Below are 72089 nucleotides of genomic sequence, written 5' to 3' on the forward strand. Positions count from 1 at the left end.
ATATGTCACCACTTTGCATATATGTTCATTTATATAAATTAAATTATCTAAATTTTATTGGAAAACGTTTAAGATGATAGTCTTGCCATACATTGTAATAAAAATATATACTCTCTCTCCACTGGAATCTAGAAGATCACATCTAAAGATACAGAGAAGTTATCCTAATAAAGTAAACAATAATAGAAGTTCCTGAATTTTTTAAACATAAAACTTCCCTTACTCTGCATATTACATTAGCATATAAACTACGCAACAATTCTGCATTAAAATAATTGCAATCTCTATGTATAAATAATATATGAACAGAATCTTAAGTGATATAAAAAAATCTTTAACAAAATGCCTAAATATTGTAAAATTTCATATCGATTTTTGATACGTCAAATCTATCAGCACTTTTAGGGACCATCCCATTTTAAGGCATGCTGTGCTAAAAAATTAAGCTCTTAGTGCATTTGCAGTAGCATAGACTATTTACAAACTTGTGAAATTAGTGTTATATAAAGCAACATTTTGGAATATGGTGTTTGTTTACACAATCATTTTTTAAAAATTGAAGTTTAAAGAGGTGTAGTCATGCATTACCATATAATGATGGAATCTTGCAGATACTATTCATGATAAATTTCAATCTCACTTTTCCATTGCCTCTTGGCTGATGCCATCTGAAAAGATACTAGGCTTATTTGTGCTTAAGAGCAGTAGGTGTTCTTGAAAAACGTATATAATATTCTCTATGTATCATCAGAACAAAACAATGCCTGTTGCAATAAAGGGTTAAGGTCATAGATTATAGATAACCATATATACGTATGAACAAATTTGTTCTACCAAAAATTTGGAATAAAATCCTAAAATCAGTACACTTTTCAAAAAAATAAACATGTAATTCAATGAGCTTGGCAAAATAAAAACAAAATTAAATTATATTATTTACATAAAAAGTTGCTAGGCAGGATGAAGAAAAACGGATTCTTACGCCCACAATTCTTCTGTTCTTCCAAATTTGTAGATAAGAGTACTACAAAAACAGAAATTTAGATCTATAAGTTAAACATTTTGTTCTTCAGTAAAAAGACACAGTAAAAACTAGCATATATTTCAATTAGGTAATTGGTCCATCACTAGTTTAAAAAGCAAAAACATATGACAATAAGCTTGTCATAAGCAAAAGCATATGACAACAATGGATTTAATTCCAATATAATCCAGTATCCAGTGCTTTAGCAGTATGATCTTTTCAAACAACACTTTTTAAATGGTGGAAGTTAAAGTAGCATACTAACGAAGCCTTATTAACTGAATTAGTTAAATTTTCAGTATTTATTTTTCCCTGTAATGCAGGGGTGTCAAATTGGCGGCCTGCAGGCCTGATACATCATGCGCAGGCCATGCCCACCCAAGCTCTACGAAGGGAAAAAACATCATAATATATCACATGACAGCAACATGACATGGCAAGTTTGACACCTGTGCTCTAATGTAATGCATTATAATTTCCAGAAAAAAACCCAAGAGATCAGTGTTGGATGAGTTAATGCACTCTTTAATATTTAAAGGAATTCAGCAAAATAAAGAAACTGTGAAATCACACTGAGGTGAAGGATATGTAGCCACATTGCCTGTTAATCTAACTATTGCTTTAAAAGAAAGTAGTTCAGTAAGAAACTTCATCACAGCTTTTAAAGTTGCTAAATATATTAAACACTGTAAACATACTGCTTCTATCACTTAAAATCCAAACAATGTGGAAAAGAAAAGGAAGATAAAGTCAACAAACTCAAAGGGCTATTCTTAAAATGTATATAGATTTCAGTTATGTGTTTTAATGAAGAACTGCTTGAATGGAAACAGTTCAGGGGGAGAAAAGGGTAAATAATATTTGACTTCTCAGATTTATTGGTGAAATTGTGCCTAATTACCTTTACTTCTGACCTCAATTGTGTTGAACTGGTGTGGCATTGTTATTGGCGGGCATTTCAAAGCAGAGGGCCTTTCAAAGCACCCATCAAAGGTATTGTTTAATTTTTCCATCTTGAGAGGAAGGGTGTGTAATGGATGAAGTTTTTTAAAACAGTAATAACCTTGTGATTAGTCTCTATATGTACCTGCATATATAAACAAGGCTATGCAAATCTTTAAATGAGATAATAATAGTACTAGTCACAAGTTTGATAAGATATAGCACTTTCTACATAGCCTCCCTTAATGAGAAAAGGCTAGTGGAATAAATCCTGAAAACAAAGGAAAAGAGAACATGTACTGTTCCTTCTGGTTTCATCTTGAGAACTACTTGATATTAAAAACTGGTACCTAAAAGACATTTGCATGGGTTTTCAGATATTCAAGGACACAGTTTAAGGAGGCTTTATCACAGAACTGATATATACTTCCTTTGATCAAGGCAGCCTTTGTTCTCTATGTCTGAATAAAAGAGTTCTCCAGATGTTTAATCAGACATAGAAGAGACAAAGAAAGGTATTCTACTATGTGGCAATAATTTTGTTTTTGAAAATCTAAATGGCAGTATTGAAATTAGAAATGGATTTATTACCTAACCTATCAAATGATAGTAGCAAGAAATCTGATACCTTGCAAATACCACAATGGAGTGTATGCCCCTTTTTAATTATTTGCTTAGAAATTTCCTGTTTTATTATTAGCTTTAATATTTACTTAACTTCTAATTTTGATATACAGTGTTGGAGAATCTGCTATCTGAATTAACAATTTAAAACATTAACTTTCTCATTCAACTCCTTAGGCCTCGGTACTTACCTAAAAAATATCAAAGCATTTTGAAAAAACACAGCTAATCCCGGGTATACAGTAATATCTAAAAATACAAATTCCAAAGTGTAATTTTTTATTTTGATATAAGGAAGGAAGGAAGGAAGTAAAAGTTACTACATTCCACTATAAAATGCAAAGATTTAATTCAAAAGACTATACAAGCTGAGTCTACCCTGGGAATGGAGCCCTTTACACTAACTAACACAGCATCTTAAAATTCTTAATTGCTACTCAGTTTGAAGTTGAACTGCAGCTAGGGCAAAGGAGAGGCTTTTTAATCCATACCTACAGTATATTTTTATTTATTTATTTATTTTGTCACACAGTATATATAAGCATAAGCATGAAATAACTATACAATATATAAGCATATATATAAGTATGAGTATGTAATAACTATATTAATTCTCTGAATTTCAAAAGATTACTCAGCTTATTTAAAAATCCAATTATATGGTATGTCTTTAATCATTAGGTCATGTGAAACAATGCTTTTTTCCAGGTTTCTGAGCTTATCTTTGTCCCCTTTAAAACTAAGAATTCTCTGTAATATTTTAAAGCTAAAAGTAATTTAAGAGTTGGCACAAATTACTGCCTGCTGCAATGATAGTCTATCCTCTTATACATTGTATTTATACAACATGCTTCTGTATTATTAGTATAATCACAATTTACTTAATCTAATTTTCTGGATTCACACAATATGTTGAACTGTTCAATCAGCACAATAGGAAAAAATAACATTAGCTACAGTACTCTGTGAGTATGTTTGTGAAAACAGAATTGAAATTTATTCTTGCTTACAGGAAAGGAAATATGGTCTTATAAGAAAGACAATTTCTACTTGGTAAACTGATAGGTTCATGATAAAAGCACTAAATTAATTAAGCAAAAACATTGTTAATTTAACTTCAAAGCATTCGCAGAAGATGGTATATTTAGAAGGTTTAGAAGGTTGTCTACTGGGGTTTAGATTCAAAACAAAAAAGGTGGTTTGGAGTATATGGAGGTCTTAAGCAAAGCATCCCTCTGCATCTTTTCTCAAGATACTATGGCTGCATTTGACACATGCAGTGCAATTCCAGTGCTAGACAGTGCTAATATTTACCCTTGTGAGCTAAGTATCTATAATAATTTTATTAGATTTTTATCCTGCATTTATTACCTTATAAATAACTCATGGCAGTGAACTTACATAATACTCCTTCCTCCTATTTTTCTCATAACCACCACACTGCCATCAAAAATATTTAAGAGTATGTGACTGACCAGCTTTCACGCCTAAGGCAGGACTAGAACTTAAGTCTCCTGGGTTCTAAGTCAGCACTTTAAGCATTACACCAACTAGCTCTGTCAAACCTAAGGTGAAAGCAGCAGAAATGCCTTTGCTTTCTCCAATACTGTCAACTTGAAGCTGGCCTGACTGAGGCCATCTTTGAGGCTTCAGTGTTGCCACAATGGAGATGAGGGTTAGGGAGGGGGGAATAGAGATAGCTGGAGGGGGGGGGTTGTAGCCAAAACAAAATAGTTTTCTCTGGAAACCAAGGACATTCCCACAGGTAGCTGAAGACAGGAGGAGTGAAGCAACCAGACAGCACCTTGATTGGACCATGTGACTGATCATTTGCGAAAAGGGGAGAAACTTTTAATTAGGTGAAAACTTCGGGAACCATAGAGTCAGTTTTCACCAGTCCATGCCAATATGATATGTCCAATAAAACTGCTCTTTAAAGAATCTACCTGCCTCGGAGTTCTTTTTGCTACGGAGTTCTTTTTGCTATTTACTTGGAACCTTGATATTAAACCGACTCTTGACAAATACTCTATACAGGCAGTCCTTGACTTATAGTTCATTTAGTGACTGTTTGAGGTTATAATGGCACTGAAAAAGTGACTTATGACCATTTTTCACACTTGTGACTGTTGCAGAATCCCTGTAGTCATGTGATAAAAATTTAGCTGCTTGGCAACTGACTCACATTTATGATGCAGTGTCCTGGGGTCATGTAGTACGGAAGCCAGATTCAGTTAACAACATTGCTACTAACTTAACAACTGCAGTGATTCACTTAACAACTGTGGCAAGAAAGGTTGTAAAATGGAGCAAAGTTCACTTAACAACTGTCTCACTTAGCAACAGAAATGTTGGGCTCAATTGTGGTTGTAAGTTGAGGACTACCTGTATAAAATTTTGTTTGCCGAGGCATTGCTATCAAACACTTGCCCAGCATCACATTCATGAGATAGGCAGCTATATAAATGTGATGAATAAATAAACTAAAGTACTTTTATTCTTACACAGTCCTGTTCAGAATGTTTAAGAGAGCCTTTCCTGCATTTTAAAATTCTGCACTAAGCATCTTCAGGAAAGTATTCACTAAACAAAACTCTACTTTCCCAGTTCAAATCAAACCATTTTTTTCCCCAATTTTTCAACTATAGAACAGTAATATGTATTACATGAATTGGGGAATTTACTCAAATATTCTGAAATTACTTTAAGCTATATTCTAACCATCCATCTCCTTTTATTTTTATATTGTACTTTTGTGTTGTCCTGTCCTGTCCTATATTCTATATTGGACATTTTTAACAGTAAAGCAGACTGAATATTTGTGTTCTATGCTAAATATTTTCAAAATACATAATTAATATGCATTTGATTGATTTAAAAAACTAGTTATTTAATGATTTAAAAACTTACTCAGTGTGTTTTTCCTCCCCTTGTTAAAAAATAGGAAGAAAGGATTCTTACTTTGGGTAACATATGCTCCAAAAAGGATCCATATAGAAGCAATAAGTGAGCCAAACATCAACATGAAGCCAATGAAGAGCCAGACACGAGCACCTAAAACAAGATTTACATTCCTTGGATCAAACTTTACTTTTATGTGTTAAAGATTTCAGTGATTAAAAAGCACACATTAGCAAAAATTATACTATTTTCGAATGCCAGGTCAATAGCCCTGATAAACTGAAAGAAATTAAGGTGATATACAGTACAAGATTAACCAGAAAAATGTTATCTTAAAACATTTGAGATAAATAATTAAGTAATATTGAGCAATGTCAGTATGGGTCAATTTAAAGAGATCTATTTTGGTAAAGCCCCACCCCCCAACCTTCACAATGAAGTTTACTAGATAACTTTGGAAGCATTGTTCAAATAATTCCTGCAAAGATACAATAGAATCAGACTTTAAACACACACTGCCCAATGTTCATTAATAAAATTGTGATAGAGCAAGAATCTTTCCTGAAATTATCCCTGAAAAAAGATGTATTCCTGAAAAAAGATGTTTTTACCCCTTCCTTTGTTCAGCCTGAACATTTAACACTTTTTAAAGAGATTGTTGTGGTCCGCCAGCAGCCTGTGGACTTGGCAGTGGAGTTGGACAGTGAGGAGGCTGGGGAGGACAATGGGCCAGTCCTGGAGTCGGGAAAGCCCAGATGAGGGCTCTGCATCCAAGGCAGAGATGGGGCCAGGGCCATCTGGGAGCAATGCACGGACTACGGAGCCTCCAGAGGCTGACGGCAGAGAGGCAGAGGAACAGGAGGAGCCTGTTCCTAGTGCATGCATGCGAAGAGCTGCCAGAAGGCAAGAGCAGCTGAAGAAAAAAGGACAACTCAGGAGTAAGGCCAGAAGACGATTGGCTACTCCCATAAGGCTTAAAAGAGCAGCAACAAGCCATTGGGTTCTTTGTAGGAAAGCAACATTGATTTCCGTGCTTCTTGTCAGCGTCTCTTGAACTTTGTGGGGGTTTTGCCAAGAAAGGCCTTTGGAAGGTTGCCAAAGACATCAAAGGCTGGTGATAAGGCCGACGGACTGGTTATTAAGAATTTTGTTTTGGTACACATTTTAATAAAATAAGTTTGTTGAGGACTGAATTCTACTTAGTAATCACTACTTGGGCCTTGGTCACAACAGAAATAATACTACTTTTACAAAACCTTACCAGTGTTTTACCTCAAAAACAGGAAGAAACTCATGTGTGACTATCTCTTCTTGCCTTGTGGTACAAAATAAGGATAGAAATTTTTGACGTCGTGCGTCTTTTCCTGAATAGCAAGATTTTAGATCAGGATTCTTATAAACAAGAGTGCACTCACCTGTTCTTCCTAAACATCCATCACCATAACTGTCACCTCTTACTTGAGCATTTGATACAGCATTTATCCTGCAACATATTCACAAACAAATCTTAAAAATAGAAAAAAAGTAGAAATAAAATCCATTTAATTACATTTCTCTATTTTGTAATTCATTTTAGCTTATTTTCCTTTGAATCTAAAGAGTTAATGCAGAAAAAATATGAAATCCAAAATATTACAGCTCAATAATCAATGTTTAAAACAGGAATAGTTATTTTAATGTATTTTCTGGTTCTATTTTCTATAATTATTGGTATCTGTCTGATACTTGACTAAGCCTAAGCACCTTTATTTCTGATATGGTTTAGGAGAGGGGCCTCCAACTTCTGGGCTGTGGCCCACTACCAGGCCATGACCTATTTGCAAAGGAGCCATGTAAGCGGCGAACCAGCACAAACGCATGTGTGTGCAGCTTGACTTGTGTAAGTGGTGGGCCGGCGCAAGTTCACGCATGCACACTGGCCCACCACTCGCACGAGTTGAGTACACATGTGGGCACGTGGGCACACTGCTCACATGGCCTAGTTCCCCTCTACCCCCCAAACCAGGCCACCAACCCACAAAGATTGGGGACTGGTTTAGGAAAATGGCAGAATCTGGGAGCAGAGTGAAAAGGGGGATCAGCGTTGAATGCCTCCATAGTCACAAGCAAAATACATCCAACCCCCCTTGAGTGCCATTTACCCTGTCCTTAGACTTTTAGCAATAAATAAGCTTAATTGAATCTTCATGTATAGACTTGGTCTTTTGCAACTGACATGTGGCAGCAGACCAGCATAATGAACAGTAATGCCTTGAAAGTAGTAGTTGTAATCAATGTTAATAACTGCCAATATTAAGACATATTGAAATGGGAAAAGTTTGGTCTAGTGTTTAAGGCTTTGTTGGTTTGTGTTCCACCTAGAAAACCTGAGATAATGAGTTCTACTCCTACATTAGCCATGAAAGCCAGTTGGGTGATCATGGGCCAAGTCATTCTCTCTCAGCCCATCTCAGCTAACAAGAGTTGTTGTTGTGGGGAAAATAGAAGGAGGTATTTTGGATATGTTACCACCCTACGATATTTGTAAAAATATAAAGCGGAACACAAACCAACAAAAATCCATAGATTAGGAATGGTGGTTTGAAGATGGTGTGGAAATCTTTAGTGCAAACAAAAAGCTTTGTTTTTAAACAATTTGCTTTTAAAAATGAATCTTTATGTATGCAGGTAGTCCTTGACTTACAACTGTAATTGAACCTGCCCATTATGGTTATAAGTCGTGATAGTTGTAAAGCAGCCATCACATGTCCAGCCTGATTTTAAACCTTTTTTGAGGTAGTTGATAAGTGAATCACCATGGTCAGTAAGTGAATCTGTGGTCATTAAGCAAATCCATTGTTTGCTATGGGGCATTTTTGCAAAAACCAGAAGTAAATTCAGCCTTGTATCCCTACAAATACATTCTGGTTTTCAGTAAAAACGTAAATCACAGCTGTATGACTGTGGTATGCTGCAAATGGTCTTAAATATGGGCAGTTGTTATGCACCCAAAATCTGGTCTCGTGACAAGGAGAGCAGCTGTTGGAACTTCAGAACCAGGTTGTAAGTACCTTTTGGGGGGTCCATCGTAATTTTGAACTATCACTAGGCAACTAATCGTAAGTAGAGGACTACCAATAGATGTTAAGACACGAACTGGGACAAGTTCAGAAATGGAATTGCTACGGCAGTTTTTTAGTATTTTTAATCTGGTCAACAACCTTGGAATTTCTTAGTGGTCTCGCATCCAACCTAACCCTAACTATTGAAATCCTGCTTAGCTTTTTCAACATCAGCTGATGTAAACAAGGTGCTGGCCCTGTCACGATTTTATATTGACTTACATGAAAAAAGCTAGCGTGGAAAATACTCCACAAGTGTGAAATGCATGATTCATTTCTTCTGGCTCAGGGTAAGCTACTGCAGCATCTATCATTATCCACCAGCCTGTAAAAAACTGTAAAAATATGATTGATCAATTAATTCCAAAACTAATTTAAAAAGGTGATACATATATCTGATTATTTCCAATATCATCACACCTTTTTAAGCATCATAATCATATATAAGCCCCAGTCATTCAATTCTATAAGTGAAACTAAGCTTCTAAACAAAATAGTTACAAGTTATTCCTTTCCAATGATATTCAGACAATTGGGCCCAAAATTTCTGTTGTTAAGTGAAACATTTGTTAAGTGGATTTTGCCCCATTTTACGACTTTTCTTGCCACAGTTGTTAAGTGAATCACTGTCGTTATTAAGTTAGTAACAGAGTTTTTAAGTGAGTGTGGCTGCCCCATTGACTTTGTAAGAAGGTCGCAAAAAGTGATCAAATGCCCCAAGGACACCGCAACAGTCATAAATATGAGTCCGTTGCCAAGCATCCAAATTTTGATCATATGATCATGGGAATGTTGCAACAGTTGTTAAGTGTGAAAAATGGTCATAAGTCACTTTTTCAGTGCCGTTGTAATTTTGAACAACTAAATAAACTGTTTTAAATTAAGGACTACCTGTAGTAATGTGAACAAACTATTTGTAATTTATACTATTAGATTTCATTATAAAAGCCACTGTAAAGACTCCATGACTTAGAGAGAAGGATCTCTTAACCCACACTTTCCACATGAATTGTCATTCTTTCTAATCAACTTAACTTTTAGATTGCATTTCTGCAAAATACACAAAGCAATGCAGAATAGAAACATAAAAATAGTACGTCTATTACAATTAATAAAGGAAAATATTTGTAACTCAGGGGTGAAATGAGGGGTCCTTGGTAATCTTTGAGCTTGGTTGTTTTCTTGCAAACATTTCATTACTCAAACTAGGTAACATCATGAGTTTGGGTAATGATACTTCTGCAAGAAAACAAGTTCAGAGAGCATCATGGACCCCTCACTATATAATAATCTTCTATCTAAAATTATCACATATATGTATTAAATTCTACTATTTTGTTGGTTGTTAATATTATGAACAATCGCATAAAAAGACACATCAAAGTAGCCTTTGTAATTTGAAAATTTACATTCTTAAATCATTTACTATAATATGGTAAGTTCTCCATTTCAATGATTAAATGAATCGGGGGAGGGGGGCAATCACTGGAAAAATAGTTATTAATGGTGGAACATTTATAAAGTCTGTCTGGAATAATGTCAAATAGCCATCAATAAAAATATATTTACCCATGAAGCATGTGAACTTTCAGTATTCTGCTGTACTGTGGGAAAGAGGTTTTCCAGTTTACACAAGAAAACAAATATTTCCAAATTTTGCAATCCATTCTACTTTCAAGGTATTTTTTTTAACACAAAGCATCTTTTCCTGGCCAATAAATAAATATACTGTGATTACTTTTCAAATAGATATGACTGTGTTAGTTGGAGTTTGTTCAAAGCTCAGGATACTTAAAAAGTGCTTATGATCCATTGTAAGTATTTTTATTCCAGAAACTTTACAAGAACATACTTCAGAACACCGTTATCTATCCCTATCTATCTATCTATCTATCTATCTATCTATCTATCTATCTATCTATCTATCTATCTATCTATCTATCTATCTATCCCTAATAAGCAAAAAGTTTTGTGGAAATATGTGGAGAATTGCAGTGCAAGAGACCAAATGATGTCCAAGATAAGTTCCAATATAATACTTACAAATATACCGTATTTTTCAGACTATAAGACGCACCTTAGGTTTTGGGGAGGAAAATAAGAAATTGGTGGGTGGATGGCCTCTTGGAATACCCCCAATCGGCTGTTGTCAGAGGTGAACTTTAGCAACAGGTTCATTGGTTGTGAGCTCTGTGCCTTGCTTTTTTTTCCAGCTTCTGAAACCTCCCTTTAAGAGCCTTTTTTTAGCTTCTGAAACCTCTGTTTCAGAGGCTGAGAGGGGCTACATTCGGTGTATAAGACACACCCAAATTTTCACCCTCTTTTAGTCTTATACTCCGAAAAATACGATAAATTGAGAGATTTTACTGAGAAGTGGGAAATAATAATGTAAAATAATAAACTTTTCTAGTTTTTCTTTATGTTAACCTACACAACTACAAGAAATCATTCTTAAAATAAAAGAAATAGAATGTAAGTCTTCCCAGCTCTTCCCAGCTCTTGATCTCTGACTTACAGATGGTTGAGACAGATTCGGACTACTTAATATGACTACTTTCAAATACATTTTGGATATCAAAATATTATAAGCATCAACATGTTTACCCATTTGCAGGTCTACAAAGGTCACAGAGAACCAGTAGCTAGTTACCACTTCTCCTTCCAATTCCTTGCCAATGGATATTGTACCATTAACACAATAATGCAAGAATTCTCATATTGGTGAGGATCTAAGGCATCATCATTAGAAAGAGGTCAACTTGCTTCATTATTAGAACTGAGAATCCATCCATATTTATTTTTTTTTGTAAAATGTTATAGATATAAAATTATGGAGGTCTCTTTAGTAATCTGAAAACAAAAAAAAATTAATCCAAGTTTTTTTCCTTTTTCTTTTATATGCAAAAAGAAAACAAGAAAACCTCATAAATATATGTAACTCTTAATAATCAAACCTAATCTTATATTTATGTATTCTACAGTGTCAATGTCATGTCATGCTACACAATTGATTAAAATTATTTCAGATTAGTTGGATGCGACAAGCTCTTACAGAATTTATATATAGGTCATGATATTACTAAGACTTAAAATCAGTCATAAATAATGTCATATGACTTACCAAGATCCCAGCCACCACAGAAGCAACTGTATTTCTTCTTTCACCCCAATCTATACATTCACATTCAGGCCAACGGAAATTGTCTAGGAAGCCTGCCATTTTTCAAGTTCAGTTGGGCTTCTTTACTCTTGATTTTTGTAAGTTCCCACCCCTAAACAAAATATTAGAAAGAACATCAAACTGAAAATAAGTGCCATTATTTTCACGTAAATAGCCTGGATCAGATAAAATGGTTGCTTTAAGGAGTTCAATTATACTTTAGTTTTGGTACACTAGATCCCAATATACTTAAGAATGTTTATTGTGCATTTCTCAGTATTTTGCAATATTGAGTTTTGGAGGGGAACGTTAATAGTGGCATGCTCAAAGCCTTTGAGCAAATTTAGAAGAGATGTTTAAATAAGAACTTTCTGGTTTGTAACTTAGTTAAATGAGCAGAAACCAAACTAAATGCTCAATTACAGTCTTTTGAGGAGAGTAACCTACCTATAGTACAGGAGGGAATTAAAACATCAAGATCAATATTTAGACCTTTATAGAATGAAGTACCTTGGAGGTTGACACTCCACTATCAAAGCCCCTTAAAGTATGAAGAAAAGGAAAGTGATGAATTGCATCGAACATTATTTCATCAAATCAGAACACTTCTAGAATTATCAGCATGAACAGTACGTTAAAAAGCCACATTCCCTGTATGAACAACCCACATTCTCTGTATAAACAAATAGAGAAATATTAATAACCCTATCCATGTTCGACTATTACAGCTGAATGAAAAGTGCATTGATTTCAATTATAACTAAATTTAATACTCTGAATTTGACACTTGTATTCCATTTCTACATTCCTATACTTGTAAATTTCTATTCAATTATTTCTTTCAATCCTTCAGCATTAAAATAGAAGGATAATAGTAATGTGTATTTTTACAAAAGATACACAGACACAAAAATACTCATCTAGATATGTATTTATACAGAACAATAATTCTTACTTTAGAGGCTATGTCTAGGTTTACATAATATATTAGGCTAAAATGTAATCAGCCTTTATATGGTTCTATAAACTCCAGGTAACTGGATAAATACAGTAAATCAACATTTAAGAAACAATGAATTAACATCTTATTTTAATAGTCATGAATTAGCATTGACAGGTAATAGTTCTAGGAAAATTTTTTACCCAGAAACTATCTATGAATACAGTAGTTATAATAAGCATAAAGTTATCTATAGTATACTGTATTCTCTTTTAGCACAATATAAAGAACCAGGAAGTGATAAACTAGTAACCCCTGAGCCCTATTCAGAGAAAGGGATTTTTTATCTTTACAAAACACAAAAAGGAACAAAGAAAATGTTGTGTGCCCCAGCCCGCTTATCAATGCCTACATACACCTTTTAAACATGCACATTTGGGTTTTAAGGCCCTAATTTATTTTAGAGATTTTTAGGCAGTTCCTTTTTTTTCATTCCTACATTTCTAGATATTTCAAGGAAATGTTTAATAAACTTTTAAATAAAAAATATCCTCTGTTTTGGGAAAACAGGTTTGAGACTAGAAAGAGGCACTTCCTCTTATGATGGAGATAAAAGTGTATATATCCTTTGAGGCTTTCTCTTTACACAAAAACTCTTATTAAGTACATCTAACTTTTGTAACCAATTTTGTGCTGGGGGAGTAGCAATTTACTTGCTACTCCCCCAAAATATTCAGTCTGAGACTGAAACAATAAATATACTAATCATTCTAAATGAAGATGAAAGAGGATTTTATGCAATTCCTGAACAATTCTTAGCAAAACTAGGGGGAAGCAATCCATCAATTCCCTTTCAGATATTTTGAATTATAACTCCAATAAACCTAAGACAGTCAATGATCAGAGTATGGTCTTTGGGTTCTAACACTTTTGAATTTGCTGGATTAGTTATAATATCCAACTATTATGTCCAATTCAAGATTGAACAAATTCTATAGACTACAGGTTTCTTGCACAAGTTAATATACAAACCTAGGATAGTATAGTCAGCACTTGCTCCTCTCTGCTCTAATGCATTAAGCATTTGTCATAGTTTCATTTAGAAGAAGCTCGCACATTATCTATTATTCAGAATTAGATTATGAAGTGCAAAGCTACTGAAATTAGATATTAATATAATCAAATCAAGAACTTAAGTTATAATTGTATGAAAATTTACCTGAGAATTAAAGCACACAGAACTCTAAAAGAAACGTTTCAAGCCAATTCATTATACTTCCATCATTCATCATTTATTATTGTAATTGCCAAGAGAATATATCCATTTTTTGTAAAGCTACAGTTTTAATACAAGCTGGCACAAGATAATAAGGTCTCGTTCTCAAGATTGTTGTTCTCCAAAAGGTCTTAAACAACATTTTATTCACCTAGCAAGAGTGCAGTCACGCAAGTGGAACCAGTTTCAAATTAAAAGATACTCTAGTCTACAGGGTTGCGACTATTTCCACCGAGTATAATTAAACCGAACATTACATAGAAGTACCGTAGGCGGAGACTGCTTAGTCAGCTATTCCTGTATAGGGTTTTAATCTTTAAAAAAAAAAAAAAAAGGACGAAGAAAAAGGAAGCACGGAAAGAGATGTAAAACCGACCAAGGTCAACGGTGGTGCATCCACACAGACACGAATAACCTCGCGTGGGGAAGGGAAGCCAAAGGGGCGCCTGAAGGCTAAACGAGCGAGGTGGGAGAGACTTCGGGGAAGGAGCAGCATTAAAGGTTTCTCTTTCCTTTGCAGTTTGTTTGTTTTTGATACCGTCGTCGCACAAGTGAGTGTTAGGCTACACGGGTCTCCCCACCATCTCCCAGCTGAGGCGATATCTTTTTTTCTCCTTTTCGTTTAAAAAGCTTGTGGCGAGTCCAAGAAAGCGAGCGAGGTTCTTCATTTTGCCCGCCTGTGAATCGCATGACCCCCCAGAAAAAGAAGGGGGCACTGGGCGGCGCCCATTTAATTTAATAATTAAAAAAAAGCCTACCTCAGTTCACCTCAGATTAAAAAAACTAAGCAAGCGGCAGGACGAAACAGCAGGAAGAATGTCGCCACCCCTCCACCCGAGTCCCCACGAGCAGTTGAGCAAAGCGAACGGGTGGAAGACGATAACGACTCTCCCCCCCCCCGCCTCCACGACCCAGGTCCTCACCTGGCAGAAAGCGCCTCTCCATCCGCGACCCCGCTAACCCGGCTCTACCAGCAAGAGGCATGGGTGAAGGACAGGGCCCTTAACCAATCGACAGCCGGCGTACCTCGTCACAATGGAGGACGGATTTCTTACTAGGAAACGCGAGGATTGGACAGCGGCGGAGGCTCGATTCCCCCTCCCCTCCCCGGGAATAAAAGTGAGCGTTACGCGAAGTTCGGCCGGCCTCTTTAAGCTTTGCAGCATGGGTCAAGATTAGTGAGTTACTGACTCGCCGCTCACGCGGCTAAGGCGCAGGAGGAAATAGGCAAAGTGGAGAAAGGGTCCAAGAGTGGAAACTCCTTGAAAGTCATAATTTCGATCTTATTCATTTCTAGGCTGCGTCAGCAGTTCCAGGCTGCATTGAGGGATAGAATAATTGAGGAATAGTATAAGGGGCGTGCATAAGAGCACAGATGTGCCTGCCGTTCCTGTCTTATTGTTCCCTTCATTATATCCAATTACTATAGTTGATACATAATTTTAATTATTTATTTATATATATATATATATATATATATATATATATATATATATATATATATATATATATATATATATATATATATATATATATATATATATATATATATATATATATATATATATATATATATATATATATATATATATATATATATATATATATATATGTTAAGTTCGGAAGTAACGAGGCTGGAGACCGGGGTAGTAACACCAGCTCTTTAATATAGGGTGAACCCAGCAACAGGCTGGGGAAAAACCTCTCCTTTTATACAGTTCTGCTGGAGGCTTCGTCCAATCAGCAACGTGCTGATTTCCCGCTCAAATATTTAAAGGCACAACTGTTAATACATAACACTCCTCCCCTCCCAGAAAACACTTGGTCTTATTTACATATTTATTCACATGTTATTTTTCGACGTAGTCACGCAAATAACCTGGGCGTCTCCTAGTTCTTTCTGACCTGCGCGGTTCAGTTCTCGGTGGTGGTTTGAGCTGCTCGGAGGGCCTGTTTCCTCCTCCCAGCTCTTTCTCTAGGCCATCGGGCTCTGGATTATTGGCCGACTCTTTTTCTTGGCCATCCGGCCTTGGATTAATTTTGGAATTTTCCTTGCTGTTTCCCTCGGGGACCTGATGGCGTCGCTGGAACTCTGGGACCTCAGCTAAGTCTTGCGCCTCCCCCGGGTCATTGTCGGCTGTGGATTCAAAGTGGTATTGGTCATTACCTGTCTCTGTTGGTTTGGTTTGGTCAGTTATTCGTTTCCTTAACTGATCTATGTGGCGCCGCCACATTCGGTTGTCTGGTAGCTCTACCACGTACGATTTTGGCCCTGTTACTTTTGTTACTTGTCCGGCGACCAACTCGGGCCGTCCCCATAGTTTCGGGCCCACACCCGTCGCCTATGCTCATTTCCTTGTTTTTCTAGCTCCCCTTGTAACCCTCGGGTGTGTAATGGGGTTCAAGCGGTCAAGTGGGCACGGAGTTTTCGTCCCATTAGCAATTCGGCTGGGCTTTTCCAGTGGCTGTGCTTGGGGTTCTGTGCTGGACGGCTAGGAAAAAGTCTATTTTGTTTGCCAGTCACCTGGCTTGAGCCTGGACAATGCCTCCTTAGCGCTCGGACGGCACGCTCTGCAAGGCCATTCGTCGCAGGGTGGAAAGGTGCAGAGAGGGCATGTCGGATGCCTTCCTCTGCCAGGTACTCTTCAAACTGGGCTGCCGTGAATTGGGGCCCATTGTCGGACACCAGAGTGTCCGGCAACCCGTGAGTTGCGAATAGGTGGCGCAGGGTTGCGATTACTGCTTCGGCTGTGGTGGACTTCATAAGTATGATCTCTAACCATTTGGAAAATGCGTCCACCACCACTAGGAACGTTTGGCCGTGAAAGGGGCCAGCAAAGTCAATGTGGATTCTTGACCAAGGCCCTTGGGGCTTTTCCCATTCTCTGACTGGGGCTGTTGGGGGTAGCGGTCTGGACTCTTGGCAAGCTTGGCATTTCCCTACCCTCTCAGCAATCTCTGCGTCCATGAGTGGCCACCATACATAGCTTCTAGCTAACCCCTTCATCCTTACGATGCCTGGGTGACCCTCGTGGAGGAGGTCCAATACCTTGCCCCTTAACTTAACAGGAATTATTACACGATCACCCCATAACAGGCACCCCCCTTGAGCCGAGAGCTCATCACGTTTCTTAACAAATTCTTTGAACCGTTCGCCCGGCGCAGCGGGCCACCCTCTCTGTACCCAACCGGGCACAGGCCTTAACACAATGTCGGTATGATGCCGAGCCACTTCCTTTGATGTGACTGGGCCAGAGTCCAACGAGTCAATAAGGAGGATGGGTGTCCCGGAGTGGGGTCTTGATCGCCCCTGGCAGTGGGCATCGGCTCAATGCGTCTGCATGCCCCACTTCTTTCCCCGGTCGATGCTGCAGCTTGTATGAGTAAGCGGCTAAAAATATAGTCCATCGAGTCAAACGTGGCGAAAGTGCCACAGGCGTTGGCCGGTCGCCAGCCAGTAATCCCAGTAACGGTCTGTGGTCAGTCACGATTTCAAAATTCCGCCCAAAGACATACTCATGGAATTTTTTGACCCCTGATACAATGGCTAATGCTTCTTTGTCTAATTGGCTGGAGTTCCTCTCTGGGGAGGACATCGTTCTAGAGTAGAACGCTATAGGGGCTTCTGTGCCGTTTGGAAGTCTATGGCTGAGTACAGCCCCCACCCCGTAGGGGGACGCATCGCAAACCAGCACTAGGGGTAATGAGTCGTGATATTGGATGAGCAGGCTATCACTTGAGAGCAGGTTCTTTACTGCTTCAAAAGCCCTATTTTCTGACTTTCCCCAAGACCAAACAGTATTTTTCCCTAAGAGCCTATGCAGCGGTTCCGCAACGGTTGCTTTGTTCTTCAAAAGACCGCGTAAAATTAACCAATCCCAGGAATGCCTGCAGCTCTGCTTTGTTTTTGGGCGCTGGAGCCTTCCTAATTGCCTTAACTTTGCTCTCAGTAGGGTGAATTCCTTTCTTGTCTATCCGGTAGCCCAAGAAATCGACCGATTCGACCCCTATCTGACATTTATTTGTCTTGACTTTTAATCCGGCTGTCCGGAAAATGCTCAAGACCTTTCTTAACCGTTCCCCCAATTCCTCCATGTTTTCCCCTGAAATTAGGACATCATCGAAGTAGGGAACTACCCCTGGGAGCCCTTGCAGTAGTCGTTCCATCAGGTTTTGGAACAGCCCTGGTGCCACACTAACCCCAAATTGCAATCGGGTGCACTTGAATGCCCCCCTGTGCGTCACAATCGTTTGGGCTTCGGCTGTGCGGGCGTCTACTGGCAGTTGTTGGTAGGCTTGGGCCAAGTCTAACTTTGCAAAGACTTGCCCTTGCCCCAAGGAGTGCAATAAATGTTGCACTACGGGAACCGGGTACGCGCTTTTCTGTAAGGCTTTGTTAAGCGTCGCCTTGTAGTCAGCGCAAATTCTAATTGACCCGTCCGATTTGATGGGGGTGACGATTGGCGTCTCCCACTTTGCGTGATCGACTGGCACCAAAACCCCCTGATTTATGAGCTTGTCCAGCTCCTTATCAATTTTTGGTTTTAGGGCAAAAGGGACTCTCCTCGCCTTAAGCCTAATGGGGGCTACCTGGGGGTCTAAGTTGAAGGAAATAGGGGTCCCCTTGTACTTGCCCAGGCAGTCCTTGAAGACATCTTCGAACTCGTTAAAGAGAATGTCTTTCAAATTGCAGTCACTTCTGTAGATGCCAGTCACTCCCATGCCCAGGGCACGAAACCAGTCTAGTCCCAACAGACTGGGCAGAGTTCCTTCGACGATCGTGATGGGCAGGGTCTTCTTGTGAGGGCCGTACTCGACTCGGACGGAGGTGGTCCTCGAACAGGGATGCGATTCCCTGGTAGTCGTGCACTCGTAGCCGCTGTGCTTGCAGATGGCGCCGCGACGGACGGCAGCGACTTCGCCAGGGTGTCCCAGGACATGATGGTGATCGCTGATCCGTGTCTACTTCAAGCCTGCACCGTACTCCCTCGATCTTGGGCTTTGTGAAAATCTTCTTTTCCACTTTGGTTGAGGCGCGCCTATAATGACAGTCGTTTGGTTAGACTTGCGCCTTTCTTGTTTGAACCAATCGCGGGCCGCCTTTCCGGTTCCAGCGTTTTGATTGGCCGATTTGAATTTTCGGCGGGAAGGTTGGGCGCTCTGCAAACCTGAGCTAAGTGTCCTTTCTTCCCACACCGCCGGCATGTTGCGTCTTTAAACCTGCAGCGTTGGCGCTGATGCTGCCCTCCGCAGCTTCCGCTCGTCACGGTCCTCAGTGTCGCGTTTCTCGGTCCGGCAGACCCTTCCTCATCCTCGCCTCACCTTCGGATTCGGACTGAATCTCCTCCTGGTGTACTGGCGTTGGCTTTGCGCTTCGCCTTGGATTGAAGAGGCTTTTGCAGAGTCTCTGCTGCTTTAGTAGACATTTCGTGTGCTCTGGCCTCGTCCAGAGCGGTGGCTAGTGTCAGGTTGCTCCTGGCTAGCAGTCGTCGCCGTAGGCGGATGTCCTTGACCCCTCGGATGAGTTGCTCGAGTAGCACTTCGTCTAAGTCTCGGTATCCGCAGTCCTTGGACGCTCTTCTTAAAGCGGCCATGTAGTCACCGATGGACTCGCCCTCCATCTGTCTACGTTCTCCGAATTCAAACCGCTGCACGTATTTGGACGGCGTCGGTGCGAAATGGTTCTTCAGCAAAGTCTGCAGAGTCGGCCACGATACCGATTGTATCGGCGTTGGCTCTGCCAGGGCTTCCGCAATCTCGATTACCTCCGGCCCGCAATGGCTTAGGAAGTAAGCCCGTTTGCGGTTATCAGGGATCCCCTGTAGTTCGTTGGCTTCTAGAAAGCTTTCGAAACGGGTCATATATGTTCCCCATTTCTCCTTGCCCGGGTTGTACGGTGCGGGTGGCGTGTTTGCCATTTCCGCGTTTCTGCCCTGAGTTTGCTGGGTTCGGGACTAGCGTGCTTCAGCTCGGTTCTGGTTCTCCTTAGCCTCGAGATCCCATCCTCGTCGCCAATGTTAAGTTCGGGAAGTAACGAGGCTGGAGACCAGGGTAGTGACAACAGCTCTTTAATATAGGGTGAACCCAGCAACAGGCTGGGGCAAAAACCTCTCCTTTTATACAGTTCTGCTGGAGGCTTCGTCCAATCAGCAACGTGCTGATTTCCCGCTCAAATATTTAAAGGCACAACTGTTAATACATAACAATATATATATATATATATATATATATATATATATATATATATATATATATATATATATATATATATATATATATATATATGCTGTTTTATCTATGACATTTGTTTGTGTATACTGTTGTGACAAAAATAAATAAATAAATAAAAGAATCAAGATCACGTGAAGTGTTGATACCACTTCAAATGCCATGGTAAGACCACACTTGGAATACTGCATCCAATTTTGGTCGCGGACCGGAGCCTGAAACCAATTCTTGAATATAGCTCATCTATCTGGAACCACACTGCATATCGGACATTAATACAATTGAGAGAGTCCAGAGATATTTCAGGAGAAGAGTCCTCCACTCCTCTGCTCACAACAGAATACCTTATATCACCAGACTTGAAATTTTGGGCTTAGACAACCCAAAATTGGGTTGTCGCCTTTGGTCCGACCTAAGTGTAGTACATAAAATTATCTGCAACAATGTCCTATCTGTCAATGAATACTTCAACTTCAACCACAACAATACACAAGCACATTAATGGATACAAACTTATGGTAAAACGCGCCAAACTTGATTGCAGAAAATACGACTTCAGTAACAGAGTTCTTAATGGCTGGAATGCACTACCCGACTCTGGTTTCTTCCCCAAACCCCCAAACTTTACCCTTAGACTGTCTACCTCACCCCATTCCTAAGAGGTCTTTAAGGGGCATGCATAAGCACACCAGCATGCCTACCGTCCCTGTCCCAATGTTCCCTTTTATTCATATCCATTTCATGTATTTATAATTATTTATAGTTGTATCTGTTATCTAATATATAGAAAGAAAGAAAGAGAAAGAAAGAAAGAAAAAAAGAAAGAAAGAGAAGGAAGGAAGGAAGGTTGGTTGCTGTAATTGGATATGTCTAGTTTAATGAAAAGGACTAGGAGTGACATGATTGCAGTGTTCCAATATCTCAGGGGTTGCCATAAAGAAGAGAAAGTCAAGCTATTCTCCAAAGCACCTGAAGGCAGGACAAAAAGCAATGGATGGAAACTAATCAAGGAGAGAAGCAACCTAGAACTAAGGAGAAATTTCCTGACAGAACAATTAATCAGTGGAACCACCTGCCTCCCAAAGTTGTGAATGCACCAATATTGGAAGTTTTTAAGAAGAGATTGGGCAACCATTTGTCTGAAATGGTATAAGGTTTCCTGCCTGAGCTGGTGGTTGGACTAGAAGACCTCCAAGATCACTTCCAACCCTGTTATTGTGTTCTGTTCTGAGTCAATTTTATTTGGTGATAAGTCCCAATGAACTTAATAGGCATTCTTTCCAGATAAATATGTGTAAGCCCTCAGCTGCAAATGTGAAGTTAGCTAGCAAATGCACTTCTAACTTTATTGCGATTTTCATTTTGCTCACTGCTTCTATGGTATTCATACAAAGCCAGCATTGATTCAAAAATTTCTTTTGCTGTGTAAATCTAGATAGGTTTTGAGGTACTTGAAAGCAGAAGGAAGAATTATATTCTTCCCCCATCACTATTACTTTCCTACCAGGAAGATAAGTTGCCTCATTCAGGAGGCAAAATGAATCTTCAGAAACAAAAGTTTTGTTAGCCCTGTCCTCTATTAATTTATCCAATGTCCAATACATATTTTTATACTGTTTTATAATATAAAACTTATGTATGTTTTTAATGCCCTTGTAAGTGATCCAATGTTGCTCTGGATAATAAAAGGGGTGACATATACATGTAATAAATAAATAATGATGATCAGGTGCTGATAACTAACTACAGCAGGCTCATAACCTGTTTTTTACATTTTTGTTTTAATCTGTTTCCAATCAGCTTCACTGGTTCCCAGCCCTAGTGTTTGAGAGAGGGAAAACAGCGTCTTCATTTACTCCATGCATGATTTTATATAATTTGCTTCCCTGTTTGCCTTTTTTCCAAGTAGAGCTTTCAAATACCTTGTTCCAGAGGTGGGTTTCAGCAGGTTCTTACCAGTTCTGGAGAACTGGTAGCGGAAATTTTGAGTAGTTTGGAGGACTGGTAGTAAAAATTCTGACTGGCCCCATACCCATCTATTCTCTGCCTCCCAATTCCCAGCTGATCAGGAGGAAATGAGGATTTTTGCAGTAACCTTCCCCTGGAGTAGGGTGGGAATGGAGATTTTACAGTATCCTTCCCCTGCCATGCCCATCAAGCCATGCCATACCCACCAAGCCACACCCACAGAACTGGTAATAAAATTTTTTGAAACCCACCACTGCCTTGTTCTCATATGAACTTTCAGCCCATGATCATTTTATTTGCCGTCTTCTGTTCTTCTTTCCATCTGTTACTATATCCTTTTAAAAAATGTGGTGATAGGATATTTTTTATTGGCCAAGTGTGATCGGACACACAAGGAATTTTTCCTGGTGCATAAGCTCTCTGTGTACTTACGAACAACAAAGTAATATAACCATAAGATATCAATAGGAAGGACAATGAGAAAGATAATAATACAACCCCACTACATGGGTATCCTTAAGACATAAGACAGTGCTGTGGGAATTAGGTGTTCCCACAGCAGTAATGGCACAAGAGAAAAAACTGTCCCTTGTCTAGTGGTTTTAGCATGCAATTCCCTATAGTGGAATCCTGAGGGGAAGAGTTCAAACAGTTTATGTCCATGTTTTTAAGTGTGGTAATTACAACTTACATAGTGCTCTATATGTATCACATTTTTCCAAAAAGATGTTATTTTTCTATTAATCCCTAGCTGCATGTATAATTTTGGCTGCATGTATAATTTGTGTGCGTGTACTCTTCAGTTGGTCTTGAGTCATGGTGACTTCCCACATAAGGTCGTGCTGTTTTCTTGGAAATGTTTGTATACTGTTATTTTTATAAATAACTCAAGGCAGAAAATATAGCTAATACACCTTCCGTCTCCTATTTCCCCCGCAACAACCACCCTATGAGGGTGGGTTGGGCTGAGACTGAGTGACTGGCCCAAGTCATCAAGCTGGCTTTCATGCCTACAGCAGGACTAGCATTCGCCATTTCCTCATTTCTACCCTGATCCCTTAACCCAGGGGTGTCAAACTCACGTCATCACAACAGCATAACGTGATGTATTGGGACTTTTTCCCCCCTTCGATAAACCAAGTGTGGGTGTGGCCAGCGTTTGACGCATCCGGCCCACGGACCAGGAGTTTTGACAGCTCTGCTTAACCAGTAGAGAAAACTGGTTTTGTAATTTTGCAGAAGCAGGCTGTTGTCTTTCTCCTAGAGCAAAAAGAGACAGGCCCAAAGTTACCCAATTGGTTTCATGACTAAGAATTCATACAGCATTTGAATTCAGTCTCATAGTTTCTAGCCCAGTATTTAACCACTACATCAAACTGGTTCTTATGTACAATGTATTACACTTAAATGAATTGTATTCCATTTGCCATTTGGTTGAGGATTCTCACAGTTCAAAGATTGCCTACCAGAGCTCTTCACAATCCCTTTGGTGTTTTACTATCCTTAATCTAACATAATTGGCGAAGTTAACCAGCTCATTGCTTATCTCTAGTCAGGTTTGTTTATGAGTTGGCTACAGATCTTGACTAAATATAGTGAAAAAGTACTGGTCCCAACAAAGATCCTTGAGGAACTCCACTTCCTCATTCATTGTGAAAACTGCCTACAATTTGTTCTTACTTAGTAATAACAACTGTGACCAGCAAATCAGTCATTAAGTGAAGCAGTGGCTAAATGCTTATAATCTTTTGCTTTCTTTTGCTTTATAGACCTGTGAAGGATATAAATGCAAGCACTGGTTGTAAAGTTACTTTTTCATAACTGTTATACTGCAAACTGTTACTAAAAAGGATAATCTGTATTTGTTATTATTCTTGCTGTCTGTTCTTTAGCCATTTGCAATCTTCTTACATTTAACACTGCCAGAATGCATGCTCTTTTTTGTCTTATTAGAGCAAACTTTCAATTTCCTGAAGAAAGCCTTATTTTTACATCTTTGTGAATACCACTGGAAAGCTGTCCTTCAGCTGGTTGTTCCTTTATGTTGTGGAATATGTTCTACTTGAACATCAGATAGCATGGTTTTAAATAACCTTTAAATATTTGAAGATATTTGGGCCAATAGACTTTTCAGTCTTTTTTTCAGCACTTCATGCATTTTTGAGAAAGGTATCATTCTAAACCAAATTTATCCTTCTAACACAATTAAATCTGGATCCTGCTGGCAGATTCCCTTTTGTATATCTGCTAAATTCAATGCCATTACCAGACAATCCATGACCAATTGTGTGTTCATTTCAGAGATGTTTCCTTATCAGATTCCACAATGCCTGCTTTAGCAACGGTGGAGCTTATGATGTAGTGCAAAAGTTCTTAAATATTATGGAAATATTCAGAGATCTGTCTGCCTTGAAAGTAGTCCATCTTGAACTGAATGGCACAGGAAATGTTTTATGACATTTTTTATGTTATAATGTTACACATACTCTATGTTTACCTGTTTGAGGTCCCTTGGTTTAAAAATTGTTGCCTTACAATGTACCATTTTGCCCAGCTAAAGGGTCAGGACAATTTTAGTAGTACACTAGACAACCAGTGACCCATTCAACCAGCGTTTCCAAGATATTTCCTTAGTAGATTACTCAAAGCCTTCAACAATGGCAGAGCTTCCAATATAATGGAAAAGTGCTTAAATAAGGAGGTATGGAGAGATGCATCTGCCTTGAAAATAGCCTAGGTTGAACTGTATAGTATAGTCAAGCATTAGAAGGTGACCACAGGAAAAGTTTTATGACTTTTTGTATTATGTCATAAAATGCTTTATAAAATTTGCCATATTTTAATTCCTCAGGAGTCACAGGTTCTAGATTTTGAACGCATTTTATAAGTTAGCTCCTTTGAGGTACCTTATCTAAATATTAAGTTGATAAAAGAATCTCAACCAAAATATGATTTTTAATAAACATTTATTTATAGTTTTGCAGTTCAGTTCAGTTCTTCAGTTTGAATAAGGGATTGTTCCAATAGTTAATAGGACAAAAAAACCCCACCTTTGGCATGTCTTATGAATCTTATTTAAAGTTCATTGCTATGAAATTAAATGACTAAATTCTTGTTCTTACTTCAAAATAAGAGCTATCCACTTTAAAACAATGGTTTTTATGTCATGTCTACCATGTTCCATTTCAGCTTCTCTTTTCTTTGCTTCTGCCTTGGACTTATTTTTCATCTGGGCTTCAAAGATGTCTTGTACATGTGCAATCTCTTTATCTGCATTAAAATGGACCATCTGTCTGCTAAGAATAGGAACAACTAAATTGAAATCATTAATTCTTTTGTTTAATATCTTAATGTTTTCCCTAAATTCTTCACAAACTTCCTTCCATTGCTTCTCTTTTTGGACAGTCATTGGATCACCTAACTTATTCCTAGAAGCTATTATAGTCTTCCTTAACTTTTCAATTGTTTCCCTTATTTCTTTCTGTATAAGTATCCATTCTGGTTGGTATCCATTATCTATCAGGATCCTATTCAGATTGTGTGTCATAGGATCAATGTGTGGACAGTCTGAAAATTTTTGTAATGGCTTTCCTTTACCACTTAGATTATCAAAATCTCCTTTTGCCATAGACTCTTGAATGAGATCTTCAACCAAGCGTTCGATTGCTTGGGTTATTTTTACTTTTTTACTTTTCTTTACATCTTTAGCTAGCATAACATCTCCCATAGCTAGTTGTTTCTCCATTTGTCGTTGTCGATATTCCATGATTTGTTCAGAAGCTCTATCAACTCTGAACTGTATATACTGCCTTTCTCTTTGACTTGGAGTACCAAAACCAATACCTTCAAAATTTAAATACTGTCTATGTTGTACAGCTTTAGATTTCGATTTGTCTTCTTCATCATCCTCTTCCTTATCTCTTGATTTTATTTTCTTGGCCATATCATTAACAACAACTCTGTATGCTTCTTCAATTTGAACAAAAATGGTAGAATCTGCTGTGACTGATCCACTATCTGGATGGTATTGTTTAGCAAGCTCTAAAAATGAATTTTTGACATCATCCAATGAACACCCTTCCTGAAGTTTAAGTAGCTTGTAAGAGTCTATAACATTCTGAGGCTTGTAATCTGACATCAGTCTACAGTTACAGATAAAGCAACGTTGAACTGATTTTGCTTCCTTTGGAACCAACGCTGAACACATCCAGACATGATGGTGTATTTTTCTCATCAGCACTGCACAGACCCACTTCATAATTCTTCAGTGTAGTTATATTTTAACCATCACCTAATTGTAAATCTGAATAAGTTTAAATAGAATTAAATGAATTATTATGAATTTATATTTCTTAAATTACCTACTGTTAATACAATTTTTTCCTGTTAGATAGTTTTACAAAACCAAATTGAATGGTTACACACACAGTAAAAATTTAGAGACCAAAGATTTGTGTACTGCACTTTTATATGTACTGCTGGATATTCCATTATGTCAATGGAATTTAACTAGTTTAGAAAACGTGTTGATTCTGCTATGCTGTATTAAGACAACTGAAATTGTTGTCTTGAGTAATAAACAATTATGAATTGAGAGATCAATATACTCAACAGATACTGACTGAAATAGTCCATTTTTATCAAACAGTGTGACTCTTAAAATGTGATTGATTAAAAAGTCAATGATTTATTACCCCTAACTAGGAAATCAATTAGGTCAATTAAAAACAAACAATATTCCCAGCTGTCTAACCTAACCATACAAATTTTGACCCAGAAGTTGCAGAATGATAACATTATGCTATTATGCTGCAAACAATGATATGTAAAATATAATGGAATTTCTTAGTACTATAGGATTAAAACCATGAATGCTTACCTTTCATTCTTCTATAAAAGCATGGTTATTGAGCATGTCTTGAAAATACTGGATTCTACTGGATTTGTTTTTAGACTGTGAAAAAATAAAAATTCCCACTAAAATATAAAAAGCAAAGGTGAATTGTTGATCCATCAGTGAAACCATTCTATTATTTACATTACTAAGGTGAAATGGGACCATTATTTTATACTTATTAATACTCTTTCCTATTCATATTGGAACATGGAATAATGGAACATACTGGAAGATAGATAGATAGATAGATTCACACACACGCATATGTATAATGGATATATACGTAATAATATATATATCCATTTTAAGTAAAATAATAGAACTAGCAAATGTATTTTAATTATTAATACAGATAAAAATCAAATACATTGTTTTTTCTATCTCGTTATCCTATATTGTGACTCATTCCTGAAAGAAGTTATGTTTCTTACAATTCACTTGCTCATGGTACTAATTAAACCCCCTTCCCTCTTCAATATAAAACAAGTGCAAAGAAGCAATGTAGGACTGTCATTTGGTGAAAGCTCAGTTTTGCTATCGTGTTCATTTATTCGCAGTTCTCAGTCCTGAATCAAACCGACATTTGTATTTGATAAGAGGCTGAGGGGCGGGTTGGTGGGGGAACCGAAGCGCTTGGTACACTGCCACAAACGCAGAACACTGCGCAGTATTTGGAATCTGTGACATTTAAATTCCTCCTAACCAAGAAAAGAAAAAAAATAAGGCAAAGCCTTCCTTTCATTCCCTCGCTACATCTAACAATCTCACCGCTTTTTTCACTCCTCCAGCCAGTCATCTTTAACACGTCGGCTGCGTTTTCAGATTTAACGCGTTATTCAATAACGAACTACCACCGCTAACAACCCGGGGACTCAGCCACAACTGCGACGTAACCCCCAGTCCCTCTGAATAATCTATTATGTCGAAAGGGGTTGTGGGAGGTGTAGTTTTCCTAAGGACAGCGTGTAAGTCTCGAGGAGCCAATCGTGGTAGCATAGGAAGATAAAGCCTCTTCCTGGATCGGCATTAAAGGGAAAATAAAACTCTTGTTTGACTATATTCATTCTGTAATGAATCCATAATAGTTACGCTACAACATTAATGATGGAATTCAATAGTGTATATTAAATTATTAAAATTCATAAAATAATTGCAACCGTCTTTCCCCAGCGGAGCCTTTGTAATAAACTTAATAGCCTTAATAATCCCCAGGTACTATTTTATTTTATTTTATTTTATTATTTATTTTATTTATTTTATTTTATTTTTTATTATTTTATTTTATTTATTATTTTTTACAATTTTAGAAGAGTATGCCTAGCTAATCGATCCTTTTGTCTCTAGCCAGACCTATCCTGATAATTACTAATAACTTTAAGCTTTTCTGAGGTACTTGGGATGCCAGTGGATGGGGCAAGTTTTTAAAGCAGAATAAGACTGTTCTCCACTTGGCTTTGGCTGCTGTCACAATTGAGTGTGTGTGCTTTGTGGTTACTTCTGAAAAGTGCCTTTAAAAACTCCCTGAAAGGGACTCCTGCAACAGTTGCCGCTTAAGAAAAATAGCCTGAGAAGCTATTGGAGCATGCTGAGGCCCTGAAGAAGAAGCTGAAACCCTCCAAATTATGTGAAAAGCAGAAGAAACCCAAGAGAGAAATAGTGGTTGAAGATGTATCATTGTTGCGAACATGTCACTGAAGAAAAGGTTGAATACTTCCCAAGTAATGGGAGAACAGAAGACTACTCACAGAAGATCAATACAAGGAAGAAAGATCTGTTCAAGGAAGGAGCAAAACAAGCAAATGGGAAACAAAACCCAATTTGTCACTGAGCATGCAGTGCGAAAAGGAATCAAAGTGAAAAATCTTGAAAAGTCAAACCACAGTATAAAGTCTTTCTCATCCTTGTTGAGAGATCAAGGAAGTAAAAGTTAACCAATTTATTTAACCACCTCAACACATAGAAATCACATCATGGTGTTTAAATCTGTTACTGCTTTTTAGAGATACACAGAAGCAAAGCACTATAAATAGCTGATAACTGTTGATATGCTAAAGAATGATGGTTGTTTATATCTATTGCCTGACAACATAATACCATCGTGAAGAATCATTTCCATGCAACCCATCTTCACTTCAGCAACTTTGAATGGGAAGAAGTAGATTGAAGTTAAACCCAAGCAAGGCAGCATTCCTGTTTGTCCATTATGGTTCTCTTCTGACTATGCTGTTGCCTTTTGAGGAGATGGTTCTTTACTTAAGAGAGCTAGTCTATGACTTGGGGATTCTCTTTGGCTTATGACTACTGCCAGATAAGCAGGCGGGTGCCTTGGCCAAAAAGATCTTTGCCCAGCTTCTGCAGGTATACCAGTTATGGTACTACTGGACCAAGAAAATCTCACTGCAACAATTCATATTCTCATGTACACCCACTTGGATAAATGATGTACAAGTACTCTTTGTCAGTCCTTTGAGACAAGGCCAGATTAATAATAATATAAGTGTCAAGCGCAGGAAATCAGGAAGCCAGGCAGTTCAAGTGAATATAGGTTTATTGTCTGCTACTGCTCTCTACAAACATTAGCATTCAATAAATCTATATTCATTTCAGCTGCCTCGACTCCTAAATTCCTGTGTTTGGCATTAATCTGAATGATTAACAACAGCCAAAGCAAATTGGCAGAAGATGAGTCTCAACATAATTGTTGTGACCCAGGTTCCTGGACCCGGACTCCTGGACTCGGATGATTCAGAAAGTGAGGGAGAAGACCTGGCAAGCCCTGCTTCTCTTGAGCCCTTTCCCTCCCTGGCACCCACTCAAAGGGAGGAGGAGGGGCCGGCAAAGCCTGATTCCCTGGAGCCTTCTTCTGATTTGGCAACGCCCCAAGAACAGTTTTGGAGTGATGCAAGACTGCGCAGGCGTGACCGGCGCGCGCAGCAGAGGAAGCGTTGGGACAAAGCCAAGTCATAATTGTCATGCAGTGACATCTGCAGAGACTATAAATAGGAGGCGGGACTTCCTGGTTTTTTGTCTTGGACAAAGTAATGAATTTGCGCGGGCAAACTGTATCAATGGAGGGAAGAATATATTCGTGAGTAATTCTGGCCTTATCTGTAATTTCCTTGTTATCTCCAGAAACTTGGCAGGCCCGTGGGTAGACGTGGCCAGGACATTTATATATATGTAAATAAATCAGAAAAGGAGGCCTCTGACTGACTCTTTGCTGGGAGTATTGGGGGAAGGGAAACAGAACAATAATTGAAGATGGGTTGGACTTAGATCTCTTGTGGGTGCATGGGACTTAAGACTGATGACACATTTAACTCACTTGGGCTCAGCTTGGTCATCTGCTACAATAAATTGCCGGCCAGAGAAACCATCTTTCTCAACCAAGAAACAGCCATGGCCAATTATTGGAATAGAATTCCCCTGATAATCACGCAGTCTCACTGGACAGAGTCGCAACTGACTTTTCTGCAACGATGGAACCAGCTTTTTTATGGTGGCCCAGGATACTATTGTTTTCTTGGAGCCCATGTCAACTTCCATCAGGCATGACAACCCCTCAATCTTGACAGTTAAGGTCAATTTGTTCTGAGTATCATGCCCCACTGGTCTGGCAGTCACTTCAGCGACCCTACGGCCTCTGAAAATGGCAAAACACTTCTCACCCGCAGTTGGAGGCTTGGCTGAAAAACGCCTTGGTTGTGCTTCTGGGGGCGTTGGCTTGTTAGAGCAGCAGACTCAAGCAATATGGCCAGATTTTCCGCAGAGACGGCAGGTAGCAGACCGGAAGCGGCACGTTGAGCAGAGATGCGGGTCACCGCAGCTGAGGCAGGAAGCAAAATATGTCTTCTTGTCACGTCTTTTCCGGATGCCAGAAACTTGCAGATGGCTAATTTCAGTCTCCTCATCTGTGTCCCCCTCGGCTGAGAGGGATTCCTCATAATGAACAGCTGAGGTTTGGCCAGCGGGGCTGTGGAACCGCCGAATGTCAGCAGTCGACTTGCTGGACATCTCTGATGCCTGAGCTTCCTCTAGGGCTGCCTGGAGAGTCAATTCTTTCTTCGCTAATAGCTGCCTCTGCAGTCTCATGTCATTTACCCCGCAAACTAATTGTTCTAACAAAGAGTCTTCCAGATCTGGAAACTCACAATCAAGAGCTGCGGTTCTGAGGGTAGCCAGGTAGTGGTTTACTGACTCCCCCTCCTCTTGGAGCGTCTGCCTGAATTTAAAATGGCGGGCAATCTGGGATGAGGCAGGTGAGTAATGCCCCCTCAGCTTCTCTCTCAATGTCTCCCAAGGTGTCGTGTGGATGTGTTGAGGGGCAAGCAATGCCCTGGCAGTCGCAAATACCTTAGGGCCGCAGGAGTTTAAAAAATGTGCCCGCTTCTAGCTGCTGGAGAGATCAGTGATATCGTTTGCTTCTAGGTAACATTTGAATCTCTCCATGTATGCCTCCCAAGTTTCTTCGGCAGCATCAAAAGGTGCAAAAGTAGGTGGTGCCATTTTGACAGCCAGTACAGTGCTTCAGGAAGGGTTGTCACCCATGACTTGAAAAAAAACACACTCTATTAGCACAGCCACTCCGTTTTCAGCTCATTGATCACCTCAGAATCCCACTTCGTCACCAGTGCTCTGTCCTTGACAGAAATGAGTTAATGATTGAGGTGACCAGGCTTCTAACAATATGCTTTATTTAAGCGCAGCTAACAAGGCAACCATGGAACTAAAAGCTGAGCCGAAAAACAGCTAACAGCCCTTTTATATTGGCTGTCAGAACGGTTCAGCAATGGGAGACCCGGAAAACTCCAGCGCCGCAAACCAGCCAATCAGGAGTGTTGCGTCATTTGTCGTCAGGGAAACATGCCTAACTCAACACTTTGTATAACGCTAGTCTTATTCATATTGCAGGCATGTCTGTCTTGTTTATTTATTTATTTATTTATTTATCGTATTAGTTCTGCAACCCAACAAGACAGACACAGACTTCAGAGGATAATTAGAACTGCAGAAAAAACAATTGCTACCAGCCTGCCTTCCATTGAGGACCTGTATACTGCACGAGTCAAAAAGAGGGCTGTGAAAATATTTACAGACCCCTCACATCCTGGACATAAACTGTTTCAACTCCTACCCTCAAAACAATGCTATAGAGCACACCAGAACAACTAGACACAAGAACAGTTTGTTCCCGAACGCTATCACTCTGCTAAACAAATCAACACTGTCAACAACACACCCTCAACACTGTCAAACTATTTACTAAATCTGCACTACTATTAATCTTCTCATCATTCCCATTATCCATCTCCCTCCACTTATGACTGTATGACTGTAACTTTGTTGCTTGTATCCATATGATTCATATTGATATTGTTTCCCGATTGCTTATTTGTACTCTATAACTATCATTAAGTGTTGTACCTTAGAGTTCTTGATGAACATATCTTTTCTTTTATGTACATTGAGAGCATATGCACCAAGACAAATTCCTTGTGTGTCCAATCACACTTGGCCAATAAAAAAATCTATTCTATTCTATTCTATTCTATTCTATTCTATTCTATTCTATTCTATTCTATTCTATTCTATTCCTCAAAATATTTCTCCTTTCTCTAGAACATTCTTGTGATTTGTAATAATAAATTTAAACCTCTCCAACATTTCTTTCAAATTTATGCCTGAAATCACATTTCATTCATTTCTAGCAAATGAGCACCATTTTGTATTTTGTCCAGAGCAACTTATTTTCTTTTGAAGTTCTTTTAAGTTACTGCCTATAGTATGGGCAGCTCTATAATTTTTCTTTTCTACTACTGAATGTTTATATTTTAATATTTAAAGCTGAAAGCATTTTTATATTTTATCTATTTTTTTAATGCAGTTTGATTTTACTTCTTTTGGTCTACCAAGAAGGAAGAAGGGAGAGGGGCCAGGATTGAATCTTGTAGCGCAGGGGTATCAAACTCAAGGCCCAGGGGCCGGATCCAGCTCATGGGGTGCTTAGATCTGACCCATGGGGCTGCCCTGGAAAGAGCAAAGGACCCACCCACAGTGCTTCTGCCAGAGAAAACGGAGCTCTGTTTCTGCTGGAACAGGGTTGCAGCAGGCTGTCACAGCCGAAAACTGAGCTCGGGACCCCGTTTTCGCTGGCAGAAGTGCCTGGGTCACCATAGGCGCCCCAACACAAGTTATGTCGAGCTGGCCACACCTACCCTCACCACGCCTACTCCAGCCCCCCAACAGCAAACACAATCCTGATGCAGCCCTCAATGAAATCGAGTTTGACGCTCCTGTTCAAGTGAAATACCTCTATGCTCTATAGTTAGGGAGTATTGTAGTGTTACATAATTATTTCAATATGTTTTAATTTTTTAAATCACTAACGAGGCAACATACTCCTCCCTCCCTCTTTCTCTCTCTCTCTCTCTCTCTCTCTCATACAATGGGTGAGACAACTCCTAAAATTTAGGTCATTTGGTAGAAATTACCAAGCTGCTCACCCAAAGCTGGAGAAGACCCGAATGGTCTTTTAAAGAGGAGGCCAGCATTCACAGATTTTTTATCTGTAGACTCAGCAGTCTGTCAAAATTATATTTGATAAGTAACTATATAGGAATTTCATGGTGCAAGTTTCCTTTCTGCTTTTCTGTAAGAGTGAGTATGGACAAGAAGAAATCATGCTAATGTGTACTTCAGCTCAGATTCCACCATCTACTGTTAATGCAGTAATTTAACTTGTGACTCATCACTCGTATATCAGCAATTCTATATTAGTGATTTTGACCATGCAGAGGCCAACTTGGTGTCACATGTTAAAGGAAAAATGGTTTTAAAATGTTATTTGGTAATTCTAATTTGACAGAGAAGTTCAGAATAATGACTAATTCTTTCTTATAATGTGTGTTCACAACTATGCCAAGATTTAAAAATCATGGTTTAGCATCCCCAATAAACATTAAACCATTTGTTTGTTTGTGGTGAAAAAAATTACCTTAAGAATATACCAATAATTGGAGAGAATCCATAATCATTTTATTAAAGTCAGCAAGTTATAGTGAATAAATAGTCTCCTGTTGTTCGCAGAGCAAAACAGAACTGAGGTTTATCAACAAAGTTCTAAAAGAGGTTACAGAGACTGAAGTTTATTACAGATTAACAGAGTTGGAAGGGACCTTGTGGGTCATCTAGTCCAGGGGTCCCCAACTTTTCAGACCTTAGGGACCACTAAATTCATAATTTTAAATTCTAAGGACCACTAATATGATCTGCCTAATGACCGGTTGGGTGGGTGTGGCTAGGTGGTCATGTGATTGGGTGGGCGTGACCAACTCAATGTCACTCACATCGAGGGGCATCTCTACTCACCCCTCTCCTGCCACTCCTCCCCTGCCCACCTGGGCTCCTTAGGGCCCCAACAAGAAATAAGCAGCCACCATGAGAAAGAGTTGGCAAAACAGCTGCTCAGTTCTGTAATGTATCTTTAAATATTTCGGCGGGAAACAAGCACGTTGCTGATTGGTTGAAGCCGCCGGCTAAACTGTATTTAAGGAGAGGTTTTTCCCCAGCCCGGTTGCTGGGTTCACCATATAGTAAAGAGCTGTTGTCACTACCCTGGTCTCCTGCCTCGTTATTGCCCGAATCTAACACTGGCGACGAAGGTGGGATTTTGAGGCTAAGAGCACCAGGAACGAGCTGAACGCACGAAAGAACCGAACCCAGCAAACTCAGGGCGAAAACGCAGCGATGGCCAGCTACACTCCGCCCGCGCCGTTTGACCCATCCAGGGAGAAATGGGGAACGTACATGACCCGTTTCGAGAGCTTCCTCGAGGCAAACGAACTGCAAGGAGTTCCAGACAACCGCAAAAGGGCATATTTCCTGAGCCACTGCGGTCCCGAGGTCATCGATATCGCGGAAGCCCTGGCAGAGCCAACGCCGGTACAATCAGTATCGTGGCAAACTCTGCAAAATCTATTGAAGAACCATTTCGCGCCAACACCATCCAAATATGTACGGCGTTTTGAATTTGGAGAGCGCAGACAGCAAGAGGGCGAATCCATCAGCGATTACATGGCCGCCCTGAGGAAAGCCTCCAAGGATTGTGGGTACCGAGACTTGGATGAGGAGCTGTTAGAGCAACTCATCCGTGGGGTCAGAGACATTCGTTTGCGGAGGCGGCTGCTATCAAAAAGCAATCTAACGCTGGCAAACGCTCTGGACGAAGCCAGAGCTCATGAGATGTCCACCCAAGCGGCGGAAACCCTACAAAAGCCGCTCACGCCAACGGCGAGCGCGAAATCAACCCCGGTCCACAACGAAGAAATCCAGACCGAATCAGACGGCGAGGATGAGGAAGGAGTTTGCCACACCGGGAGAAGGGGAAAAGAGGACCGGGATGAATGCGGAAGTTGCGGAGGGCAACACCAGCGTCAACAATGCAAATTCAAGGACGCTACATGTCGGCGGTGCATGAAGAAGGGGCACCTGGCTCAAGTCTGTCGAGCACCCCAACCTTCCCGCCGAAAATTCAAACCAAACAATCAGAGCGCGGGATCGGCTAGGCGACCCATGATTGGTCAAAACAAAAAGGGCGCGAATTCAAATCGAACGACCGTGATAGTAGGTCGTGCAGCAACCCGCGTAGAGAAGAAAATCTTCACAAAACCGAAAATCGAAGGAGTGCCGTGCCGACTAGAAGTGGACACAGGGTCAGCGATCACAATCATGTCCTGGGACACTTTTGCGAAAGCTTTGCCGAAAATCGCCAAACGCAAACTGCAAACACAGCGGCTTAAAGTTCAAGATTACCAAGGGAATCGCATCCCTGTTTGAGGGACCACCTCCGTCCGCGTCGAGTACGGACCACACAAGAAGACCCTGCCCATCACGATAGTCGAAGGGACCCTGCCAAGTTTGTTGGGACTAGACTGGTTCCGTGCGTTGGGCATGGGAGTGACTGGCATCTACAGAAATGACTTTAACCTAAAGGACACACTCATGGACGAATTCGAAGATGTTTTCAAGGACTGCCTGGGCAAGTACAAGGGGACCCCTATTTCCTTCAATTTAGACCCCCAGGTAGCCCCCATACGGTTAAAAGCAAGGAGGGTCCCTTTTGCCCTTAAACCCAAGATTGACAGGGAGATAGACAAGCTCATCAGTCAGGGGATACTGGTGCCAGTCGATCATGCAAAGTGGGAGACGCCAATCATCACCCCAGTGAAACCAGATGGGTCAGTTAGAATCTGCGCTGACTACAAGGCAACGTTAAACAAAGCCTTGCAAAAAAGCGCTTACCCGGTCCCCGTGGTGCAACACTTGCTGCACTCGCTGAGGCAAGGGCACGTTTTTGCCAAATTAGATTTGGCCCAAGCCTATCAACAACTGCCTGTAGACGCCAACACAGCCGAAGCCCAGACAATTGTGACTCACAGAGGTGCTTTCAAGTGTACCCGGTTACAGTTTGGGGTGAGTGTGGCACCTGGTCTATTTCAAAATTTAATGGAGCGACTTCTGCAAGGGCTCCCGGGGGTAGTCCCCTATTTTGATGATGTATTGGTATCAGCCGAAAATTTAGAAGAATTGGGGGAGCGTTTGAGAAAAGTTTTGGGCATTTTCCGGTCAGCCGGTCTAAAGGTTAAAGTGAACAAATGCCAAATAGGGGTAGAATCCGTAGAGTTCTTGGGCTACAGAATAGACAAGGAAGGAATCCACCCCACTGAGAGCAAGGTCAAGGCAATAAGAAAGGCTCCAGCGCCCAAAAACAAAACAGAGCTACAGGCATTCCTGGGTCTAGTGAACTTTTACGCGGTCTTTTTGAAAAATAAGGCAACCGTTGCCGAGCCGCTACATAAGTTACTGGGAAAGAATACTGTTTGGTCTTGGGGAAAGACGGAAGCTAGGGCTTTCGAGGCAGTAAAAAACCTACTCTCGAGCGATAGCTTACTAATTCAGTATCATAGCACAATGCCATTGGTATTAGTTTGCGATGCTTCCCCTTACGGGGTGGGTGCTGTGCTCAGCCACAGGCTTCCAAATGGCACAGAAGCCCCAATAGCTTTCTACTCCAGAACAATGTCCTCGACAGAGAGGAACTATAGTCAGTTGGATAAGGAAGCTCTAGCTATAGTATCAGGGGTAAAAAAGTTTCACGAATACGTTTTTGGTAGAGACTTTGAAATTGTTACAGACCACAGACCACTGTTAGGGTTACTGGCTGGAGACCGCCCAACGCCTGTGGCACTTTCGCCCCGATTGACCCGATGGACTATCTTTTTAGCCGCCTACTCCTATAAACTGCGGCATCGGCCAGGAAAAGAGTTGGGGCATGCTGACGTGTTAAGCAGATGCCCACTGCCAGGGGCGATCGAGGATCCCACTCCGGGGACGCCCATACTGCTAATCGACTCTCTGGACTCTGGCCCAGTCACGTCTAAGGAGGTGGCTCGGGCGTCATACCGGGACATTATTTTGAGAACTGTACTTGGTTGGGTACAAAGAGGGTGGCCCGCTGCGCCGGGCGAGCGTTTTAAAGAGTTTGTAAAGAAACGTGGGGAACTTTCGGCTCAAGGGGGGTGCCTGCTATGGGGGGATCGAGTGGTGATCCCAGAGAAATTAAGGAAAAGGGTGTTGGATCTCCTCCACGAGGGTCACCCAGGGATCGTAAGGATGAAGGGTCTAGCGAGAAGCTATGTGTGGTGGCCTTTAATGGACTCGGAAATTGCTGAAAGGGTAGGGAAATGCCAGGCCTGCCAGGAGTCCAGACCGCTACCCCCAACGGCCCCGGTTCGGGAATGGGAGAAACCCCAAGGGCCCTGGTCTAGAATCCACATTGATTTTGCCGGCCCCTTCCACGGCCAAACCTTCCTGGTAGTAGTCGACGCCTACTCCAAATGGCTGGAAATCATTCTCATGAGATCCATGACAGCCGAGGCCGTGATCTCAGTCCTACGGCACCTATTTGTAACCCATGGGTTGCCCGACACGTTAGTATCCGATAACGGCCCGCAATTCACGGCAACCCAGTTTGAGGAGTACTTGGCAGAAGAGGGCATCCGGCATGCCCTCTCGGCGCCTTTCCACCCTGCGACGAATGGCCTTGCAGAGCGTTTCGTCCGAAGCGCAAAAGAGGCATTGTCCAGACTCAAGCCAGGCGACTGGCAAACAAAAATCGATGTTTTCCTGGCCGTCCAACATAGAACCCCCTGTGTCACAACCGGCAGAAGCCCAGCAGAATTATTAATGGGCCGAAAGCTCAGGTGCCCACTTGACCGTTTAAATCCAAACTATACACCGGAGGGTTACAAGGGGGGACTCGAAAAAACAAGAGGAATGGACATAGGCGACCGAGTGTGGGCACACAACTATGGTGAAGGCCCGTCATGGGTAGCAGGAAAAATCCTAAACATAACAGGTCCAAAATCATACTTGGTAGAGATAACAGACGGCCGAGTATGGAGGCGCCACATAGACCAAATAAGAAAACGCATAGCCGAACAACCCGAAGTAGACGAAACAGGCCCTGACTATACAATGTTTGAATCCACAGCTGACTCAAACCCGGGAAAATCGCAGGACTTATCTGAGTTCCAGGAGGTCCAGCGACGCCAACAGGTTCCATTAGAAAACAGCAGGGACGACTCGGCAAATAATCCAGGGCCGGATGGCCTAGAAGAGGAGCTGAGAGGAGCAAACAGCCCCTCCGCTCAGCTCGACCCACTCCCAGGGAATGAATTGCGCAGGTCCGAAAGAGTCAGGAGACGCCCAGTCTATTTGCGTGATTACGTTGAAAAATAATATGTAAATATCATGTAAATATTGGTAAAGTGTTTTCTGGGAGGGAAGGAGTGTAATGTATCTTTAAATATTTCGGCGGGAAACAAGCACGTTGCTGATTGGTTGAAGCCGCCGGCTAAACTGTATTTAAGGAGAGGTTTTTCCCCAGCCCGGTTGCTGGGTTCACCATATAGTAAAGAGCTGTTGTCACTACCCTGGTCTCCTGCCTCGTTATTGCCCGAATCTAACAAGTTCAAATTGGATCTGACCAAGAAGGAGGCTCAGCAGAAGCACCTCACTGAGGACTAGGAGCATAGGCTTTCCAAGCAGAGGCAAGACCTGTGAGAGTGCAAGGCCAGGTACTGGCGCCTGGAGGCTCAGCAGGCTGAGATGGTCAGCCAGTACCAGGGCATGAGGCAGTCCTACTGGAACAAGGCCCTCCGGCTCCTTGCTACCAGCGGCACTTCCCTCCAGCCTTCGCCCAAAGTCCCGGCGCACCAGGAGGTTGAAGCAGACCCCAGATCAGAATTTATGCCCCACTCCAACCAACACAAAAAGACCCTGAAGGGGGAGACTCTCTGCAGCAACACAAATATTCATTGCACATATCTGTCCCCGGGGCTATAGTTTGAGGACTCCTGATTTAGTGCAATATTTAAAAAATGCAAATAATTTTTCTGTGGACCACCAAAATTTTCTCAGGGACCACCAGTGGTCCACGGACCACCAGTTGGTGACCACTGATCTAGTCCAACCCCCTGCCCAAACAGGAGATCCTACACCACTTTAGACAAATGGTTATCCAACATCTTCTTAAAAACTTCCAGTGTTAGAGCATTCACAACTTCTGGAGGTAAGTTGTTCCACTGATTAATTGTTCTAACTGTCAGGAAATTTCTCCTTAGTTCTAAGTTGCTTCTGAGCATGTATATGCATTGGATCTTAGGCAAATGATAATTTTACAAATGATAAATATTACTGATACACGTATACAGAAATCTGGGAAAATAATAATTTATAATGTGGTATACTTAGCCTTTTAAAAATGTGAATGTCAATTAAGCTGGTTATTTCGACAGTATGACCCTGCCTCTCATTTTGAACACTCTCCTTATCAATAGGAATCTTGCATTTTATAGAGTCATACAGCTCATGAATTAAAGGCCATTTGTTGATGTAACAAAGGTTACAAATCCAGAAGATAAATGTACTGAGGGAATAGCCAAGGATAATAAGCTTGTTTAGCAATTAAGGCTATTGTGAATATTTATTTATTTAGTGTAAGATAGAATAGAATAGAATAGAATAGAATAGAATAGAATAGAATAGAATAGAATAGAATAGAATAGAATAGAATTTTTTATTGGCCAAGTGTGATTGGACACACAAGGAATTTGTCTTGATGCATATGCTCTCAATGTACATAAAAGAAAAGATACCTTCATCAAGGCGCAACATTTACAACACAAATGATAGTCAATATATCAATATAAATCATAAGGATTGCCAGCAACGAAGTTATAGTCATACAGTCATAAGATGCTATTGTGGATAGATAAAATTTTATATTAAAGAACCAAACAAAGCCAGAGATATTCAGGAACCATCTATGACCTAAGTACGAGACATAGAGCAAATAAAAATTCCCTCTATAGTACAATGGCATTTTCATCCAATAAATCAAATGCCAAAAATATTTTTGTTTGGCTAATACTATCTTTATATTTGGAAGATTAGATCTATTAGAAAATTAGTACTATTAAATTCTGGCTTACATTCTGGTCAATTGGGATTTTATTTCATATTAATATTTCACATTAATTTATTTTCTTTTAGAAACCATGTCTTTCTTTCAGATATGCTTTTGTTCATCTTTACCAATACTTTTCTAGCTTTCCTGTATATAAGAAAAATGTTCCCTTATATCTAAGAATACAGTTAATGCAAATGCATTTTCCTCTTACTTGATTGGACAGAGGGATGGAATTTCAGGCAGTTGTCTGTCAGTTGTGCGCAGTAAAGCTTTCTTTCAGCTAGACACAAAGCCTTCCACGCTCTAAATGCTTTTGTAACTTAATCTGACATCAGATGAAAATTTTCTTTTCAGTGCTGCTCTTTACAATTTAGAAGAAAGAACACTGAAACTGACATCTGTATATAGTCTTGCAGAATAATTTGGAGGGTTTGGGTAAGTTCTCTTTACTTTTTTAATCAAACAGACTTTTACAATGTGCATTACAATTAAAACTGATATTTTACAAAGCAATGTAAGCAGTGAAACTTTCTGCATCATAATCCGTAAAATGTATTTAAATTATAAAATGTAAACATGGTAAAGAACAAAACATACTGAAAGCAGTTAATATGTTAGCAAAAAAATTTTTTTATGTTAGCAAAAAACAATTTTAATGTGATTCTCATAAAAAATTAATAGTCTCTAAATCTCAGAGATAATTTGAAAAAAATATTGCCATGCTATTGGCTGAATCTACCTGAAGATAGCCTAATGATTTCATATATTGAACATGCATAAGAAACTTCAATCTGAGCCGCGATTATAGGCTGGGAAACAAAGCAGTGATTATGTACCATGTAATATACCCAGAATTTTAAAATTATCTTGATTATGTTTATCAATTATCTTGTTTCTTTTTGTGATTGTAGAATTGTGTTCTTAAGAGAGTAACAGATAGCAAGGTTTTTAAATTGTCCTTTTAATATGCAGCCTGCCTTTTTGATACATTCATAACACATCCATGTAGCAATAATGACACTGTATGGTCATTATCTTGCCATACTTCATATAAATACTCTGCTATTTTGGTTGACTCTCCAATAATGCATTTTTCCACAGTACTCTGTTTTAAAATTCAGGAGGGGGGAATTGGCAGACTACATTACCAGAGCAAAAGTCTCTTCTCTATCCAACCAGTTCCTTGCCATTGTTATCCACAGTCTTCTCAGCTCGCAAGCAGCCCATGCACTCTGTCTTTATCTGTACCAGAATTCCAAAAATTTCCAAAAGCACAATTTATCATTCAGAAATTAGCTCTATTGTCCCAACTTTTTATATTTTTCATAATTCACATTCAGCTGTTCAAATGTATCTGATAGCCACATTCCTTCGGTTAAAAATATCTGTTTGCATACTTATATACTGCTATAACCACATTGATTCCTGATTAAACTATAACTTTTTAATCTGAGTGGAGGAAGATCTTTTTGCAAATGGTAAAGACTAGAATAAATAGACTGGTTTTTCTTCACTGTGTTTCCCTAGGAAAAGTTTTATTGCAAAAAAAAATATCATAGTTTCTGTCATATATTCTTGACAAATGTATCTTTTCTTTTTATGTACACTGACAGCATATGTACCAAAGACAAATTCCTTGTGTCCAATCACACTTGGCCAATAAAGAATTCTAATAAATCTAATAAAATCTAAATCTAATATATATTTAACAAACAGGTTATAAGCCTATGCCATTTTAAACTATACATACATATCACTTTTATTGATCTATATTTTATTTCTACATAGCCTATTCTTCTTAGTCATTTGAGCATACATCAAAGTCATTAGCTATCTTCAAATTGGCTTCCGTTACTGTCAGCTTCTGTTCAAAACTGCTGAATCATTTGCTTAGCAACTTGCCAGAGTGAGAAGCTGCTTTATCAGCTGCATATATATATATATATATATATATATATATATATATATATATATATATATATATATATATATATATATATATATATATATATATATATATATATATATATGAAGAAGAAAAGAAAAACAATAGGACAGGAACGGTAGGCACGTTTGTGCGCTTATGCACCATGCCTGCTCCTGCTTTGTGAAGACTTGTCTGTTAAGCTGATGGCTTTTTTTTTACTTTCTCAGCTCCAGATTCCTTCTTTCTGCTCTCCTACATAACACAACACACCTACACACACCCACACTCTGGTATTCTCCACCTTTTCCTTTTACAGTTGAAAACAGGTGTAACTGCAATGGGTAATATAGACTGCCTTAAAGTCTCAGGGGAGTAAACAAAGGGAAGAGATTACTCATGATGGCTTTCCTTCCATGCTGAGTAAACCATTACTAAAAATTCCTTTTATCTGTTTTTGCTGAATGTTGTTGTTAATGGTTTGTTTTAATTTAAGGTTTTATTTAGAAATGTTGAGCATGTGGTGCATTTTGGAATCTTGAAATTTTGTTTTAGTTTCAAGAAGAAAGATTTATTTGTGATAAACTGCTTAAGAAATAATATAGATGTTAGATTATAACTCCATTGAAGAAAAATAAAAAACATTATGCAAAATCAGACTCGCATCTGAATATGACCATCCATAACATAACATAACATAACATAACATAACATAACATAACATAACATAACATAACATAACATAACATAACATAACATAACATAACATAACATAACATAACATAACATAACATAACAACAGAGTTGGAAGGGACCTTGGAGGCCTTCTAGTCCAACCCCCTGCCCAGGCAGGAAAACCTACACCATCTCAGTCAGATGGTTATCCAACATTTTCTTAAAAAATTTCCAGTGTTGGAGCATTCACAACTTCTGCAGGCGTTGCACTTATTAATTGTTCTAATTGTCAGGAAATTTCTCCTTAGTTCTAAGTTGCTTCTTTCTTTGATCAGTTTCCACCCATTGCTTCTTGTTCTACCCTCAGGTGCTTTGGAGAACAGCCCGACTCCCTCTTCTTTGTGGCAACCCCTGAGATATTGGAACACTGCTATCATGTCTCCCCTAGTCCTTCTTTTTATTAAACTAGACATACCCAGTTCCTGCAACCGTTCTTCATATGTTTTAGCCTCCAGTCCTCTAATCATCTTTGTTGCTCTTCTCTGCACTCTTTCTAGAGTCTCAACATCTTTTTTACATCGTGGCGACCAAAACTGGATGCAATATTCCCAGTGTGGCCTTACCAAGGCATTATAAAGTGGCACTAACACTTCACATGATCTTGATTCTATCCCTCTGTTTATGCAGCCCAGAACTGTGTTGGCTTTTTTAGCAGCTGCTGCACACTGCTGGCTCATATCTAAATGGTTATCCACTAGGACTACAAGATCCCTCTCACAGGTACTACTATTGAGCAAGGTACCACATATACGGTACTGGGGCATTTTGTTTTTTTGGCCTAAATGTAGAACCTTACTTTTTTCACTGTTGAATTTCATTTTGTTAGATAGCGCCCAATGTTCAAGTCTGTCAAGATCTTTCTGTAACTTGAGCCTATCTTCTGGAGTGTTGGCTATTCCTGCCAGCTTGGTGTCATCTGCAAATTTGATGAATTCCCCATCTATCCCCTCATCCAAGTCATTGATGAAGATGTTGAAGAGTATTGGGCCTAAAACAGAGCCTTGGGGTACTCCGCTGCATACTTCCCTCCATGTGGATGTAGTTCCGTTGATGACTACACGTTGAGTGCGGTTGGTCAGCCAGTTACGAATCCATCTGGTGGTGGTGCTGTCTAACCCACATTTTTCTACTTTATCTAGTAGTAGGTTATGGTCTACTTTATCAAATGCTTTACTGAAGTCCAAGTAAATTATATCGACAGCATTCCTCTGGTCTACTAATTTTGTCATTTTGTCAAAGAATGTGATAAGATTAGTCTGGCATGATCTGTTTTTGACAAACACATGTTGGCTTTTGGTTATTACTTTGTTTGCTTCTAGGTGTTCGGTGATTCGTTGCTTGATTATCTTTTCCAGAATCTTCCCCGGTATTGAGGTCAGGCTGATAGGTCTGTAGTTTCCTGGATCTGTTTTTTTTCTTTTTTGAAGATGGGAACTACATCAGCTCTTTTCCAGTCCTCTGCATCCAGATAAATGCTTGCTCATTCTGTCTACAGTATTAATCTCTTCTAGTTCCTTCTTTAGATAAGTAGATAAATCAGAGGAAAAATACTGCTATTATACAGTAGCAGTCAGCAAGCTTTTATTGTGGAAATTTCTAGGCAGACATCAGCTGAGCAATGAATAACTCCATTCAAAATTCATAAACATTGTCTATTCTCAAAAATTGCAGCTTGAAGACGTAGTCTGAGGCCCAGCACTTTTTCAGTAAATGTGGTAGTAGTAGGACCTTTCAAATCTGGACTACAAAAATCCAAATAACTGATAAATTACAACCAACAGTTAGAGATTTCTGAACCTCTCTGTTGTCGTCTAATTTTTTTGCAGCTCTGATAATGGTAATAAAATCATATACAAAAGTGTTACTTCCAGAATTCCCAGCAAACTGTTGAAGTAATACAGAGAATTTCAGAAGTTCCCTCAAAAAATGGATTACAATAAAGCTAGTCCTTGACTTAAAACAATTTATTTAGTCACCATTCAAAGTTACAACAGCACTGAAAAATGTGACTTATGACCGTTTTTCACAGTTATGACCTTTGCAGCATCCTTATGATCATATGATCAAAATTCAGATGCTTGGCAACTGACTCATATTTATGACAGTTGCAGTGTCCTGGGGTCATGTTATCACCTTTTGTTACCTTCTGACAAGCAAAGTCAATGGGGAAGCCAGATTCACTTAACAACCGGTTACTAACTTATCAACTGCAGTGATTCACTCAACAACTAAGGCAAGAAAGGTCGTAAAATGGGCAAGATTTATTTAACAAATATCTCACTTAACAACAGAATTTTTGAGCTCAATTGTGGCTGTAAGTCGAGGACTATCTGTACTGTATCCAGGTAATAAAGAATTACATAATCACTAGATGGCAGGAAGGAGTTCTTGTTTCGTTTCCCTCCCTCCTTCCTTCCTTCCTTCCTTCCTTCCTTCCTTCCTTCCTTCCTTCCTTCCTTCCTTCCTTCCTTCCTTCCTTCCTTCCTTCCTTCCTTCCCAGAAAAGTTAACATCTCCCAAATTGCTGAAAGTGATTTTTCAAGTTCTGTATAGAATTCTGAAATTTACTATAAAAGAAACTAATGCACAAGCCCCAAATAGACAAATAAAATTCTATTCTATTCTATTCTATTCTATTCTATTCTATTCTATTCTATTCTATTCTATTCTATTCTATTCTAAATAGACATCTATTGATGTAAAAAAATATATCTCAAAATCTTTCAAGTCAAAAAGTTCCTCTAAATGGGAATATAAATTCTCTTCAATCTATGGTGTTTTTTATTTGTTATTTGTTATCTTAGGGATGGGGCTTTTTTAATGACAATATGATGTAGTGGTTAATGACAGAAAACACTGGGGCGTTCACTGTCTCTCAACCTAAGGATTTCTTATACTGGCAGGAAGAGAAAAGGGCATGAACATTCAGGTTTATTAGATTAGAGCATAAAACAATAACAATGTAAATTAGCAAATTATGTGGGCTACTTTGAGTGAAACCAAACTGCCAATGTAGTAGCATTTGTTCAGATCCTGCAAGTGTCTTAGTAAGCTAAGTAAATAGTAAGCTATTTCTCATTTTGTTTTCTACTGGTTATTATTGTAGGCACATATACTACTTATGTAAATTATGTTCAAGGTTTTATCAGCATCATTCATGATCAGAGACAAATGCAAATAATCTTTCAGTTTTGTGAAATGAGACAGTTTCTCCTCATATCTTGAGTTAAACTACTTGTGGAGGGAAATTATATTTAAGGCATTCTTTATGATCCATCATAACCTCACTCCTTCACAGCTGCTTGCTTTTCCACCTAAAGGTAATGTGGTTGTTGTTGTTGTTGTTGTTGTTGTTGTTTTGGTAGAGATGGAAAGGCATATTTCACTGTACTGAAATTAACATATTTGATGGGCAAGAAGTGCAGCAGTGGGTTTTAAAGGTCACATTTAAAGAGAACTCCCATTTTTTCTGCCCCAGCATTCATGGTGCTTATTTTTTTTAAAAAAATCAACAAATGAAGGCGCAATGTTATTGTCATGCATAAAACTATCTAATCAAGAATAATGTTGGGATAGGCTAATTGCATAGCTCTTTTCATAACACACTTATCAATTGCTTCTTCTTTACATTCTTGCAATTTCTCTCTGTGCGGTTGCCAGCTTCCATGCCCTGAATGACTTCTTATGAAATGTCACAACTTAAAAACTTTAGAAGGTTAGTCACTGTATAAGACTAGGGATTTGGGGACAATCTGGCTGCCGCTTCCCCCATGGATTACGAGAGTTGATTTGCCTGATTTGGCTGGCTATGGGGCTGTCCCCATTTTTCTCTCATCACTCCATGTGTCTGTCTCCCAAAGCTGCATTCTCAGTTGAAGAGAATGACCGTAAGGCTGCCATAACAGCTACAGAAATCTGTACAGCTGATGGATGGTAGCAAAGTTATTTTTATGTAACTTTTTCCTGCCATCAAATGGATATATGCAGCCAATATGATAGGTCCAGTTTACTGAAACAAAGTAAATGGAAGTAACATTAAGAGCAATGTACATTGCAGGATCTATATATATTTATATATGTCAATACCTTTTTTGCCCTATTGTGTTTTGATTAGTTTGATTCCCTTTTATTATAATTTAATTCTTGAGCCAATTTTTTTGCCATTATTGCATTCAACATGCTTTAAATTATAGATAAATCAGGACCATTTCAACTGTTTTTCTATTGCTTGTCATTATCCAAATAAATTTTAAACGTTCTCCTTTTTGTTGCAGTCTTAAGTCAGTAATCATCATCCATCAGCTTGCTGGAATAAGAGAATGGCTGATCGAGTGCTTGTGATTGGCAGTGGAGGTAGAGAACATGCATTGGCTTGGAAGCTGGCACAATCTCCACACCTGAAACAGGTACTGGTTGCACCAGGAAATGCCGGAACAGCCAATGATGGGAAAATGTGTAATTCAGGTAAAAAGATTATTACGGACAATACATTAATATATTTAAATGCCCTTCAGGGAAAAATCCATAATACCTCCCAAACCATTCTACCACATACTGTACAAAAATAAATGTTAAGGGTGGGAAAGGGGATGAGGAAAAGGGGGTGTGAAATACAAGGGGGAAGAAAAAAACCCAGAAAAGGGGATATTGACTTCCAACCCTTCCTAGCAGAGTACAAGATAACACACTCCAGCCACAACTTTTTACTTTTACACATTAATATATAACTAACCATTTCTATAATACCAAATCTTTATAATCAACAAAACCAAGATCAAAGTTTTATTTTTTTCTTCACAAGCACAAATTCCAGAAGTGATATCCAAATAAGAACATATTTCCTCTTTATATAAAATAATCAATTTAACCATTCCTGCTTTATTTTCCTTGCTATGGAAATAATGTGTTTTTGTTTGAACCTGGTAATCCTTATGAACTGTCACCATTTTTATTTACAAAATTAATGGCATTCTTTCAAATTCTTTGGCCTAAAAAAAGAGGAGGGAAAGAGGGGGACCTTTTTTTCCCCTTTCACCCTCCTTTTTCCTTCAAAGTACTAAACTTTTTAAAAACAAAAAAGGTACTTTTTAAAAGTCAAAACTTTCTAATACATCTTATTCTTTAACATACAAGCTTTAAACTTCAATAATGCATTTACCTCCCTCCCTCCCTCCAAACTACCCTTATAGAATTTTTTCTTTCTTTTATAAACATCCTTTTTAACATACAGGGTTTTTCTTTAAACTGATACATCATTTTGTTTTACTTTCTCTTAATACAGGTACATTTTCAATAGCTTTTGCCTACTTTAAAAGTTACTTAAGCATTTTATACAGAGGTGAAATGCTCCTGGTTTGGATCGGATCACCCGATCTAGTAGCAATGGCGGCAGGTAGTTCGGGGAACCGGTAGCAAAAATCCCTGGCCCCGCCCCCTGCCACAGCTGAGCCGCGCGATCATCACAGTTTTTTTATTTTTTATTTTTAAAAGCATTTTTTCTTCGGCCGAAAAAATGCTTTTAAAAGTTAAAAAAAAAGCCTTTGATGATTGAGCAGCTCAGTTGGGATCATCAGAACCCTTTAAAACCTTTTTTTAACAACCTCTTCGGTCGAAGAGGTTGTAAAAAAAAAGTTATTAAAAGGCTCCTCTGGTGATCCCAGATGAGTTGCCTGATCGCCAGAACCTTTAAAAAGCATGTTTTCTACAAGCTCTTCTGCTGAAGAGGTTGTTTAAAAAGTCCTTTTAAGAGGTTCTGGTGATCAGGCAACTTTAGCTGGGATCATCAGAGGAGCCTTTTAAAAGCTTTTTTTCCCTCTGGAGATCCCAGCTGAGTTGCCTGATCATCACAGGCTTTTAAAATCATTTTTTTTACAACCTCTTACAACAGCCCCTGCCCATGCCCACCCAATCGCCCGGTCCCCACTTGCCTAATTGCTGCTTCTTTCGGGCTCGCAAAGCCTTGCTTCAGCTGCTGCAATCAATTGCATCAGCTAGCAACTGAATCTGCCTGCCTGCAATCCATCTCATCGATGAGCAACTCAATCTGCCTGCCTCCAGTTGGGTAAGTAACTGGGGGGGGGGAGCTTTAAAAAATAGTTAATTTGGTTTTTTTAAGGAGTTTTTTTTTTAGACAGCAATTTAAAGTTAAGGAAATTTTAAATGTAGCTGCTTTTATCTAAAAAATATAAATAAAATAAAATAATAAAATAAAATATTTGTGCAGCTTTCTGAGATTTGGTGTGTTTCTGTAGTGTTTCACTCTAACTACACATACACCCCAAATCTCACAGAGCTGTATGTGGCATTTTGTGTGTATGTGAGTCAGTTGTGTTGTGCGTGGGTAAAATGTGAAAGTTGGTTTTTGGCACCTCTTATTGTTTTGTGTACTTTGTTTATTATTTTTATTATTTACGCCCACCCAGGCACCTGACCACCAAGCCAGACCCACCAATTAAGCCACACCCACAGAACGGGTAGGGAAAATTTTTAGATTTCACCCCTGATTTTATATATATATATATATATATATATATATATAAATACATTTGCAAATTTTGGGTTAAACCTTTGTTTCAATTGCACATATCAAGCAGAGAAAATGCATCCTGATTCCAGTTAACTCATTAAATTTAAGTCACTCCTTCCAGCTTATTTTCATGGAGTAAAATCTTTTTCTTCTCTGGAAGTATCAGAGTCCTTTCTTTTTATCACGAGATCCTCAACCTTGTTAATGTCCTTAAAGAGAATATCCCAAATTTGTCTTCTTTAAGTTGTGTTGAGAGGTTTACATTTGAACCATAGTAATGAGGATGAAAGTGATAGTTAATATCCGGCTCTTCCAAAAGCTACGATAAACTCCTCTGCGTTTTCAGCTACTTGTGAAGTTGCCTCAGCAGTTTGGTAACATTCTCCACATGTTTGCATCTCAGAAGTACTATGAGAGGATTTTTTATCCTCAGAGATCAACTGATCCCCAAATTGACATATTTTTTTAGACATATTTTCAAATATATCTACAATACTTTGCTCCACCATCTTGGCTTCCTCTTTTAATCAAAATCAGAAGATTTTAGCCACGCACAGCTGAGAAGATCAAGCTACCAGTTACTACAATAGTAAACTAAAATCATAGCTTTCAATCTTTATCTTTCTCTGTCAGCCTTTTTTCCCCTCTCTCAGCCCACTTCTTTATTCGGCTTGCCTTAGCAGCCTTTTTCCTTGTTCTTTTTTTTAAATTTTATTTTATTTTGTCACAACAGTATACACAAGCATCAACATAAAATAACTACATATCATATAAGCATATATATGAGCAAAAGTATGTAATAATTTTTTACATTATTAATTTTCTTTAATGTTTAATGTTTTAATGTTCTTTCAGACAAAAAGAAATCCCTAAAATGGCGCAGGTCTTCAAAAAGGTATAGCAAGTTGTTGCTGGAGAGGGCCTCTTTTAAATTGACTTGAGATAGAATAATAGTCTTTGAAGGTGATTAAGATAAGGCATAACTTACTCTTGGTTTGAAACGTGAATTTCCAAAAACAATGACTTCTTAAGCCCCCAACAAATTGCAGCCTTTCCCCTCCCAGCTTTTGGCATGCTTTGGAGTTCAACTCCAAAAGCAATCTGCCAGTTTATAGCTGTACTGAAGGGTCCCAAGGGGAAGTTCTTAAACACATCCTTACTGGGTGGGTCATAAAACCTGATGGGATATCAATCCCTTCAGTCAGAAGGTAGAAGAGCAACAATCCAGGGAGAAATCCTTCTGAGATCTCTCCCCATACGTCTGTTCAGTTAGCCATGTTCCCAGGAACTCCTCAATCAAAACGTATCAAACAAGTTGAGTTTGCATATCTCAAGAAGCTGCATAAAAACTAATCAGTACTAAAACCAACCAAACTTAGCATATTGTAAAAAAAATGGAAATTGCCCCTCACATGTACGATTTCTTCAGCCAACTCTTTATATACATTTTTGAAATTATTATTTTTGTTAACTGGATGGTTTTTTTCTGCTTTCCTTGGGATCACAGTTTTCATACTTAATATCTGGATCTTAAATTATGTTTTTTTATTATCTATTTCAGGTGTTTTAATTAGCAACCACACTATCCTTTCCCAGTTCTGCAAAGATCATAACATTGGGTGTGTGATTGCTGGACCAGAAACTTTGCTTGCTGCTGGTAAGCTCTGAACATCCTACAAAGCTGAAGATTTGAACTTAGATTAAAATTAATTCCCCAGTCTTGGGCTATAGAATTATGTATAATCCTGGACAAGGAGTTCAGTGTCGATACATCATGATTGAATGGCATTCTAAAGATTTGATAATGGTTTGCAGTACTGTAGTTTGCTGTTATGGAGTACAAGAATGCTTTCAGATGACGTTTTTGTCATGCAATTACCATTCCTCATTTGTCAAATTTTATAAGGAATCCACATAACATCATCTTACTTTTGCAGCCATCTTGTGTTTTCCCACATCCTTTTTCTACAAAAGTTAAGGAAAAAATATAGATTAGGCCCACAGTATCTTTTAATTGGTAATCTGTAATTTAGCTTAATTGATAATACAAAGTATTTTCCATCTTGAATTTGCCTTCCCATTAACTTCTGAGGTGCTCAGAAGTTAATGGCCACCATGACAGCCATGGGCCTACGCATATCATTGGATCAAATCATTTCCCTATGACTTCTCCCCTCTCACGGATCCTGTCACTCCCAGTGGTTCATGGTTGAATTGAAAGAGATGAAATAAGAGACATATAGAGCACAGCAGCAGAACAAAGGACAAATTCAACTAAGCAGGATAAAACCTGCTATTAAGGCCTACATTTATAGCTTACACTTGCTGCTGTAAGTGAGCCTTTCAGTATTTCATTACTAGGAATTGTTGATGACTTGGTAGCAGCAAAGTGACAATACTTTCCAACCTGTATTGACTATTTACAGATAGTCAATTCGTGGCCTTCTTTAAGGTGACCTGAGTTGTCCTGGAAAAAGGGGATTCAGACAAAGTTGTAGGGAAGAATTTGCAGGCAAAATTGCTCACATTCATTCCAATTTGAATGCCACCTGGTCCAGGCAAGGTAACTGGATACAGTCTTATTGGTTATCTAGGAACAGTTTCATCCTGCTGGGCCTGAAGAAGTGGACAGGGTCCTTATAACTGTAATTCAGCCACCTACTTCTTAGATTCATGCCCCAAATGTACTAAAGATAAGCAAAATCCTAAATTTCATTCCGTGTGCACTCCATTCTTACAACCATTAATATGTATATTAATGAATATTCATATAGCCACTGATGACTAATAATGTTGTATTTAAAAATGGACTAACAACATAATCTTTCCAACAACCTCATTATATTCCAAACTCTTCCTTTTCATAGCAATGATGTATTTTTTAAATGCTCTTTCTTCTGGGTCAGTACAATAATATGACATTCAATTACATAAGCAGTTTTATCTGAGCCTTTCAGTATTTCATTACTAGGAATTGTTGATGACTTGGTAGCAGCTGGAATTCAGTGTTTTGGCCCTACAGCCAAGGCAGCCCAGTTGGGAACAAATAGATATTTCACTAACATCTTTCTTGATCAGCATGGAATTCCCACAGCAAGATGGAAAGCCTTTTCAAATCCTAAAGAAGCATGTGCTTTTATTAACAGGTAAATAGTTATTCTCCTTCACTGAAGTATTTAGACTATCTCTTCTTAAGCAATGATTGTGTTTCTAATAAAATAATTTGATACAGGAGGACCTTACAAGCATTTTAAGACTATATATGAAGAACATTTCCTCTTTTTTATGCCTAATAGTATGAAAAAAACTTATATAACATTACTGAAACATATTTGCCAAAATCGGTTTTCATTGGTTAAAAAGAGAAATTTAAGGACAAAGACCATTCTTTCTGATGACATCAGAAGGAAACATTAGATGAAGAAGACTGTTATCATGGTCCGCAGTAGTGGGAGAGCACACCTCACACCAGTCTTTCTTCCTTCTTGATCAGTTTCTTGAAGCAGATTGCCACATCTCTGAGCAAGTTCTACCCCAGTTCTGGAGGTTCACTATGAATGGCCAGTCCATGCAGGTTAGAAGCTAAAAGCTTGACTTTTAAAATAGCTAAAAGAGTCAAATTGGACAAGTATAGATTTATGTGTCAACATGACTATTATAAAGTGGAAAAAAAATAGTACTACTATTCCTTGATAAAATAATATAGAAAAAGTCTTAGAAACTTTGTAAACAATCAAAAATACGTTGACACTAATACATTACTATAATCATTTTTAAAAAACATTATTGAGAATTCTAGCCTGCATGCACAATGATGCAGATTATCACCTCATGCCAGAGGTCAGTCAACCTTTGAGTTTCATGTGAGGCAGTTTAACCAAGCCTCTCCATAAGGTAATAAAATTAAGATTTCCATTTTTCAAAACAGAGGCAGAAGCTGTAGGTAAGGCTAGAAAAAAGAACGAAGTTCTGTTTTTTCAGCAGTTTTGCTTGCGTTTATTAGGTTTCTCAAGAGGAAGTCTAGGAATAATTGTAATTGTAATCCCAGATTGGATCCTGAGACCTCTACTCTTCTACCTTCAAGACCGTACTATGCATATTCACCCTTAGTGAAGCATTTACATGTTGCTGATCAGAATTGTAGGAGTCCTGTGAATAATTTTGGTCCTTGATTCTGTCATATAGTTTTCCAGTCTGTAAGTTTTACAAAAGGAGATCTTAGATCATATCCTGTACATTTTTTTTCTAATGTGCTCTATCTTATTTTAAAGTGCAGATTTTCCTCCATTGGTGATAAAACCTTGTAGTTTTGGTCCTAGAAAAAAAATAGTTCTTGCATCCAACCGAGCAGATGCCTCTAAGGCGGTACAAGATATTCTTCAGGTGACTTACATTTCTATGTAAAAGTATTCCCTGTATTCATACATAATACTAAGAAAATACATAAATCACATTATGACTTCAGACAATATGTGAACCCCGAATGTGATTCATTTTGGTTTATAATTGCTTTATAATAGTAAGTTTATAGAATTTAATAAGTGAAGTTGCAATATATTGAAGTGAATTAGTGAATCAGTGGGCCACTTTGGGGCCTAACTGTGCAATGTAATAGCAGTAGCTATTATATATGCAGGTATGTATGCAGTACCCCATATGATATTATGATTACTTAAGGCACATTGAGCAGGGATTGGACTCTAATTCTAATTCTATAATTAATTCTGATTATATAAGATAAGGAATTATTAAGGATTTGACTTGTATTACCCATGAGTAGAATATGTTCTATAAAAAGTTTTATATGTGAAAAACGAAGTGGTACTGATATTGGAAATGCTGTAAAGATAGTTTCTCAGTAAAAAAAAAAGGAAAGATGAAAAGAAAAAAAGATTTGACCAGTGGCTATTCTATTTATAATGCAGGACAACATGTGTTGTCATTCTGGCGACTCCTCTGAGACAGTTATCATTGAAGAACTCCTTAAAGGGGAAGAATTTTCAGTATGTTGTTTTATTAAATATTTGTGTGAGAGTTACCATTGTTTGCTTGCGTTGCTTTTTACCCTGATTAGTCTAGTGTGATTATTAACATCAAAAATAAAGTTAGCATAGTGCTTAGAAAAGTGTTGAGCATGATGGTAGTGCTAAATATAATTATTGTAGAAGTTCAGATACAGTTAATTTGTTGGATTAATATATTTGGATTTAAATTCTCATTCTGTTCTCTGAGTAATCCCATGCTAGTCAATCATTTAGGTGGTCGTAGAACTGCTATGGATAAAATAAGTGCATAAGTTTCTGGAGAATACACAAGTATTTTAACTAATCCAACAAATGCTTAAAGAAAGAGAGAACAAGTTTGTAGAACAAGTTTTAATGTAATTGTTTGTGTCAACTCCTGTGCAAAGAGAATTGTCAGCATTTTAAAAAAAGAAGCAAGTGCAAAGGCTACACAAGGCATTCACTCTCTAAGCCTTAATATGTGTCCTAAAATCAATCTGATTAAAGGCGACAAGCCTTGATATATATTTGTATGTATATGTATACACGCATGCACACACACATACTGTATGTACACGTATAAGTGGGGGGGGGGTGCTAAAAGTGAATGTATGTATCCAAAATTTTAGGGCAATTGAAGTTTTAAAAATACAGTAGTGCCGAGCTTTAACATTTTCAAGAATTTCGTTTGAAAATATTATTAAAAGCCAGAAAAAATAAATAAATTTAAAAGCATTATGGAGAAGGAGCAGTGGTGGGATTCAAGTAACTTAACAATCGGTTCTCTGCCCTAATGATTTCTTCCAACAACCAGTTTGCCAAACTGCTCAGAAAGATAACAACTGGTTCTCCTGAAGTGGTGTGAACTGGCTGAATCCCACCACTGAGAAGGAGTCATAGAAATGTGTTTTCTTGCATTGCTCCTTTCCCATCTCCACATTCATGGAGTTCAAAGTAAGGAAAAATGAAGGTTTGTAGATTTAGGAAAGAAGAGGAAAAAAACCGGAGAGGAGTAGACAGTTGTGGGGATAATGTTAACCTCCCTGTTGTGAAACAAACTTAAGTTAAGAAGTCAGAATATAGCTGGAAAGGCTTGTTGAATAGTTTGCAGGTCTTGTATGTGTTAATTGAAATATCAATACAATAAAAACATGGATTTTATCTACCATATATATAATCCAGTCTCTTTTGCTCTCCTTCCAGTATTTATGCTTTGTTGATGGAACCACTTTTATTCCCATGCCACCAGTTCGGGTCCAGAAACAGCTGCTGAATGGCCATCAGAGTCCAAGCATTGTTGGAATAGGAGCCTTTGCCCCTTTTCCTAAGGTGCATCATATTTGGTCTATGATCTTACTGAAAGATGCCAAAAAGCCTTATATATTAAGTAAACAAGTAAACATTTGGTTACTTTAGTAGGCTTTCTGAGTCAACAATCATTCAACTTTATCTTTTTTAAAAGTTCAGTGGTATTGGTAGCTTCCTTTCTCTAAAGAAACAAAGACATAGTGCACAGAAGGCTATGTACTTCATTAAAATATAGAACCTCTGGCACCAAAGTAAAAGGACATTGTATTTTAGCATATATACAGTATACAATACATGTATTTATCCTTGGAACACACGGATACGGATGTTTCTACCTAGCAGGAGAGAATCAGAAAATCTGTGTTTGGTTAGAATGTAAAAGCTGCACTTCTAAACATAGCCATAGCCATACTCACACAGCCCACACACACAATGTACACAGATACACAGATACACACTGACAGTATTGAATGATTCATAAGTATCGATAATCAATGGCATCTTGACTTCTAAAGTATGCCCTTACTTCTATTTAGGTTGCAATGCATATTTAGAATATGTGCTGTTGTAGCAAACTGAGTGCTTGTGTTTATGACTTGCTGTTGAAGAGAATGTACAATAGAGAATTCTCAATCTGTTTGTCTCCTTGACTTACTAGGTTTCTGAAGTTCTTCTGGAAAAAATTAAAAGCACGATCCTTCAACACATTCTTGAAGGTATGAAGCAAGAAGGTATGTCATATGCAGGTAAGGGGCTATACTTATTTTTCATTTTATTAAGGAATTGATAATACAGTAGACTAGTTATGCATGAAGTATGGTCTCAAGGTTGCAACCATCTCACCCCACTAAAGTCTTGCATGTGACTTCTTAGTTCTTCCAAAACTTACTATTGAAATCTCAGTTCGGGCATAAGAAAAAAGTGAAGGAGAAAACAGCCACATTTTATTTGGTAAGTAGAATTCTGCTCTTTTAAACGGTAAAATAAATAGTAAAATATTAAAGCTGAAACAGCTCCTGATTTGAGAGTGACCTTTGGCCTACTGTGCAAAGCCTGAGAGCTGACAGAAGTTGTGAATCCTGTTTTAGTCCAGCTGCTTGATGTGCTTAATTGAATGCCTCTGAAGAAGCTTATGGGGTGTATGATGTTGTAAAAATTATATTTTGTAAAATTTATATTTTGAAAAAGTTCCTGTCCTATTGTTTCCTTTCATTATATCCAATTAATATAGTTATTACATACTTATGCTTATATATATGCTTATATATTATATAGTTACTTTCATGCTTATGCTTATATATACTGTTGTGACAAAATAAATAAATAAAATAAATAAAAAAATAAAAAAGTTGTCTAGTCTAGATATAACTCTGGATGATTGTCTTGTTATTATTATTATTATTATTATTGTTGTTGTTGTTGTTGTTGTGTATGTAGGACAGTGGTAAAATCCAAATTTTTTTATTATTGGTTATGTGGGCGTGGCTTGGTGAACGTGGCATGGTGTGGCTTGGTAGGCATGGCCAGGGAAGGATACTGCAAAATCCCCATTCCCACCCCACTCTGAGGTCAGCCAGAGGTGGTATTTGCCAGTTCTCCGAACTACACAAAATTTCCACTACCGGTTCTCCAGAACCTGCTGGATTTCACCCCTGATGTGGGAGCCCAGAGAAATCTACATCAGTTGATTTTCTTTGTTAGCAAGAGATTGCTTCAGATGTTATTCTATGAGGTGTCATGTTACATGCATCAGATAAAGACTGATCTGAGAACAAAACTGATGGGTGAGGGTTCCTGATTAAGAATACAAACCCTAAATCCACAGGCAAAAAAGACAGAAAATATATTCTGCTTTAAGAAATTCATTATTTTGCCTCCCCACTCCCTGTAGGTGTGCTGCAGGTAGAATTAATGCTTACTAAAGATGGCGTGAAAGTTTTAAGTGTTGACTGTCATTTTGGTGACCCACAATGTCAGGTAAGGAGAGATACATAATTCCAATGAAACACTAAAACAATAAATGTTTTGGACTAGATTACTTTCTGTTGTGTTTTGTTTTCTAATGCTTTGTACATTATGGCTGATAATGCTGCATTAGTATTGTGAGCTAACAAAGCTTTAGCTTCTATATTATACTAGTATATTTTCTTCTATAGAGCCCAAAGGGAATTTCCATTGCTCTTCTATTTTGCCATGTTCCCTGAAAATATCATTCTTTATGTCAGTGCTTACAGAGGTCCAGCAGATACACAAATATAGCATTTGGGAAAAGAAAAAACAACAAAGCTGAATTCTGAAGTTAGAACTACTATAGTACTTGTATTTGATTTTTTACATAATTTTGTAGATAATTCTTCAACTTCTTAAGAGTGATCTTTATGAAGTTATCCAAGCTATAGTTACTGGCCAACTCTGCAATTCTATATTGGCTTGGTCGGATAATTGTACTGCTGTGTCAGTTTCCATGGAAAATGGCAGCTATCTTCAAGATCATAAAAAAAGCATGGAAATCACTGGTAAGTTCGTTATTTTTATGTATTTTATTTCTCAGTCTTTTCTTCTGATATTTGATGATAGTCATGTTTGCTCAAAGAATAGCATCTTAGCACTCCCTCTGAGATGTAACATTCTTAATTATTTCCTAGTTTTGTCCTTTTTCAAGAGTTTCTAAACAGAAACAAATAAGTAAATTGAAGATTTTTCATTACTAGAAAATTTGTCTCCCAGTCATCACAGAGTATGCTACCATATAACTGCAGTACAATAGTAGCTATTTGTAGGAAATATTGTGAGAAAAATAATGATGCCAATTTTCCTTTTGATTTGTTTAGGGCTTCTTCAAGCTAAAGAGTTAGGCCTTGAAATCTTTCATGGAGCAACTGTAATAAAGGAAGGCAAAGTGCTGAGTAATGGAAACAGAATCCTTACAGTAACAACTGTCAAGCAGGACTTCACATCAGGCCTTGAAGATATTTACAAAGGACTAGCAGTCATTTCTATCCAGGGTGCAACCTACAGAAAAGAAACTAGCCATCAAACTATTGCATTCTTCAGACAGTTTGTGTATGTGAACAATGGAAAGTAACATGTACTAAGCCATGACTCATGACTTTTCCTAGGATTTTCTTGCAGTCAGCATCTTAAACAAAAATGAGAGCTATTCTGGGAATGTATTTATTTTTATTTATTTTATTTAAGAAAATGTATATGGTTGCCTATATACTCTTAGTGACTCTGGGCGGCTTACAAGGATAACATAATAAAAAATAATATAAACATAATAAAATAATATAAAAATAAATTTATATCTCAGAACACCTAAAAAACAAAAACTATATCCATGAATATGGTTTATAAAGGTTCTAATCAGTTAAATTATTTCATTAGTACTTCTTAAAGATACAGAAAAACTGTTCAGAGGAATAATATCTATTTAGCTAATTGCCACAGTATCCAATTTGTGTTTTTTCAGCAAATATTGGAACATGGGGTGGCATCTTAACTCCAGACAACATTGAAACTAAGGCAGTTTTGGGTTTTTTTGGTGGATGACATACATAAAAGTCAATGATGGAATAGAACTATATTGAATCTTTTTACCTGCTCTGCAATGGTGGCAAACTGGGAGAGCCAGGATTGCGGTCATTGAGCAAAACAGTCATGTGGCACTTCACTTAATGACCACTTCACTCAGCAACTGCGATTCCAGGTCCAAATGTGATCATAAGTGAAGGTCTAGAATAGAATAGAATAGAATTTTTATTGGCCAAGTGTGATTGGACACACAAGGAATTTGTCTTGGTGCATATGCTCTCAGTGTACATAAAAGAAAAGATACATTCATCAAGGTACAACATTTACAACACAATTGATGATCAATATATCAATATAAATCATAAGGATTGCCAGCAACAAGTTATAGTCATACAGTCATAAGTGGAAAGAGATTGGTGATGGGAACTATGAAACGATTAATAGTAGTGCAGATTCAGTAAATAGTCTGACAGTGTTGAGGGAATTATTTGTTTAGCAGAGTGATGGCCTTCGGGAAAAAACTGTTCTTGTGTCTAGTTGTTCTGGTGTGCAGTGCTCTATAGCGTCGTTTTGAGGGTAGGAGTTGAAACAGTTTATGTCCAGGATGCGAGGGATCTGCAAATATTTTCACGGCCCTCTTCTTGATTCGTGCAGTATACAGGTCCTCAATGGAAGGCAAGTTGGTAGCAATTATTTTTTCTGCAGTTCTAATTATCCTCTGAAGTCTGTGTTTTTCTTGTTGGGTTGCAGAACCGAACCAGACAGTTATAGAGGTGCAAATGACAGACTCAATAATTCCTCTGTAGAATTGGATCAGCAGCTCCTTGGGCAGTTTGAGCTTACTGAGTTGGCGCAGAAAGAACATTCTTTGTTGTCCTTTTTTAATGATGTTTTTGATGTTAGCTGTCCATTTGAGATCTTGCGATATGATAGAACCCAGAAATTTGAAGGTTTCTACTGTTGATACTGTGTTGTCAAGTATTGTGAGAGGTGGAAGTATGGAAGGGTTTCTCCTAAAGTCTACCTGTACAGACTTAATACCAGTTCATTTCAAATCATAGCAGGCCAAGTAAACCATTCTGTTAAAAACCATTATAACATTCAATAAATATAATTCATTAAATAAGCAATAATAAATAAGCAATTCCAATTAATGCGATATAATAATGATTGACATTATTTATTTTTTACATTATATATAATGTATAATATATACATTATTTATGTATATATTATTATTAATATATACCATTGAGAGGTCCTTGCGGCTTTCTGAGCTTGTGATGATATTACCTAGTTGGGTAATGAAAACAACCAAGTTCAGAGAGCACCAGAAACCTCACAATTCAACCCTGAGCTGTGCTGAACTACAAATATTCTCTTCTATAGTTACAACATTGGTCAAAAATAGTTTGTCAATAGTTTCAAGTACAGGAAGTATTAGGTTTCTTGCTTCAGTGAACTTTTTCACTGTTTCTCTGGATGTAATTCATTTAACAGCAACAACAATCAAAGTGGTGTTTGATTTTTACTGCAATGTAGTCTCCTGTTATGAGTCCTGCAAGTGCCTGTTTTATTAATTACAATTGCATTTATTTCTGATTGAGGTCCCCATCACATGAAGATAGAATTTCAGATTCCATAGCATGCAGTATCTTGGATCATTCATCTGTATTATCCGCTGCAAGGGGTACCAAGCTAGGTAAGGAAAGGCTGAATGGAAGAATTCTCAATGAACTTGGAATTAAAATAATTTTTTTGTTCAGGGTGAACCAAACAATTCTTGGCAAATGTTTCCTGGATTGTTTTCACTTAGCTCGGAAGTTCTTCTCTAGTTCTTTGCACAAGAATTAATACACATATCATTCCATCTTTATTATTTTTAATAATAACTTGTCATGATTTTCATGAATCAATAACTGCAGCAGAGGAGGTTTTCAATTCTCTCATAGGACTGTTTAATAATAAACTGAAATTTCTGGTTATTTGGATAATAAGCCTGAATGTATTTAAACCAAGCAGCCAGTTGGATGACTTCAGTTTTGGCAATGAGTGCACTGTTGGAAGACCTGAAAAACCAGATAAGAGACAGATAGTCATGGAGAAAATCTATGTGTTCATTTGGAGTTAAAAATTACATAATGGCATATAATCGGACTTATATATTACATATGCCAAGAAGTTCATAGTAATCATTCCCATTTTCTTACACACAGCAGAGGGAATGTCTTTTACAAGATGACCTCTGGTATTATCCATCAGTGTATCATTTAAAAGCAAATATGTTTTCCTTTGGAAAATGTTGTTATATCTAGGTAAACTTTTTAATCAGTAGAATTATCAAGGAATCAAGTTCAAGTAATATGAATCTGTTAACATGTACTGTTTGCATGTTATACAAAAAGAACTTGCATTCTTTTAGAGCAGGGGTGTCAAACTGGTGGCCTTTGGGCTGGATGCATCACATGCAGGCCACCCCGACCCCAGCTCTGCAAAGGGAAAAAAGTCTCAAAACGTCACGTAATGGCATTGTGGCGCCATGAGTTTGACACTCGTGTTTTAGAGAGTCATTGAGGCCACTTGGAGGTTTATCTGTGTCTCAGAGTTACCTGAGTAGTGCAAATCTGTGTGGAGCCTCCTTGGAAGAAGTTGCCTCTTGAAAAAAAGCACTTTAGGGATCTCCACTTATTTTTATTTTTTTTTGTTTACATTTATACCCCGCCCTTCTCCGAAGACTCAGGGCGGCTTACAGTGTATAAGGCAATAGTCTCATTCTATTTGTATATTTTTACAAAGTCAACTTATTGCCCCCCCCAACAATCTGGGTCCTCATTTTACCTACCTTATAAAGGATGGAAGGCTGAGTCAACCTTGGGCCGGGCTCGAACCTGCAGTAATTGCAGGCTACTGTGTTCTTAATAACAGGCTTTTACCAGCGTGAGCTAAACCGGCCCCTTATTAATTTACCATCTTCATATACACAACCTTGATAAAGTGCAATGTTATAGAATACTCATAATGAAAACACACAGAAATTGCTTCCATCCCTTCCTACCTCCCTGTTATTCTGTTTATAGTTTTTCCCCCACTAGCTGACATAGTCAGAGCTGGCCTAGTTTCTTCTGTAGAACTGCCAACATACTTTGATTGTTCCACCTTCACTTATTGTAGTTATTGAATAGAATATAGAAACAGCTGTTGGATTATAATACCTGCTGCTCAGCTTTCATCTTCTATTAGCAAGACTATTAGCAATTAGCATCACTGTGTGTTGGTACCTGCTATAATCTCAAACAAAAAAGAGGTTAGAGTGGCTGAGTTGTAAATGCATATTTATAATGGGATTTGCCACAAAGAAAATTTGTCATTAGTTGGAATTGTTTCAGTGAATACAGCTAAGTCCTCAACTTAACAACAATTCATTTAGTGACCATTCAAAGTTACAACAGCATTGAAAAAAGTGACTTATGACTGTTTTTCAACCTTATGACCGTAGCTGCATCCTCATTGTCATGTGATCAAAATCCAGATGCTTGGCAAGTGGCTCATATTTATGACTGTTGCAGTGTCCCAGGGTTATGTGATCATATTTTGCAACCTTCTGATAAGCAAAGTCAGTGAGGAAGCCAGATGAATTGGGGGGGAAAGGGAGAGAGAGAGAGAGAGAGAGTGACCATTTTGTTATTGAGAGCAGCTGGATTCTTGGTTACCATGAATACAGATTTTTTTTCCTGGGTAATTGTATTGATTCCTATATAGCACATATTGCAGCTTATGCCTGTTACACCAAATTATGCAGTACAGAATGATCCCTGTGCATGTGTAAGAATTTAAGAGAGTGATTCTCCACTATGTTGTCATCCTCCTACAAGCATGTTGAATTGAAATGGAGAATAGTGATGTTTTAAGCAATGTTATGGTCCATAATATCTTACACTTTTATGGGTTGCAGGTTGCCCTGGGCATGATGGAATCATTCCTGCCCTCTTTGATTTAAAAGCCTCTGGTTATCATGATCCAATTCTAGTATCGCATGCTAATGGCATTGGGACAAAACTTAAGGTAAACAGAGGTACATCCATCTTTAAACTGGGTGTGATTGCTTGTACATAAATATGTGACTAAAAAAAATATAAGCTTTTTTTAGTCAGATCAGAAGGGAATGGCTTGCTCATAAAGACAAAAATCACTTATTTATTTTGAGCTTGTTTATATTTTTCTACACTGACCATGCTGACAATGTGCAGTCAGTCCACTTTATATAGTTGTCCCTCATAATTTCAATAAACTCTGTTTTGACCCTTTGTCTTTTTTCCTTTCTATTTCTTTTTTCCTGGATTGATGATATAATCTTGCTGGACAAAATATCTTCAAACATTAAGATTGCACTAAATGCAATTTATGTAAGAGTGTGGAGTTTTTTAGCTATTTATTTTCCTTCTGGAAGTTGTGATTTGTTTGGTACATTTATAACTATTGCTTTTTGTGACTTTTATTAGATTTCTAGGAAGATAACTGGTCTGATTCTGCAAGACTCATACAATTGATTATATTTTACTGCAATTTATTTACTTATAATTGCTTATCATCCTGAATTACTGAAAATCCCAACCCCTTTTGTGAATGAGCAGATTTATTTTATCACAAATTGTCCCTTCCAGTGCAGCTTCTACATACCACCTAATAATAATCAGAGAAGAGAGAAAATGTACACTATTGTATATTTGTTGTGACCTAGGCTTACTGAGTCATTACAATACACAATTAGTCCCCAAAAAACCCTATTTTATTGTAACAGCTGAGAATTACATTCATTCCTAGTTGAGTACCAATTAGTTGCTAAAAACAAGTCCTTCGGAAGAAATCCTTCAGGATAATCACCAACTTTTATCTTCTTTGACACCTTGCCAAAGGCCTTACTTGGCAAAGCCCCACGAAGTTCAGAAACAAACAAGAATGCCGACTAGAAACTGAGTTAGTAATGTTGCTTTCCTTCAAAAGGCCCAAGTGCCTTTATTTCTCTTTTAAGCCTTATGGGAGGGACCAATTGTCTCTTGGCCTTACCCCCGAGTCATCCCTTTTGCTTTAGCTGCTCTTGCCTTCTGGCAGCTCTACGCATGCGTGCATTAGGAATAGGCTTCTCCTGTTCCTCTGCCTCTCTGCTGTCCTACTATGGGGGCTCTGAAGTTCGCACATCACTCCCAGATGGGCCCCAGCTCTGCCTCCAATGCAGACCCCTCGTCTGGACCTTCCCCAAACTCCAGGACTGGCCCATGTTACTCCCCAGCCTCCTCACTGTCCGACTCTGCTGCTAGCTCCGCAGGTTGCTGGCAGACCACAACAATATTCCTCTGTTGCACTGATGGAAGCTTTCTAGTGACCAAACAATACTGGATGGTTTTCAGCTGAGTTTTTGGATCTATCAAAATACATTGAAGTAATATTTTGTATGAACAACTATTTTCATTACAGTAAGTGGCTAATTTGTATGTCTTATTTCAGATTGCCCAGTTGTGCAATAAGCATGACATGATTGGTCAGGACTTGGTGGCTATGTGTGTCAATGATCTGCTGGTTCAAGGAGCTGAACCTCTCTTTTTCCATGGCCATTTCGCATTTGGGAAACTGGATGCTGGTGTGGCTCAGCTCACTCAGACGATATCAGATGGGATATCTGAAGCTTGTAAACTGGCAGGATGCACCTTCCTTGGTATGAGCACTTTTAAATCAGTTTTTAAGCTACTTCCATTCCCTTATCCCTGAGAAAGAACTTCATTTCTGCTGAGCCTGAAACACTGAGAAAATGCAGGGCCAAAAAGAAAGTTACCTAAGTGATGTCTTTTCCTTGTGGAGTAAGAAAATTCTTGCTCTCATTCAGATGGCTACTGCCCCTCTCCTGCCCATTTTCAGTACATGTTATGAACATTTGTCCATTTGCAAACCAGCCAGACAAAACATTCTGAGCTGTTCGTACAATGGGGAACTTCCTAGCCACAAAGGCATAATTCTTTTGTTACGTTATGATAAAATGTTTGGCACTATTGCAATCAACCCTGTCAATACTTTTAACCATGATTGCCCACTGCTACAGCAATTGAACAAAGAGAAAAAGAGGCATTATTTAGAATGTTTATAGGCAGGCCACAGGAAAAGGATACTACTGCATAGCTTTTGGAGAAGAACAGATAGTAATTCTACAATTGTACAATATAGAACCTAAGAAGAGGGGTGATGTAGACGTTCTGGCCAATAGAAAAATGCCTGTCCATAAGCTCTGCAAAGCTCTAGCACCACACATACAATATAATACAGCCAGATACAACCGTTCATCTTCAGGTGTGAATGTACTTCTGGTGGAGGGCAAATTTCACGTGGGCAGATGTCCTAATTAAGGGCTATTCCAGATAAGAAACACACAGACATAAAACACACCATAAATTGTTTCCTCATTCCATGAATAGAGATTAACAAGAATTTAGCTTGCTTTTTTCTTTTACAAAGAAAAAGAAGGGTGTTTTGAAACCATGAGGCACTACTAATCTGGTACAGAGGTGGTATTCAGCAGGTTCTGACCAGTTCTGGAGAACTGGTAGCAGAAACTTTGAGTAGTTCGGAGAACCGGTATATACCACCTCTGACTAGCCCTGCTCCATTTATTCTCTGCCTCCCAAGTCCCAGCTGATCGGGAGGAAATGGGGATTTTGCAGTATCCTTCCCCTGGAGTGGGGTAGGAATGGAGATTTTATGGTATCCTTCCCCTGCCATGCCCGCAAGCCATGCCTACAGAACAATGAATCCCACCACTGATCTGGTAACCTGCTAGCATTGTACTCAGAGTACATACAACACTATTATTTATTTGTCAAACACAACAGTATATATAAGTATAAGCATGAAATAACCATACGAATTGGATACAATCAAAGGGAACATTAGAACAGGAACGGTAGGCACGCTGGTGCTCTTATGCACGCCCCTTATCTGCCTGTCCTACAGAGAGCTAAATACACTTAGATTATCAGTTTAAGACTAATGGGGTGGCTAAACTGGACAAAGTTGTGGATCTTACAGATCTTAATATATAATTTGATATACAATTGCTGTACCAGTTACATGCACATGTGTACGGATTTTGGAAGCATTCCTCCAATTTATTCATTTGTGCATGCTTTTGTTGGCCTTTATCAGTATAGTAAATTTTGTTGTTGGTCATATAAAATCAGAAGTCAGGCAACTTTTACTAATCTGGGCTATTTCAATGGAAAGAAATTTCAATGGAAAGAAATTGGTTTCAATGGATTTCAATTGGTTTCTAGATTTTCTTAGGATGCACTGTATTTGATTCATCTCTTTTTCCCAGGAAGAGAAAGCAATCAAATGCCTGCCACTTGTGCAGCTGGAGAATACAACCTGGTTGGCTTTGCAGTTGGTGCTATGGAGCGAGGCATGAAGTTTCCTCGGCAAGGGAACATTGTCAATGAAGATATTGTGATTGGAATAGCTTCTTCAGGGCTTCATCACCAAGGATTTGATCTTGTGAGAAAGATTTTTTTAACCTCGTCCCTACACTATTTTTCTCCAGTTCCTGGTGGATATGGCAACCATACTTTAGGCATGTAAACATCTGCCACTTTTTTATTCCACACTTTTCTTGGAAAGAAATAATGTTTTGTTATTAGGCATTGTGCATGAATACTGTTATATAGTTTTATTGTTTTAATTGCATCTCTTTGTACTTTCTGTTAAATGTTGAGGATCATGAAAAAAATAAGGTTCTACATTTAGGAAAAAACAAAAAACAAAATGCACAGGTACCGTATATGTGGTAGCTTGCTCAATAGTAGTACTTGTGAGAGGGATCTTGGAGTCCTAGTGGACAACCATTTAGATATGAGCCAACAGTGTGCAGCAGCGGCTAAAAAAGCCAACACTGTTCTGGGCTGCATAAATAGAGGGATAGAATCAAGATCATGTGAAGTGTTAATACCACTTTATAACACCTTGGTAAGGCCACACTTGGAATATTGCATTCAGTTTTGGTTGCCACGATGTAAAAAAGATGCTGAGACTCTAGAAAGAGTGCAGAGAAGAGCAACAAAGATGATTATAATAATAATAATAATAACAACAGAGTTGGAAGGGACCTTGGAGGCCTTCTAGTCCAACCCCCTGCCCAGGCAGGAAACCCTACACCATTTCAGACAAATGGTTATTCAACATTTTCTTAAAAATTAGGGGACTGGAGGCTAAAACACATGAAGAACGGTTGCAGGAACTGGGTATGTCTAGGTTAATAAAAAGAAGGACTAGGGGAGACATGATAGCAGTGTTCCAATATCTCAGGGGTTGCCACAAAGAAGAGGGAGTCGGGCTGTTCTCCAAACCACCTGAGGGTAGAACAAGAAGCAATGGGTGGAAACTGATCAAGGAAAGAAGCAACTTAGAACTAAGGAAAAATTTCCTGACAGTTAGAACAATTAATAAGTGGAACGACTTGCCTGCAGAAGTTGTAAATGCCCCAACACTGGAAATTTTTAAGACAATGTTGGATAGCCATCTGTCTGAGATGGTGTAGGGTTTCCTGCCTGGGCAGGGGGTTGGACTAGAAGGCCTCCAAGGTCCCTTCCAACTTTGTTGTTGTTGTTGTTATCTCCAGAACATTTTGAGATTAGAAATTTAATTTAATTAGTTTCCTTAATAAACAGAAAAGAGTTATCTTCTATTTCTTAAAATTAATTTCCTTGTATTTTAACAGGAGAGCAGTTGTTAACTCCAACCAAAATCTATAGCAGATCCCTCCTTCCTGTCCTCCGTTCGGGAAATGTGAAAGCCTTTATCCACATTGCTGATGGAGGATTGTTGGGTGGTTTTTCCCGGATCCTTCCTGAATGCTGTAGTGTTGTTTTGGGTAAGTAGAAAAGGCTTGAAATGTTTTACCAACTTAGTTTGGGGCTAAATGTTTTAAAATATTTTCATGTCTAATAAGACAATGAAAAAAATCTGCTAAAGAATGAATGTAGACATATCCTCTGTTGGACATGTATAATATAATGTATAGTGTAAATAGATTGTATAATGTATAATATATTGTATAATAAACTTGGTGGAGTAAAAAAGAAAAACGTGGAAAATTCATGAAAGCAAGGATGGAAGAGGAAAACCACTTCCTTAGGAAATGAGTTTCAGTGTCTCTTATGCTATCAATTCCAAGATCTTCTACACTATTCAGAGAGAAGAATAGGAATCTAAGGATATAAGAATAGATCCTTGGGATTTTGGTCATATCAATTTAATTCCTGGAATTAACAGGAAAAGCCTGTGTAGGAATCCCCAACTTTGAGGGGCTGATAAGCACATTTGGAATTTTGAGGACATTTTATTGGTATTCTTCCAAAATGATTGTTGAAAGGTTACCAATTTACAAAATGGATGCCAAAAGAAGATAGCAATTGGATAAATTGATGCTTTATCATTGGCTATTTATTACTTCCTATCATCTGGATTTCCTCTGCTTGTCTTTGTCTTTTTTTCTAGTAGTATGGTTTAGTTTCAAACATCCAGATCATGGTTGTCCCAAAGGTGCTTTTTCAAGAGACAAGATAACTTTTGGGCCAGAAAATCCAGTTGCCTCTTGAAAAAGCACCTTTGGGACAACAGAATATAAACTATAATCACACTGCTGTGTAAGAACTGGCTAGTGCTTTACAAATCATCTGCTTTTTAGATACCCATAAGTGGAAAATTCCATCAGTTTTCTCTTGGCTCCAAGAGGAAGGAAACCTCTCAGAAGAGGAGATGGGGCAAATATTCAACTGTGGGATTGGTGCTGTTTTAGTAGTCCAGAGAGAAGCTGCCAAGAAGGTGCTGAAGGATGTCCAGAAACATGAGGACGCATGGGTGATTGGAAAAGTTGTCCACCGAACTGCAGGTTACTTAACTGACTAAGCATGTATAAGAAGAATTAAAATGTGGAAAGAATTCTTCTTGGTTTTAAATAATCTGTGTTAGGTTTCTGCAGCTATATCAGAATTTATACTTATGAAAAGCCATCAGATTTCAGAGAATAGTTATGACCAATTTAAGAATAAAACTATTTCAAATTCACATTATGGTTTTTCAAGCAGGTACATATACAGTGCTGAGTTTGTTTTAATAAATACTGTAGATCAACATTTAGCTCCAGTTCAAGAAGACAGAGAAATACAAGTTCATATTCATCTCAGAGTTATTCATAGTAATTTCTTGCCCTGTTATAATTTTACTTCTATCCATATAGACACAAGAACAAGAATTTCAAGTCTTCATTTCAGTATGCAGTATTCATTATGAGAAGCATAAATGTGCATTGTCTTCTTCAATGGATTCTCAGAATACACACAAAGCCTTTCTCCAGTATTATATTATATAAACTAATTGGAAAGTATTGGAGTCAGAATAAACAAATTGATTTTGGTATCTTCTCTAAGGTTGTGTAAATTGTGGTCTAGCTTTTATGGATATTTGGTAACTTATTTTAAGTAACCTGTTGACTTGTAGTTATTATATTTTAAGCATGTGCTTCTTCAGGGTATCCCCAGGTAGAAATCAAGAATCTCTCTGAAGTGCTGCTACAAAATAAATGGCCATTTTTGAAGGATGTTTCAAATACAGACAATCAACCTCATATCATACACAGAAAGCATAAAGTTAAAGTAGCTGTTCTTATTTCTGGAACAGGTAACTATACAATTATTTTCTGTGGTTGCTGATATCACATTATATATTTGATGCATACCATCTCTTATAGTTGAAGTTGTTTGTCTGTACTTTTCATATCTGCTTGAAGCTGCTTTCTTAAGATTTGTGAAAATTTATCACATTTCTAGTAATTATGCTTTGGATCAGAAATTAACTTCCATTACCCCAAATTTTTATTAAACCAGTTGTTTAAACCCATTGAATATCTTTAATAGCAATTTTAGCAATTTTGAGTAACTTGGAAGAAGCTTCACATTTTAGGATTAAAATTCCTAAAGAAAGCAGGATGGCACTATGGCATGACAGAAAAGCTCTTTCAGTTTGGATTTGTATAACTCAGAGGTCTCCAACCTTGGCAACTTTAAGATTTTCTCCAAGCACTGAGATAAGATCAGATAATTGCCTATTAGACTGATTTGGCTGTTTTTAATGTTATAATCTGCTTAGTTTGATAGTTTTAATATGATTTTATGTGTTCTTTTAACTTTTGAGTATCAGCTATTTGGAGTTGATCATAAGCAGAGTGGTTATATATGTGTTAAATAAATAAATGAATAAACAGTTATGGCATTATTAATGTAGCATTTCTTTTGCTTGTCTCAAGAAAATATCATTTTGAGCATTTCAGGATGGGGTTTTTATGCATTTTCTATCTTTCTCTTTTATTTTGAGGTACAAGCCTTTCAGCACTCCTGGCATATGCAAAAGAGCCTGCAAGTTGCTCTGAGGTAGTCCTAGTAATTGCCAACAGATCTGGGGTGGAAGAACTAAGGAATGCAACCCTGGCTGGGATCCCAACCAGAGTAAGTACATTCTATTGTTTTCACTTACCGAAGAAAGCAACCCAACTTTCAGGCTGTAATATGGAAGAAGCTTTATAGCTATCTGATTTACTTAGTCTTATGTTATGGCATCCCCCCACTTTTTTTTGAAATACTGCTTTCAGTCTGCTTTTGTCATTAATTCATGTGTTACTTATTGTAATGTGCATTCTAAAAAAATTATATTTACTACTTTGGATGTTCCACAGATAAAAAGGCTCCAAATAACCCAATTCATTAATGTATATATAGTTCCACATTAAGATATAATATAATATTTATTTGAATACATCCCTAACCTACTAGCAAAACACTCACATTGCCTTCACACACATTCAGTAAAGATTACATCACTACAGCTTAAGTGTGTCTTGGAGTGGTAGCCAGCTAAGCCAAGGGGCACTAACCTCTTTTCATATTTAGAGACAACTGGATAATCTGTGACCCACTTGGTCATCCTTTCAGATATATTGCCTTCAACAGTGACAGAAATTCTTCACTGGAAAAGTTGGAATAGATTCAGAGATATATCTCTCTTGAAAATAGCTCACGGTCAAACATTAGCACAGGAAATAATATATGACATTTTGTATTGGTCATAAACAAATACAAAAATATGATAATTTTATGTCATATAAATATTTCCAAACTTGCCAAATTTCAGTTCTAAAGGAGTCGTGGTTCCCAGATTTTTGACATATTCTGTCCATTTGTGGTATCTTGATTCAAAAATTATTTGCATATGATGCATTGTTTCACCTAGTTAAAGGGTACAGGAATGTGAGTTTTATTAGTATATAGATAACTCTAACTAGAGAATGCAGTCAATGCAACAACAGCTTACTTATTACAAGATTTAAAGTACAGAAATGAATATGAGGGAAATATTACTCAAATTCATGTCCATTGT

The 72089-nt window shown here is 38.3% G+C and overlaps 3 protein-coding genes across 7 annotated transcripts in view; 1 reads left to right on the forward strand and 2 right to left on the reverse strand.

Moving 5' to 3' along the window:
* Positions 1-667: 667 nt before the first annotated feature.
* TMEM50B (transmembrane protein 50B) lies at positions 668-27891 on the reverse strand. 4 transcript variants are annotated; one of them, XM_058185190.1, is made up of 8 exons: positions 27830-27891; positions 27044-27118; positions 11714-11864; positions 8815-8927; positions 6907-6974; positions 5552-5644; positions 2782-2839; positions 668-1024 (listed from the first exon to the last, which is right to left on the reverse strand). In XM_058185190.1, exons 3-8 carry the CDS (start codon positions 11810-11812, stop codon positions 979-981), a joined length of 477 nt encoding a protein of 158 aa, XP_058041173.1. In that variant the 5' UTR covers positions 11813-11864; positions 27044-27118; positions 27830-27891; the 3' UTR covers positions 668-978. The 4 variants fall into 4 exon arrangements, with proteins under 4 accessions (XP_058041173.1, XP_058041170.1, XP_058041172.1 ...); XM_058185187.1 differs by lacking the exons at positions 27044-27118; positions 27830-27891 and adding exons at positions 10162-10191; positions 14892-14997; XM_058185189.1 differs by lacking the exons at positions 27044-27118; positions 27830-27891 and adding exons at positions 10162-10191; positions 14727-14828.
* On the reverse strand, positions 25120-27960 carry DNAJC28 (DnaJ heat shock protein family (Hsp40) member C28). Of its 2 annotated transcripts, none has more exons than XM_058185184.1 (3): positions 27830-27960; positions 27044-27141; positions 25120-26467 (listed from the first exon to the last, which is right to left on the reverse strand). In XM_058185184.1, exon 3 carries the CDS (start codon positions 26420-26422, stop codon positions 25283-25285), a length of 1140 nt encoding a protein of 379 aa, XP_058041167.1. In that variant the 5' UTR covers positions 26423-26467; positions 27044-27141; positions 27830-27960; the 3' UTR covers positions 25120-25282. The 2 variants fall into 2 exon arrangements, with proteins under 2 accessions (XP_058041167.1, XP_058041166.1); XM_058185183.1 differs by having other exon boundaries at positions 27044-27118; positions 27830-27893.
* Positions 27961-40886: 12926 nt separating this feature from the next.
* LOC131199997 (trifunctional purine biosynthetic protein adenosine-3-like) overlaps positions 40887-72089 on the forward strand; it is a 37777-nt gene continuing 6574 nt past the window's right edge. The window contains exons 1-19 of the mRNA XM_058186287.1: positions 40887-41027; positions 47525-47714; positions 51338-51433; positions 52748-52922; positions 54048-54159; positions 54702-54779; positions 55983-56108; positions 56746-56833; positions 57979-58064; positions 58435-58603; positions 58919-59150; positions 61229-61323; positions 63574-63683; positions 65124-65331; positions 66982-67233; positions 68377-68529; positions 69346-69549; positions 70188-70337; positions 71031-71161. Coding sequence (XP_058042270.1) covers positions 47570-47714; positions 51338-51433; positions 52748-52922; positions 54048-54159; positions 54702-54779; positions 55983-56108; positions 56746-56833; positions 57979-58064; positions 58435-58603; positions 58919-59150; positions 61229-61323; positions 63574-63683; positions 65124-65331; positions 66982-67233; positions 68377-68529; positions 69346-69549; positions 70188-70337; positions 71031-71161 — 2610 coding nt within the window. The 5' untranslated portion in view covers positions 40887-41027; positions 47525-47569. The remainder of the gene's footprint in view (positions 41028-47524; positions 47715-51337; positions 51434-52747; positions 52923-54047; positions 54160-54701; positions 54780-55982; positions 56109-56745; positions 56834-57978; positions 58065-58434; positions 58604-58918; positions 59151-61228; positions 61324-63573; positions 63684-65123; positions 65332-66981; positions 67234-68376; positions 68530-69345; positions 69550-70187; positions 70338-71030; positions 71162-72089) is intronic.

Source organism: Ahaetulla prasina, chromosome 5 (assembly GCF_028640845.1).
Source record: "Ahaetulla prasina isolate Xishuangbanna chromosome 5, ASM2864084v1, whole genome shotgun sequence".
Classification (NCBI taxonomy): Eukaryota; Metazoa; Chordata; class Lepidosauria; order Squamata; family Colubridae; genus Ahaetulla; species Ahaetulla prasina.

Excerpts from the sequence above, each read along its gene's own strand:
- TMEM50B (XM_058185187.1), bottom strand. The coding sequence starts at position 11,812 with ATGGCAGGCTTCCTAGACAATTTCCGTTGGCCTGAATGTGAATGTATA. Across the intron at positions 8,928-10,161 it reads AAAGTTCACATGCTTCATGG|TTTTTTACAGGCTGGTGGAT; the intron begins GTAAATATATTT and ends ATATTTTTACAG. Across the intron at positions 6,975-8,814 it reads TCCACGCTAGCTTTTTTCAT|GATAAATGCTGTATCAAATG; the intron begins GTAAGTCAATAT and ends AATATGTTGCAG.
- DNAJC28 (XM_058185184.1), bottom strand. The coding sequence starts at position 26,422 with ATGAAGTGGGTCTGTGCAGTGCTGATGAGAAAAATACACCATCATGTC.